Genomic DNA, 72,089 nt, shown 5'->3' on the forward strand with positions numbered 1-72,089 from the left:
ATAAAGTTTTTGTACCAAAATTTCATACCATATATCCATAATAACTTCACGAATACGCATGATATGGTACTGAACCTTAACTGATGGGTTGATATATTCAAGATGAACCTCCTCTAGAGTTCAAACATTTTACACTTGTATGACCAACTTACTAATTAATAAGCTTCCAAAAATAAAAACTATAAACCTAGACAACCTTATTTAATAGATAGAAGGGAAATATTTTTTGGTGATGCATGATTTCTCTTACACCCATGATACTAATACATCAACTTGAAAAAAAAACAATTTAGAGTACCCTTTGGGACTTATACAACACCCAAAAGTCTCTAATTTTGGTCACCAATGGAAGGTTCCTAACCCTTGCTTCTAGGATAGACCTAATTAGGTCAAATGAGTCATATATAAAATAAAAAGTGCTTGAATTATTTTAGTTTACTCAAGGAAAACCACTTCAAAATGTTAAGGGGATTCTTAAACTCTTGAGTCTATAATTTAGAAGTCATATTCCACCCCAAAAGCCATTTGCAACTCTTTTTGCTACCAATTTACATGTGCTCACATAAAGATGGAGACTTAGGGCTCAAAATATCTCTTAGGGTTTTGGTTGCCTTTTTAAAAATCCTTCTAAATTCTTTGGATCACTAAAAAAACTAACATCTTCCTAAGGATGTGAGATTTCTATGATGAAAGTGCTAGTTTGGCATAATTTGTATTAAAACCCTTATCAACCTAGGATTTTAGACCTACAGGATAAAATATTGGAATATCTATATTATATAATAAATGAGAACTCAGAACAAATTTAAATGGAAATATAAGACACATATCTACATTCTTCAATTTGATTCTATGGTTCATGGTATCAAAATCAAAAATTATGAATAATTTATCAACAAAATTACAGAAAACTCTGGGTTTTATTATTGCTCCAATATCCAAAATCTTACCAAAACATAACTATACCATTGGATTCAATTTAGAGGGTCTTTTTTCATCATAAATCAATGATATCAAACTAATTTTTTTGAAAAAATGACACTTTGGAGGTATTTCGTTCATCATGCAAAAAGTTGTCATGTTGTTCAAAATATTTTTTTAACTTTTCTTACAATTTTTGTAACACTTTACATATTGACCTTTTGTGATTATAAAAAATTCAAAAATGCATCCAAATGTTTATTAAATAGTTCTTGGACTCTTCCTTACATCTATTTGGATTCCTTGACCAATTTCCCCCGATGGCTTATAAACATGCAATCAAGGAAATGACCTTACAATATGGGTCTTATTAACTCTATCATTTATCATATTATATTCTTTCCATGTTTGAAACATGTCTTTATATATTCTCCTTTTTGGAGTTTATTCAAGGTCTTCATGTGGTTCTCCTGCAACATACTCCTGGGGTGAATAAATCTCAAGTCCAATTCACATTATTTCTTCTAATTTGGTTCCATACTTCTTATATATTCTTCATCCACTCAAATTTATTCTTCTTCTAATATTCCGTTCTAGTTGATTAGAAATTTCTTGTAGACTTTCTTCCTTGCCCTCTTTATGACCTTAGTGTCTAGGATGTGTTCAAGTTTTGGTACTTATTTCTTTGGAAATTCCTTCAAACTTTCATCATCCTATACCTAAAAAGAATCACAAACATCCATATCATGCCTAATTTGGTTTATGTATGCTACATTAAAAATAGGAGATATGCCAATATTATGGGGTAGTTGTTGGAAAATTACAATTGGAAAAATTGTTGTTTTGTCATTGATGTCAAATCTATTGATGAGACATATTTCTACCTAATCTAAATGTCATATCTATTTTATTGATGAAGATAATTTGAGAAGTTTCTCATAACAATAGAACCTAGAGGAAACATTGAATTATGAAAAGGAAGTTACAATGGATATTTGATTAGAAATATTTGATAAAGAAAAGTGATTGTTTATGTAAAAAAAGGTAAGAAAAGATGAGCAGAAGTGTAAAATATAGCTAGTGTCAAGTAATGCTAGTATTAACTAAGCTACAATTAGTACCAAGAAAATCTAGTGTTGTCCAAGAATCAACATCGACTAAGAAAGACAATTGATGCCAAGTTAGAAAAGCTTTATAGTGACCAAGTATTTCTATGATGATTGAGTTCCATGTTAGGATTAACTTTAAATAGAAATAACAGTTACATGCAAATATAACCAATACTAAAAAATAGTAGATCACATAAAAGAGAACACAAGACACCAAGATTTAACGTGGTTCACCCAATCCCTAGGCTATGTCCACCAACAACAAGTCCAATATTATTATTATCTAGTGACTACAACTTGATTACAATTTGTAATCCCTTATAGATCAATACTGCCACAAGAAGCTACAATATCACCATTACATCATAAAATCCCTAACCCTAAGCCATTTTAAACAAGCTTTTCCTACTTACAAAATGAGGGCTAGAATAAGTCACCCAATAGGAAAAATAGTAGCTGACACCTTTTACAATATAAGGGAATTTTTGGCTTCAAAAACCCCCATAGGGGCATTACCGCTCAACCCTATCTTGGGGGTGCTGCCTCCAAACCCCTATAGAAATAATATGGGGGGAAAAACCACACTGAATAAACCTCTAAGTCTAAATAGGCTCCATATCACAACAATCTCCCACTTGAAGACTGATTAGACTTGACAATAATAACCTCCCACTTGGAGACTAATCATAGCACTGCTAAACTTGTAGGTCCCACTAGAATATATCAAACCACCTTGGACTTTGCTATTCATTTATTATATTTACGAGAGAAGACCAACTGAAGCTGAACAGGAATTCAACTTATCCCTTATCACTACCTTTGTAAACATATGTAATGGATTGTCATTTGTATGTATCTACTCCAATTTTGACTATCCATCATCCAAAATCACCAAATGAAATGGTACTACAACTATATGTATTTTGTCTTTGAATGCAAAGTTAAATTCTTTCCAATATGAATGACACTCTAACTATTTGTAAAAAAATAAATATCCCTCTATGGGTGTCCCAATTCCTATAGGAATATCTGAAGCCATATCATCTCCTTGGCTACCTCTATAGTGGATAAAGCATTAACCTTCTATAACCTAGAAACCTAGTTCATGGTTAACCCACAATAGTAAATACATAACTTGTAGTTGCACATGCTACTTTAGTATGTTAGAAATACTAAATTAAAACAATCAAAAAGCATTTGCATACTAATTTAACATAACTTCATGAGAGACAAAGTGAAGTCCTCAAATGAGAATATGAGCCATGGATAGGCTCTCTCAATGAGGATGATCACTTGATCTAGAGGTGTGTCTAATAGATAAGATGGCTTGATTATGTATCTATGCTCAAATACTCAAATGGGCTTCAATGGAGGATTTTTGATAGATTTTGGTGAATGGATTTGATGTAAAAATGGCTTCTCAAAATGGCATTATGGCTTTACTTTCTAGATTGTGTTAAAATGGCTTGGAAGAGGATTCCTTAAATAGGCAAAGGGCTTGAAGGATCAAGGGCTAGGATGCAAGGATGAGAGAAAGCTTATGGAAGGTTTAGATTGAATGAGAGGAGGGCACATGGATTGTGCTTCCTTACAACCAATCAGGGAGTGACACATGTCACAGGGTCATTGGTTAGAGCAAGAGGGGTTGAGGGGTCAACAAAGGAGGCTCAAACCTCATAAAGACCCTCATAATGGCTTGTAAGAGAAATGAATGGGCTTCTAAGAGTCATTTATTGCTTTGTGGGCTTCATAAAGTTTTATGGTTGGGATATTTGTGAGAGAGTTGAGATATTTTGACTTAGGTTGGATTAAGAAAGTCTTAAGCTTGACTTAGGAATGTGCAAATGATTACGGATTGGATTAGGCTTGGGTTAAGATTAGATTAAGCTTGTTAGAGATGAACAAGTGGATGGCATTTAATGAGGGTGGGTGAAGGAAGAGATATTTGCTGGCTTTGGTTTGGGTTAGCAAGTCTTAACCCATGTTTAGGGAATGTGACAAGGTTAGGGGGGAGATTAGGATTAGGGTCAAATATAAGGATTGACATCTTCTAGAAGAGTCTAGGCTTTGGATGAGGATGAAGACTTTCTATAAGAGTCTAGAACTTCCTAGGATAAGGTTTTTAGGAAATAAATAAAGTTTTATTTATTTCAAGGGTTTGGGTTGAGGAGATATTTATTAAAATATTTTTAATAAACATGAGGACTAATATTTAATCTTAATTAAATATTTTGAGTTGGGATTATGGGTAGGAAATGATGGGATTAGCTTTTAATCAAAATTAAAGAAGGATTAGAAGATTTTGGAAGAGGTTAGTGGTCTTAAGGAAATTGGCCAAGTTTTGGGCAAAAAATAAATAAATAATTTATTTTGGGATTTTTGGTCAATTTATTAATTAAATAATTAATAAATAAGGAAATAATGTTTAAATAAGATTTAAACATTTTTGGGAGGGATTCCTTAATTAAATATTTTTAATTAAGATAAAGGGATTTAATGGCATAAAAATAAATAAATAAATTAAATAATTAATTAATTAATAAATGATGATGTCATCAGAGATTTTTCAAAAAATAAAAATACTTTATTTTCTAAAGGATTTTAGGTGTCTACATTTTGCCTCTCTTTGATGTGATGCCACAAGTGGCATGGCATCAAAGATAAGAAAATAAGATGCCCAAGGCTAGAGCAGAAGAGGAGAGAATGGACTGGGAGATGCCCCCTCAAGAAGGTGACAGGGAGAGAAAGTGAGGCTCAATGAATTCTTGAAAAGTACAAGAAACTTGGTGGGTGGGAGGACAAAGAGTGGCTTAAGAGAAGAGGTTTAGTTAGCTTAAACTCTCACTATGGGAGAATGATAAAGGGGAAAATTAGAGGCACAAGAGTAAATAATCTTAAGACTTTCAGGATTGGGGGGAGGATGAAGGAGTAGAGCACTATAAAAGGAATCCAAGATAGGGAGATGGATGATGGGATGATAAAGCTGATGGAAAAATATTTCAAAGAGCTAGATTGGCGAGAGATGGGTTTCAGAGATCCCTAGGACTAGGATTGTGGATCTCGAAAGATGAGGCTTGGTGGATTGATTGGATTGGTTGATCCCTAAGACTAGGATTGTGGATCTCTAAAGCTAAGAGTGATGATTGATTCAAAGAGATACTGATGCATAAGCTGGGGTAGGAGAGACAGATGTTGGATATGGATGGGGAATAATGGAGATGAAGGGATTCCATTGAAGCTTTTTTGAGTGGGGGGATACTTCAAAGAGAAGTACCACCATGTAGTTGAGCACTAGATTTGCTATAGGACTATTGGTTAATTTCCAAGGTTACCAAGAACATCAAGGCCTTTTCACCAACTATCCAGAGGACTAACAAACTTGACTCAAAACAACCACACAAGGATTGCCCTAGTAGCACACATGAAACATGGAGGAAACAACGTGGAATTAACACTAGGTAACCGACAAGAAAAAAAGAAACAAATGAAAGACTTGATCACAACTGTACGCTGAGAGTGCCCTATTCGCAACATACCATGATATGGAAGATCATGGCAACCTTGAGGAGGGAACAAAAAGATTACTTGGAAAAGATACTTCAAGATACAAAAGGGAAGATTCCAAATCAAAAGAAAGCAAAAATCCAAAAGAGAACCATTTTCCAATGAGATGGGTAGGACGAGGTGCTAATGGAGCAAGATCAGACATGAGGAAAGCTATATCCTATAGGGATCTATTGGAGAGCACCTAAACTGGTGGATTTGGATTAGTGATGCACTTGGCAAGCTGAACTAAGAAGGATAACACTTTGGTGACAAGAGATCTAGCTAAAGGATGCATTGGAATAGCTAACCAAGATTTGTGTGATGTGTGCAAGATCCTGATCAAGGATGAACTGACATGAAAGCTAGATAGATACAATGGTACTAAGCTAAAGAGGATGTACAAGTTGAAAGACCAAGATATGGTACAAATGTACAAGTTGTTTTGGACAAGATTGGATATACAAGCTATGATACAAGGTATGATACAAGCATTGGATATAAGATTATTTACAAGCTGTATAGGAGCTTCGAATGATAAGATAGTGGGATGGCTCAAGTTGGTACAAGATACAAAAGCTAAGGATGAGGTGATAGTGGAAGATATGGATTTGGCAGGATGCATCCAATGATGATGATAGATGTGCGACCAAGGATGGGGACAATACTAAGGTTAGTGGTAGTTGAGTTGATAGATGGCACTGGAGTGAATGGCTAATGAGAAGATGACATTGGATTTGCATGAGGATAGCCTAGAGCGAGATACTAATGACAAGGGAGGATGGACAAGAAAAGATCTCCAAGGAATATAGTGCCCCCAATTATAAGATGACATGTGGAAGGAGGTCTTATGATGGATGTGATAGAATTGAAGCTAGGATGGAAAAGCTGAAGGCACTAGGGAGATGGATGATAGCTAGGATGATGGGGTGAGGTTGCAGATGATAAGTGGATAGTGATAGATAAAATCTGGAGGATGAAAGATAGGTGGATAAATTAAAAGATGGAGCTGGATGGCAAGATGTGACCAAAAGCATGAGGATGATAGGCTAACCTGGGGATGGTTGGATTATGCATGACGCTTGTTTGCCAAGTTTTCATCATGGTACTTGTCCAAGGTGCTTGAATTGCCAAGTTTTCACCAGTGGATGCTTTATTTTTCTTTATTTTTTTTACTTTGGACTTAGCTGGAATGATTTTGGCTTTCTTCAGCTATTTTTGGCTTTTCTGGGATTTTCACTGGCTATTGGAATGTTCAATTTTGTTGCTAGCTGTTGGCACACCGGATGTGTGATTTATGCAATACGTCGGATTAGATGGGATTGATGGTAGGAGATGGAGGGATGAAAAGGTTGGAAAGGAGCATGAGATGGGGATGCTTGCAAGATCAACATTGGCACATGTTGGGATGGGTGTGAAAAGAGCATATGGGGGATAGATGGTAGATGTGGGATTGATGGAGGATTTGGGGAAGCATGCTTGGGAATATAGGCACCCAAGATGGAGTTAGGAGATGGTAGACATGAGTCACTGGATGGGGGATTAGCAATGGTGGATGCCATTATGCATTAGGTTTCAATTTTTTTCTTTGGGATCCACATGGTTTTGGATTTTTTTTTCGTAGACTTTTGCATTGTTATGCATTCTTTGATTGGATTTTTCCTTTTTGGAGTATGTCTTTTAGAATAGACATATGATTGCCTGGGATGTGGATTTTTAGCTTTATGCATTTTGAAGTTGGCATTCACATTGCTATGGTAAGCTTTGGGAAGATGGCTAGGAGAAGCTTTGTGAGATGGAGAGGATATGGAAGAGCATGTAGGGGGATGATGATGGATGATGTGCCCTGATATGTGCCTTTTTTGATCTTGCATAGGAATGGAGGGAATAGGATTTTATGATGGCTGATAGGAGGATGGAGGATGGTAGATTTTGGGACATGGGGACCCAAAATGGATTTAGTGGATGAAGGGGGGATATGGTAGGTTGTTTTTGGTTGCAAAGATGGTGGAGGGGGGATGAGATAAAATTTCTTAAAGGAGTGATGGGAGGCTGGCATGGTGGGCCTGGAGATAGGCTTGGTTTTGGGATGGCATGTACCAACACTTTTAGATGGTGAACCTTTGGATACATATCCAAGACCATGAAATCCTGGATTCTTTTTTGCAATAATAGGCTTTCTGATTCCTTGCTCTTGTGGTCCTAAACCTTGACCTTGATAATGCCATCAATTGAGCATTTGAACGAGCTAAGGAAACTTTTTGCTTGTAGAAAATTGTAGAAGTGCTTTATTAGATGTACTGCAATAGGGAGATACTAATCTTAATTCTTCTGCTGAGAGGGGGCCACCATGGATGAATGTAAATGAACCAAGAGGGTAGATTATAGATTGTGGAATAGCTTGGATAGGTGCTAAGATGGAAGCATGGAGCAGAGGAGATGGTAGGATAGGATCTTGATTTAGCTAATGGGATGAAAAGATATCTTGCAGTAGAGGAGGTATGGCTTGAGGTTTTGGAGATGGAGGGGATGGTGATTTCACTATGGATGGAAGACATGGTATGATGATATCTTCATTTATGCTTTGGGGTATGTTAACATGCTTTTGGGCAGGATCTTGATAGGATTGGATTGGAGTGGATGGTGCAATAGGAGGTGAAGGTATGGATTCTTTAAAGGCAGCAGATGGATATATGGGAGATTCGGTAGTGGAGATGGGTGAGTAGAAGATGGATGCATAAGGGTCATTATAGGAGATTTTGAAAATGCTTGGAGGGGATGTGGATAGGATTTGGAGGGATTTGATAGGTGGTGGGATTTTGATGCTTGTGAGAAGTGGAAGGATTTTAAGCAATTTGATGGATGGTATGGAGATGATAGCTATGAGAGATGGAGGTGATATTATAGATGGGGAAGCTTCATCACTGACTACTTCACATGGTCAGATTAGATGACATGGCTTATCGACTGTTGGAGGTAGCTTTTTTTGTATTTCCTCTAGGAGATTCTTGGGAGACTCGTATGTAAGAGGTGGAGGTGGTGGATTGACATGAATAGCTGGTGTGATGGGGGTGGAAAATTGGAAGCTTGGTTGATTGGGTGATGGAGGAGAAGCTAGGATATGAGATGGCATGACTAGATAGTTTAGAGGAATGCTTGGATTTTGGAGGATGGTTGGCAGAAGACATCTAAGGCTCTCAAGATACCTGTCATAGTCAGGAAGATTTTCATCATCATTGGAATAGGATGTAGCGAGAGAAAGGACAATGCAACCAAACTCTTCATGATAGGGTTGTGATTTCATGTTTTCATGATGAGTTGGATGGGGATGGGATCTTGCATATGGATGAACATGAAAGCTCATGGTTGGATTTGGATTAAGCATAGATTTTGGATTAGCTGATGAAAAAATTGCTAGGGAGAGTCAAAGCTGCATGACAAACCTAAGGAGGATTGGAGATTTTTGGCTTTCTTGTGGATGGACGACTTCAAGGGTATGCTGTCAAAAAGTGAGAGTTTTTCTTTCTTATGTGCAGGATTGGTGGCTTTTGGTGTCAACTTGAGGATAGACAAATGATCCTATGGGCATGACACGAGATTGACCACTTGTGGATCACAACCTTTAGCTTAAGGTGATGAGGGATGACAAGTGACAAGGCTAGATTACCCTAGACAAAGCTCTGTTAAAGGGATAACCTTGGGGAGATTGAGGGATTTGGATAGATTGATTGGATAGCAAACTCTGGCAGAGTAACAACAATTCCTTAAAGGCTTGGGTGATTTTGGATTGGGTTGCTAGGTGGCTGGGGGGATGATTTGGATGGACTTTGGATTTGGGATTGTTCTAAAGCAAAGAACTAGATAGATTCAGTTGCGGTGGGGGAGCTTGGATGGTTTTTTGATGAGGCAGTGACTACGCTAACTATGCCTTGAGCTGGAATATTTTTACTTTTTTGAGATTTTGACCAAAGTTGGCAAACATTCATTCAAAAGCTATGAAAAAACAAGCAGACAAAATTTTGGAGCAAGCACGTCAAACACACCAACATCCTAGGAAGCTTTCTACAAGGATGAAATTTGGTTTAGCTAAGGAGTCCTTGATATACACAAGGTACGTGAGGCCCAAATTCATAGATGAAACCAAAAAGATGTCACACAGTTGACAGGAGCAATAACCCACTTCTCCTCCTTCACTTCTCAAGGGTATAAAGTTCCTTGAGGCTTAGCCCGAGTGACAAAATTTTGATCCCAAGAGAGGTGTCTTTGGATTCACCTCCCAATCTTTATACTCCACTAGAATCCTGGAGTTGAGGTTGTCCCAAGGGGCAATGAAATCCCTGAGCAGGCCTCCTAAAACTAAAACAAGATTTTGGATTCTAATCTTATGCACCCAAGATGGCCTCAAAAGATGAGAAGGGGAGAGAAGACTTGGATGATCTTGGGCTAAAAGACAGAGTTCTTTTCCAACTAACACTTTAAGTTTTTCTGATCTAGACTTTTTGAAAACACAAGTGATTTAAGATGCAAAGGTTCAATTCCAATTTGAAATATGCCAACAAAAGAGAAGTGATTGAAGAATGAATACACCAAGAAGATTTAGGGTCAACAAAAAGTAAACTCGCACACCCAGAGGCCCTCCAAATCGAGTATCAATTGATTTTCGTTAAGGCATTCAAGATTGAGTGTGAGTTTGTTTTAAGCCCAAAACAAAGATGTGTGTAAAGCTCGATTTCAAGCGCGTGCCCGGAGGCCCTCCACATCAAGATTTGTTCAATTTTTATGCCCAAATGAATTGTTAGTGAGACTAATGTGCTTTCAAGAAATTTTCTATCTTAGAAAAACCAATAAAAACTCAAGTGAGTGAAATTTTATTTTTGTGGAGCACTTAACACCTTCTTAGGTAGACCCATCCCCATATATGGCGCTGATATTGCAACCAATGGTTAGAATGATGGGTGATTAAAGAGGGTGAGTCCAACAACAAATTCACTCAAAGTGTCTTTATTTGTTTTTATAGCTTAGAAAGTTTCTAAAATGTGGATTCTTTTTATACCCGAAAAGATGATTATTTGATCTATGGCATTCAAGATTGGATTTTTTGTTTCTTTGAACTACTTTGTTTTAACTTTAGATTATTCAAGATTGTTTTGGACTCAAAAGTGAAAATGACTCTTTGGACTTTGGTTTTCATTCAAGATTGTGTATTCTAGTTTGCATGTTTTAAGTCCAAAAATGATATTTCTAGATTGTTTTGATGCATGAAAAACCTAAGAAACATTCAAGATTTTGCAACAAGACATTTTTTTGGAACAAATAACAAATCTTTTAGGACAATTTTGGCAACCATTTAGGACTCTTAGTTTTCATGAGATTTTTAAAATAACTTTAAAATATTTGCAAATGAGGTTCATTTTATCCTTGATCGATGCTTTGAGTTTGATTTAGATTTTAGTGTGCACTTAGTGTTGATTTTGAACCTTTTGAAATGGAAACTTAAAGTTCTTTTTAAATTTCCAAAAATGAAGTGTTCCTAACTTTGCATGAATGCATCTAAAACCTTGATGTTGCAAGGATGCAAATGATTGGATTGGTTTAGTTTCACTTGTTAAGAGATTTGTTTTTTTTTTTTTTTTTGCAAATTTTTAGTTTTTAATGAATTTAAGTATGATTTGGGGGTTCATTTTAAGCACTTAAAAAAAAGTGTGTATGATTTTGATTCCTTAAAAAAAAAAGGCCAAGATCCCTCAAGAAGAAGAAGAAGAAGTAGATGGAATAGAAGAAGAATATAGACAAGAAGAGGAAGAATAATTCCAAGTGCTTCGTCCACCTATAAGCTTGAAAAATCTGCAAACACTATGAGATAGACTATGAGTTCCTTTGTCTTCTTCATGCTCATGTGGACCTGCAAAACCAATTTATACAATCCTACCAATTACAAAAATAAGCAAAATTAGCCAAAATTAGCAAATGACATGCAAAACTTGACTAAAAAAGCTAATAAAGATGACCCATGTGGGGTCACACCGGGCGTGCCAAAATGTATATGCTACTTTAGTATGTTAGAAACACTAAATTAAAACAATCAAAAAGCATTTGCATACTAATTTAACATAACTTCATGAGAGACAAAGTGAAATCCTCAAATGAGAATGATCACTTGATGGCTTGATTATGTATGTATGCTCAAATGCTCAAATGAGCTTCAATGGAGGATTTTTAATAGATTTTGTGAATGGATTTGATGTAAAAATGGCTTCTTAAAATGGCATTATGGCTTTACTTTCTAGATTGTGTTAAAATGGCTTGGGAGAGGATTCCTTAAATAGGCAAAGGGCTTGAGGGATCAAGGACTATGATGCAAGGATGGGAGAAAGCTTATGGGAGGTTTAGATTGAATGAGAGGAGAGCACATAGATTGTGCTGCCTTACAGCCAATCAAGGAGTGACACATGTCACAGGCTCATTGACTAGAGCAAGAGGGGTTGAAGGGTCAACAAAGGAGGCTCAAACCTCATAAAGACCCTCATAATGGCTTGTAAGAGCAATGAATGGGCTTGTAAGAGTCATTTATGGCTTTGTGGGCTTCATAAAATTTTATAGTTGGGATATTTGTGAGAGAGTTGAGATATTCTGACTTGGGTTGGATTAAGAAAGTCTTAAGCTTGACTTAGGAATGTGAAAATGATTAAGGATTGGATTAGGCTTGGGTTAAGATTAGATTAGGCTTGTTAGAGATGGGCAAGTGGATGGCATTTAATGAGGGTGGGTGAAAGAGGAGATATTTGTTGGCTTTGTCTTGGGTTAGGAAGTCTTAACCCATGTTTAGGGAATGTGACAAGGTTAGGGGGGAGATTAGGATTAGGGTCAAAGATAAGGATTGACATCTTCTAGAAGAGTCTAGGCTTTGGATGACGATGAAGACTTTCTAGAAGAGTCTAGAACTTCCTAGGATAAGGTTTTTAGGAAATAAATAAAGTTTTATTTATTTCAAGGGTTTGGGTTGAGGAGATATTTATTAAAATATTTTTAATAAACATGAGGACTAATATTTAATCTTAATTAAATATTTTGAGTTGGGATTAGGGGTAGGAAATGATTTGATTAACCTTTAAGCAAAATTAAAGAAGGATTAGAAGATTTTGGAAGAGGTTAGTGGTCTTAAGGAAATTGGCCAAGTTTTGGGCAAAAAATAAATAAATAATTTATTTTGGGATTTTTGGTCAATTTATTAATTAAATAATTAATAAATAAGGAAATAATGTTTAAATAAGATTTAAACATTTTTGGGAGGGATTCCTTAATTAAATATTTTTAATTAAGATAAAGCGATTTAATGGCATAAAAATAAATAAATAAATAATTAATGATGATGTCATCAGGGATTTTTTAGAAAATAAAAATACTTAATTTTCTAAAAGATTTTAGGTGTCTACAGTAGTATTCCACCTACTATCAATATCCCCTTCTAAATCTGAGTCAGCATAGCCCTATAAATTAGTAGTAGAGCCCCCAAAGTGTAAAAACTTGCTAGATGTTCCTCTCAAATATCTAAGAATCCATTTAATTGCATTCCAATGCTAAATTCTAGATGACTCATATATGTGCTAACAACTCCCACCGCATGTGCAATATCTAGCCTAGTACATACCATAGCATACATCAATCTTCCTACAACTAAACTATAAGGTACCTTAGACATCTTATCCTCCTCTTCTTATGTCTTGGGACACATCTACTTAGTCAACTTCAAATGAATATGTAAAGGTGTGCTGACAGCTTTAACATTCTCCATAGAGAAACATTGCAACACCTTTTCAATATAATTAGCTTGATTTAATGTCAATTTATTATTCTTCCTATCTCTACAAATCTTCATACCAAGGATTTGTTTTGTCGCCCCCAAATTCTTCATAGCAAATGCATGTGTTGACTGACATTTCAACCCCTTAATGTGATCCATGTTAAACCTAGCTACAAGCATATCATCAACATATAAACATAAAATAATGTACTTATCATCATCTAACCTCTTAAAATAAACACAATGATCTGAATGAGACCTATTATATTCATGCTCATGCATAAACCTATTATATCTATGTCAGATACCATTGCTGAGGTTCTTGCTTCAAGCCATATAAACCTTTCTTCAATCTCCACACTAGGTTCTCCTTACCTCTGACCTCAAATCACTATGGCTAAGCCATATATATCTCTTTATTCAAAATACCATGAAGGAAAGTTTTTTAAAGAATCAAGCTACTCCAAATGCAAATCTTCACTAGCCACAATACCTAAAACAATGCAAATAGAAGCCATTTTAACAACAAGAGAAATTATCTCATCAAAATCAATGCCCTTTTTCTATGCAAATCCTTTCACAACTAACTTGACTTTAAATCTATTCTTACCCCCATCCTCTTCTTTTAATCTATAAACCTATTTATTCTGTAAAGCCTTTTTTTGTGTAGGCAACTTGTATAAATCCCATGTCTTATTTTTCAGCAAAGTGTCCATTTCTTCTTTTATTGTAGACTCCCACTGAATCTTTGTATCCACCTACACAAATTCATTATAATATTTAAGTTCACTAATATTAGTAAGTAAAATAGAATACAAGGAAGGAGAAAATATTTCTATAGGTCTACTTATCCTTGTTAACCATCTAACATTCACTAGGGTGAGTGGTATTTGTTTTTGTGGTTGTTGTAGATCATGAGGAATTGCTAGAACATTAGTTTTTGGAGTATCATCTAATACTACATAATCATCTTCTTTCTTCTCATGTTGTTGCAAAAGAATTTTTTACAACACTTTCTCATTGAATATGACATCCTTACTTCTTAAAATTTTATGATTTTCAAAATCCCAAAGCCTATAACCAAATTCATTGATGCCACATCTGACAAATACACATTTCTTTGACTTAGCTTCCAACTTGGTTCTATTTTTAGAATCTATATGAGAAAATTCTTCACAACTGAAGGTTTTGATAATAGAATAACTCACCTTCTTACTAGTCCATGCTTCCTTTCGAATACCACAACCCAGAGGAGTAGAGAGACCTCTATTAATCAAATATAGAGCAATATTAATAGCCTCCACCCAAATATTTAAGAGTAACCCTGCATGCAACCTCATGCTTCTTGCATGCTCCATTATTGTCCTATTTATTCATTCTACCAATCCATTTTCCTATGGAGTCCTTAGAACTATTTTCTATGTATGAATACTATTAGTGGAATAATAATCTTCAAATTAATGACTGCAATACTAACCACCATTATTAGATCTAAGAAATTTTAATTTCCTACCAGTCTCATTTTCAACCAAGCATTTCCATTTCTTAAAAGTTTGAAATACACCAAATTTCTATCTAAGGAAATAAACCCATAATTTTCTAGTTTCAATTAATAAATGTAACATAATAATGAGAGCCACCAAGGGAAGATACCTGAGCTAGTCCCCATACATCTATATGCACAAGATCTAGTTTCTCACTTTTATTTTCCTTCCCAATCTTCACAAAACTTAGTCTCTTTTGTTTTTCGTACACACAACATTCACATAAATTCATATTGACACATTTTAGACCTAGTAAAACTTAATTTGAATGAAGTACTTTCATACCTTTCTCACTCATATTCCTAGGTCTTTTGTGCCACACTGTTGTATCATAATCTACAATAGCTATTTTTTCTCCTTGCTCAACTGTAAAAAATATTCCTAAACATTAATTTTTCTTTCAAACAATCAAATTAGAAGGAACAATATAACTTGTACAAAGATATAAGTTGCCTACTTTCACACCTTTTACTACTATAAGGGAAGCTTTTGAAACCTTCCATTTTTTATCATTAAAAGTAACTACATAACCCTCTTCATCGAGTTGCCCTGTTGAAATTAAATTCCTACTTAGCATTGGAACATATCTTACCTCATGTAGTAATCAATGATTCCCATTCTACAACTTAATCTTAACTTTTCCCTTTCCAATAATCTAATAGGGTTCATTATCCCCAAAATAAACAAGCCCAAAATCCCCTTGGATATAACCAATGAAATAACGTCTATGAGGTGTAGCATGAAATGAAGCACCAGAATCTAAAACCCATGAATCATCAATACTTTTTAAAGATAGAAGCAAAGAATTTTCTTCAAATTTGTTACTTACCACATTTGCCTCCTTGTTCCCTTCTATTTTATCTACTTCATTGTTCTTTTGAGTCCAATAATCTTTCTTCTTATGCCCTAATTTGCCACAGCATAAACAATCTCTTGGTCCTCTGGATTGAGATCTCTTCCCCCTTGACTTTCCTATTGATTTCTCATGATTTCCTAAATCACCTCTTCTATTATTCATTCTACATCTACTTTGTGCATTTAAAGCACTTCCTGATGCAGATCCACCTAAGGTTTTCTTACGAGTTTTCTCACTCAAAATAACACCAATCACATCATCATATTTTAGGGTATTAGATAAAAAATAGAATTACTCACAACCATTACCAAGCAATTCCAACTTTCAGGAAAAGAACAAAAAATCAAGAGAACCCTAATTGTTTCATCAAAATTAATTCCCATAGAAGATAACTAACTCATAATAATATTAAACTCATTTAAATGATTCACAATAGATCTACCTTCTATCATTTTCATATTGGATAAATGCTTCATAAGAAACACGTTATTTGAAGCGGGGGTTTTTCATATAATTTTGCTAGGGTTTACAACAACTCTTCTATTATCTTCACTTTTGTAATAGTGAATGCCACTTATGGTGCTAGGCATAATTGAATGCTTCCAAGTGCTTTTCTATCTAAAATATCCTAGTTGTCATTTGTCATAGATCCCTAATTCTTGTTTTTTCCTTCCAACAACTTCCATAAATCCTTCTGATGAAGATAGTCCTCCATTTGCATTCTCCATTACTAAAAGTTCCACCCGCTGAAATTGTCAACCCTTAGTTTACCCTTGTCTACCATCGATTCCACTCAAACATGGGACCTTCCTATAGAGGATTGCTAAAAAAATGATGATAGTCTAGCTCTGATACCACTTGTTAAGAATAACCTCAGACAAAAATAATAGTTACATGCAAATATAACCAATACTAAAACATAGTAGATCACATAAAAAAGAACACAGGACACTAAGATTTAATGTGATTCACCCAATCCCTGGGCTATGTCCACCAACAACAAGTCCAATATTATTATCTAGTGATTACAACTTGATTACAATCCATAATCTCTTATAGCTCAATAATACCTCAAGAAGCTACAATATCACCATTACATCATGAAATCCCTTTTTATACAAGCTTTTTCCACTGATAAAGATAGGGATAGAATAAGTTATCCAATAGGAAAAATAATAGCCGATGCCTTTTACAATATAAGGGCATTTTTAGCTTCAAGGGTGCTATCCTAGAAAACCCTCGTGGGGGCATTAACCCTTGAACTTGTCTTAGGGGTGCTATCCCCAAACCCCACTAAAAATAATATGGGGAGAAAAACTAGGCTGAATAAACCTTTGAGTTTGATTGGGCTACATATCACAACATTCTAGATTTTAGATATTCCTGAGTGATAGTATAAGAATGAATTTGAGGAAATCATGAGATCAAAATCACTCAATTGATTTCTTGAAATATGTAAACCATGTTGAAGATAATATTGATGAGTTGTATCATTGAATTTAATCAACGGATTAGGTAAAGACCTAACAACCAAATTCTAGAGAAGTTTCTAAAAGAAGATCAAGAAGATGGACAGATACAATGAATTGAGTTGAATCTTATCATAAACCATAAGATCTACAGTGGATGTAGAAAATGGTAAAGCATAAATTTCATATTTAAATTGGTACACAACCAAAACACGGTGTGTGTGTGTGTGTGTGTGTACGTGTGTGTGTGTGTGTGTGTGTGTGTGAATGTGAAACTTGTATGTGAAGAGAGGCATACATAGCACAGTTGATTAGAAATGCATAAGTGTGAGTGAATGTGAAGCTAAAGGATAAATCTTGTAGATATGATGATTTTATTGATAAGTACATTGGAGAAAACTAATTGCTTGAAGGGTGTCCAAGAAAATCAAGATCAAAGATATCAATGGAAGGCTTATTAGTAAACTAGCATAAGGACCAAACAAAGATCTAAACCTACAAAAGTGAGTTGTAGTTACACAAATTAAAACCTACTATTTTCTTTCTAGTCATTATAAATGGTTTTTATTGAAATCCTTTTAATAGAGGTTGACCTAATAGTCATTTGAAGACTTAATATTCTATGTAAATTCTTTAACTAGGTGACATTCTAAATGGAATGATCAATATTCTCTTACAAGGGTACTCCTAATAGGGTGATTAAATCCTGTAACCAAGTCAAATTTAATAGTGTGTTTTGTCACCTTTAATAGGGTTGGCTCCTAACAGAGCTCACTTTGAAAGAGTGAAAAATAGTGACATATTGCTGGTGGTTTTTCCCAAATTGTGTTTCTATGTAAAATCCTCGTGTCAAAACTATGATGAGTGTTTTATGTGTGTTTACATTTGATAATATTTTCATTATGGAATGAAAGTCATGTTTATAATAGTTTTACGGTATAGATCGAGCAACAATAGGATAAGAAGAACAATAAAGTGTTTATTATTTTATTTTTCAAGTGATACATATTGACCTTGAGTAATTGATTCACGCCACCTCTTAGTTACTCTAAACATTTATAACAATTGGTATCAGAGCATAATGCTTACAAATAAAAATTTGAAGGTACTTAAAGATAAAGATCATGACTAATTAGAGAGATGTACCCAATTTGATCAAGGAAAACTTTCCTACATGGAAGATCTTGATAAGGTTGCACATATCCAATATGAGTGATGTTGTCAATTTTCTAGACAATAAATATGTAAGTGTAACAAGTACTTCTTTGAATCCTAAAAAACTAAAACTAAAGCTAGAACACAACCAAGCAATATTGGAGATTGTCTCAGTGCTAAGCTATGCCGAGTTGGATGACCTAAAAGATTGTGATGGTCAAAGAAAATGTGGGACAGATTGGAGACCATATATGGCGGCAATGACAATGTTCTAAGATAAAATTTAGAAATCTTGAGAGGTAAATTTGATGACATGAGAATGATGGAAGGTGAGAACATAGTACAATACTACACAAGAGTTAAAGAGGTTATTAATTCTATTCAAGGTGCAATGGAGAAATCAAAGATGAAATAGTGATAAGTAAGGTATCAAGGACTCTAGTACATATCTATGCCATTAGAGTCTTTGAAATCCAAGAAATGATATGCACACTAGGTAACAATTTGACCTTAGAAGCGATAATTAGTAGACTTACTACTTTTGAGATGTCTAACTTTGATAACTATAACCTACTACTATTGGATCTGCTTTCAAGTCACAATAAGAAAAATATGTGAAGAGTGAAAGTGATGGTTCTAATGATGAGATTGATGAACTTGAAACCCTCATTGAAAAAATATTTTCAAGAGGAAAAGGTATTTATATAAAGTAAATTACCTATCATTTGTTTTTCATGCAACAAAGTTGGTCATATTGCTGCTAGATGTCCTCACAAAGATGATAAGTGATGGTCTAATTTTCTATAGAGAATTTTTTTTGTGATATTCTACGAAAATCAGGAAAAAAATTATTTTTTTAGTTGCTTAGGGTTTTTGAAAACATATTTTTGTTGATGTAAATAACCCTAGGGAAATGGTCATGTGTTACGTTTCGTTGATTTATCCATAAATTGACTTGCAAGTATAAATAGGGATACATAAAAAACTTTGGTTATATGTTATTTTATTTTACATCCCTAAGTTATTTGATCATTTTTCATATTATAAGTCAATGTCTTTAAAAGTATTTTAAGTTGTAATGTCATGAAATCCTTTCAATCACTTCATCACTCAAGTTTGAGGTCTAGCTATTTGAGAAGCTATAAAGCAACACAATGGTCATCAAAATGGTCATCACAATGTCTCAGATGTTAGTGTTAGCTATCAAGTCATGGTTTTCAAGGAGTAATATACTAAAGATCACACATTTGTGACTTTTTTTTGGCTTAAAGTTTTTTAAGTTGCAAAGGTGTGAAGAGAATAAATTGGCAATCAAATTTTGGACCATCACTCCATTGCAAACAGTCAGATAAACTCTGAAATCTAAGTCACAGAGGTGTGAAAGGTAACAATAGTAAAAAGTTCAAGGTTCTCTCTCCATTGCAAGAAGTTAATAGTAATCCATGACTAAGGTGGAAAAGAAATGAAAGCATGTAATCACAGGTTAGCAAGGTTAATGTATGATTGATGAAGAGGATTTGAAAAGAAAGGATAACAATATTTAATAGTTGGTATTCTTGGAACTAGATGTTTTTCATCTATGTTTCCATCAATTCCAAAGGGGAAGATTATTGGAAGCATGAATTTTGATGCATGAGTATTGTAGAAACATGATTAGATCATTATTTTGATCATATGTTACATTCATGATTGTGTTTTTCATTAATGTCAACATAGTAGTTTTCTATGGTATTTGATAGAAGAATAGTGGTAACAATGAAGTTGGAATAGGTAGATCATTGATTATTTTTAGTAGAAATGTTAAAGGGAGATATTACTAAGTGTCTATAATATGTATCTATCCTTGGGAGAAAAAGATATTAAGTCTAGAAGAAGTTATGCAAGTTTTGGTGAAGATTGTTCTGAGATAGAGTTTACAAACAAATGTTTTGGTAAACTTGTTATATCTCTTAGTAGAGTCATTATTCTAAAAAGAAAGGTTAAAGGCATGTAGAATACATGTTGGAGATGATGTGGTTAAGCTCTCTCATCATAATATTACATGTACATAAAGTTATTGAAGTTACAAGGTGACAGATTGATGCTATTGCTAAGTATGATGTGTTCTTAATGAGGTCCTATAATAATTAATTGAGAAGGTGTATTAGCTGACTGAAGGAATCATTTTATGGACTCAATATAAAGGAAATAAATTTTCCTTTGTTATGAGTGAACAATATCATGAAGCATGAAGTGTAGAATAGAAGAGAAACAAGTTGATATGAGGATAAGCAAAGTAGAGTCAAGTTGGAGAAAAAAAAAATTCTGACGTTTTATTTTGAGATCCAAGGTTTGATATTTTGATCCAAGGTTTGTAATCTAGTCTACAAGGTCTACTATTGATTGGCCTAGTTGAAAGGATAGAGGAAAGAGGATAAAGCACAAGCATGAACAATTATTCTGCAAGGAATAGTTGAGAGATCAATTGGACAGTGAAGTTTAGTAATCTTTCCCCAGAAGCTATTTGGAAAGTGGGTCCTTCTACCTTCTATAACTCCTAATAGGATTGAAAGAACTCCTAATAGGGTTACAATCTCCTAATAGGGATTCAAAGTCTCCTAATAGTTAATCTTATGCATTGAATGTTTTTATAAACTCCTAACAGGGTCCATCCTCTAACGAGGAATATATATATATATATATCAGTATATCTTTGTGGGCATCATTCCCATCAAGGCTTTCCCTTTGATCAAGAGGTTCCCTAGTTAACAAATCTGGTATAATTGTATACATGCATCTTGTTATGGTTGTTGTTTACTTTGATTGAATGGTTAACATTAATTAAGGTTGATAAGTTTTTTAATTGGATAACTAATTCAACCCACCCCAGTAATCTTGGACTATTATTTCTAACACAGGCTTCAAATGTAGGTGTATAAGAATGACAAAGATAAAGCACTAGATCCAATATATGTGTTGGCTCCTAATTCAACAGTGTTTCAAAAACCAAGTATAAAAGGTAAGATTGCATCTATGGGAAGCTATCTCTAATAATGGACACAATTCACTAGGAACCCAGGTGAATTGTAAGGCTACACTCCTTCTTCACTTCAGGCTCTACAAAACCTAGGTGGGACAACCTCTTAGGATCCAATTATGTGACCAATATAATGAGCATAATTAGATTCCAGAATAGCAGATGAAAACCCCTAAATCTTCTATACTTAACCAGTACTTCATAAGCATGAAATAGCTAATGACTTGACTCATGAAACTGGTAAGCTAAGTGAGGGTTAAGCTTTGAATAACTTTCAACATGAAAGGGGAAATGTTTGATTAATGATGTTGATTCAACACAACCTCAAATATGTAGCAGTATAACAAGTGATCTTATAACTGATCAGTGCCTAATCCATTAGGTAATTCCATGAATTCAAAACATACATCTATGACATTAGGACTTATTTTGTATACCTAGACATCAGATCTATCTAATCACCATGTGATTTAGACATCAGTGTTCATTTAGATCTCATTCTCACAAAATGTCCTTCTCAAGTAACCAGTAACCTTGTTAAACATATCAAGCATTTACTTGGCCCTTTGGTCCAACAACAAAATACGTCAAACATACAACTTGAAGGGGATGCAAATGGATCTCAGATCTTTTTTCCAAGACCACATAAGACTTATAGATTACTGAGATAGGAGACAAGAACTAGAATGAAACTAGTGAAAGTAATTCTCATATGTATTCATTTCCTTGAAACTATACATTTAGATGCATAAAATTAAAACATAAAAACACCTAACATATCAAAACTTGTTGTATTATTTACACTATTACTATTCACATGAGAAAATTATGCTGAAGAATTGTGTCACAGTCAACGAAACATGTCAAAACACTAGTCACATGATTGGATCCTAAGAGGTTCACCCACCTAGGTTTTGTAGAGCTTGAAGTGAAGGAGTGTAGCCTTATAGTTGGCCCAGATTCCTAGCGAATTGTGTCCATTATTGGAGATAGCTTCCCATAGATGCAATCTTACCCTGTATACTTGGTTGTTTAAACACTGTTAAATCAAGAGCCAAAAAAATGGTGACTCTACTGGGGATGCATGCCCCTTGTGGGCATGGCAAGATTAAGATCTCTGGAGGAAGCAGATCATTCCCAAAACTTTAAAACTTCTCTCTAATAGCTTTGTTGAAAGCAAGAAATAACTACAACTACTATGTACAAGCGCTGGCCTCGGGCCACCGAACTTTAACAAAAACATTTACCTCTGTCATAAACCACATTCTCATCTAAACTTTCATGAGGTAAACTGGAAAAATTACTTCTATCAATTTTACTAATCAAATCAACATTCTGAATCAACTCACTTGGTAAAATTGAATCTACAACTTCACTTTCATAATGGATATAACAACTAGCTTCAATTTCTACAACTTGTTCATTATGAAAGTACTAATCAACATGCTCAAATATATTAGACTGTAATTGAAAATCCTCTTCATTTACTAATTTATGCATGCTATCAACTTCAAATGTAAAGGCATCATACTCAACATGGGGAAAAAGGTCACACATACTTTTAAAATATGCATCCTTATGTATAATCGGATGATACTCAAATGAAGACTCTGACTTGTACTCACACATGTCATCAACATTAGAATCTGAAACTAATCCAAATTCCTTCAATGATTCTTCACAATTAGTAAAAAGATTAGTCATCACATTAGAATATTCATCATACAATTCATTACAAGGTGCATGTTGATTTTCAATAACACCTTCATCAAGCACCCTTTCACCCATATTGTGAGATGCAACATCATCATCATAATCACTGTCATACTCAGAAGAAGAACAATCTAACCTCTCATAGCAGTAAGGCAAGGTATCCTCATTAAACTCATTCTCAACTAAATCTGAAACTTCTATGTGTTCTTCAAACAGTGGGTTGACAATTCAATGTAATGATCCCTTTTGAACATCTTGACAAAAAATGGGCTGATCATCATCACAATCTTCATCATACAAAGAATTAGTATACACTTTAAATTCACTAACCATTTCATCTTCACGAAAACTTTTAGCATGTGAAGAAAAATCAAAATCATCACCCGAAGACAAACTATTAACTCTATCAACAAAGCATGCAAAATATGAATCAATATTATTTGCATAGTCTCCATCAAGGTGATTTAGATGTCTTGCAAAAAAATTATCATTTATCTTACCAATAGGTGTAGATACATTAGCCTTAGAATCATCTGTCTGTTGATTATCACTACATGTATCCTTAAGATATTCGTCTACACAACTAATCAATTCTTCATTATAAATAATCATTTTATCCACATATTGTGTAGACAACTCTTCTTCATAACTTTCAACCTCAAACTAATTTGCACAATTCTGAACTAGAAATTCACTTCTAGATTTAAGAAAAGAACTCATACCTCTACTACCATAAGAGTTACGACTTCCATCATTGCTTTCTTCTTCCCAATTTGCATTTGATTCACATGAAGATGGATATGTACTATCACTATCCTCTTCTTGACTTGAGCAACCATTATCGCCATTGTCTTCACATGATGCTTCTTCACAATATGTCAGATCAACAATTTCACCTTTATCACTTGATACATCACTTCCAGCCTCTTCATCCTCATACTGAGATGGATACCTTTCCTCTTCCTAATTTGTTATGTTTTCAACATAATGGAAATCATCAATGGGAGAATGAATGAATAAACTTATATCTTGCATGCATAACTCATCAAGTGAATCAAATCTATCATCTACTATTGTAATACCATAAATATGTCCATTCAATTCAGCAAGAATGGAATCATTTCTTCTTTGCAACAAAGAAACCTCATCTACACATGTTTTTAATTCTGAAAATTCAACAAGATTTTTTGCAACAGTAGGGGTACTTATTTGCTGATCTAAAATTGAACATTCTATATGACATTGATTTGTCCTTTGCACCTCATCTTGCTAGCAAACATTTCTAGAGAAGTGACTCTGGGTTAAGCCATATTTTATATTGTTTTCAATCTCTATTGCCGTCATGAATGATTGATGCAAAGTCTTATCTCTCAACAGATAGCTCATATTCTTATCAAATGCACTGAGATAAACCACTAAACACACTTGATCATCTAGCTTTTAGCTTTCAGGAATATCATTTAAAACCTCTGCAAATATAATATTAAAGTCAAGAACTAACTCACCATTCCTTATTTGGATTTTCAAGAACCTATCAAAATAATCAGAGATGCTTACTCTTTCCCCAAATTGCTTCATGAAGGCTGAAAGTAATTCATCTCAAGATGAAATTGAGCATGCTGGAAAAAAAGAAAACCAATACCTAGCATCCCCTTCCAAAGTTTGAACAAACAACTTCATATGAACATCTTCATGAGCAATTTCAAAATCACCAACAAAGTCACTAAACAATTGAACATGATGACTAGCTGAACTTTCATGGTTCTCGCTAAACTTAAGTAAGTACTTTCTGAGATCATAGGGCATAGTATTTGGGAAACCATAAATTCCATTGAAATTTAATTGCATATATCTCTTGGTAGAAATAGATCTAAAACTTTCACTAATAGGCTGCATACTAGATGAAATGAAAGTCGACATTCTTCAAACTTAAGACTCATTCATCATAAAACACTATCAATACTTATAACTTGCATCAGATTTGAAAATATTTGACCACTTAAAACTTCAAACATACTTTAGAATACAAAACACTTTGGTTGAATCTACCACTCACAAAGTATGTTGAACTGTACTAAACCATTCTCCTATTTAATGCTAAAAACCATTTGGCAGAGAATCTTTTGCAAAGCTTACTATCATGTAGATAAAATCACATGAGAATGTAAATACCTTTCAATACAAATTCCTGCAACTACTTCAATGCTGCAAATAATAGTGGATTCAAATCTTATCCAAATTTATTAACACTTGCATTGCATCTCATATAATTCTTTCCACCCACTCTCAAGAACTTGAAATGAATTCTTCAAATCTTCTTTCCCACTGCTGTTCCCTTCAAACTACCTTCACATTTTTGAAGCACTAGTACAAAGATTTGACTTTGAGTCACCACTCACTTAGTGAGAAAAGATTCACCAATTTGCAAAACATAACATGTTGGTTCAGAAATTATAATAGGTATTTGAAACTTTATTCAACAACACTTTGGGAATTTCATAGTCTTGACAATGTGAAAGAACCTTAACAACAACTCTGACTTCTAACAGAAACATATCAAAATGCCAAATGACTTTGATACTACCAATTATTCAATTCAGTCAAACTTCTTCTATCAATGAATAAGAACACTGGGGGACATGAAACTTCAGCGAGGAGATAGGAAACACCTTTTGCTATAGATTTTCTATATCCAATCTATTTCATGCCAGAGACTTTGGTTCTTTCTGTATGCACATCCCCAACAGAGTCACCATTTTGTTCGCTCTTGATTTAACAGTGTTTAAACATCCAAGTATATAGGGTAAGATTGCATCTATGGGTAGCTATCTCCAATAATGGACACAATTAACCAGGAACCTGGGCCAACTATAAGCCTACACTCCTTCTTCACTTAAAGCTCTACAAAACCTAGGTGGGTGAACCTCTTAGGATCCAATTATGTGACTAGTGCAATGATCATAATTAGATTCCAAAATAGAAGATGAAAACCCCTAAATCTTCTATACTTAACCAGTACTTCATAAGCATGAAATAGCTAATGACCTAACTCATGAAACTGGTAAGCTAAGTGAGGATTAAGCTTTGAATAACTTTCAACATGAAAGGGGAAATGTTTGATTAATGATGTTGATTCAACACAACCTCAAAAATGTAGCAGTATAGCAAGTGATCCTATAACTGATTAGTGCCTAATCCATTAGGCAATTCCATGAATTCAAAACATACATCTATGACATCAGGGCATATTTCATATACCTAGACATCATATCTATCTAATCACCTTTTTATTTAGACATCAGAGTTCATTCAGATCTCATTCTCACAAAATATCCTTCTCAAGGAACCAGTAACCTTGTTAAACATATCAAGTATTTACTTGGCACTTTGGTCCAACAGAAAAATATGTCAAACATACAACCTGAAGGGGATGCAAATGGATAACAAATCTTTGTTCCAAGACCACATAAGACTTAAATATTGTTGAGACAAGAGAGAAGAACTAGAATGAAACTAGTGAAATTATTGCTCATATGTATTCATTTCCTTGAAACTATACATTCAGATGCATAAAACTAAAACATGAAAACACCTAATAGATCTAAACTATTTGTATTATCTACACTACTACTATTCACATGAGAGAATTATGCTCATTGCATTGGTCACATAATTGGATCCTAAGAGGTTCACCCACCTAGGTCTTGCAGAGCCTAAAGTGAAGGAGTGTAGCCTTATAGTTGGCCTGGGTTCCTGGTGAATTATGTCCATTATTGGAGATAGTTGGCCATAGATGCAATCTTACCCTATATACTTGGTTTTTTAAACACTATTAAATCAAGAGCCAACAATATGAATGTGCACCTAAGATAAGGATACATGATAAGAGAGGTATATACAACCATTTTTTAGAATTCTTTTTGATATCAATAAATCATGAAACTAAAGGAAACCCAATTCCTATATTGCATATTTCTTGTAGATATTATATTCAACTCAGATTTCAAATATAGATGGTGGGCTAGTTCCTCATGGAAGAATTCACTTTATTAAGGTTTAAATTATTAGCTGTAAATCCCCATAAAATTCCAATACATGTGCCAGCGATGATTTTTGTATTGGAGTATGTATAGCAAATGGAGAGTATAGGTGAACTCTTCTATGGCCAATAAAAGAAGAGTATATTTCCTTTGGTACCATTCTCATTAGAACGGTTCACATTTGAAAGAAAGGAATTCAATGTGGTATATAAATATTTTAAATTTTAAATGGAGATGTTTTTAGTTATTTGTATTATGACCCATTAAAAATCATTGTGTTGGCTCCTGATTTGACAGAATTTGAACTAGCTTTTACAATGTCAAAAAACCTAGGAATTAGTTTAAAACCATTTTGGGTATTCTAAAAGGTACAATAAAAGGACCAACTAACAAGACCTTGTGGTCTTCTCCTCTTTGAATTATGCAAGATTCAAGTAAGTTTACCTAGGAATTCATTCTTTTTCTCTTAATACTAAAAATCTCCATATGAACTCCAAAATTAATAGATGATTTAGCCTTTCCTCTTCTATCTCTAGAATAGTAAAGAGAATGACAAGAGATACTTTATCAAAACCCTAAAAATTCATGAGTCAAGCATAGGCTAACATTTTAAGCTTCAACAATAGGAAAATTAAAAGATTGATTCATATATGTTTTCTACATTATGCAAAGTATTCCAATTAGGTCAACTCATAAGGATGGCCAATGCCTTTTCCATTAGGCTATGACTCACAAGGATTACACTCCTAATTTTGGATCTTATCTTGAAACTTTGTGAAAAGATCATTAATATTCACTTCAAGATCTCATACTTATCATATCTTTAGATGAAAAACCAAAAAGTTATTCCCATTTTGCATTAAGAATTGTTAGTAACCAATATGAGCATGGTTTTAAAACTTGGAGTTTGTGTTTTTGAACCACTTTGAAGCTTAGTTCAAAGTAGTTCAAAATGGTTCAATGGTTTAGATAACCCATTCTGCAAGCTCAATACAATCGAAGTAAAACTTCAAATTCAGAGTCTTTGAACCACTTCAAACTAAAGTTCAAAGTAGTTCAAAGTGGTTCGATGGTTCAGAGGTCCAAGGCGATTCGTTGGTTCAACATGCAAATTCAAGTCTAGGCTCAAAGTTGTCAGGTTCAATGATATAGTACAGAAATTTAGAGGTTCAATGATCTATTTTGAGAAGCTCCAATATAGTTAGTACATGAAATGTTAGCAAGGGACATCAATAAAAATGAAGACTTTCAGTTATGATTGAACTCCACATGAAGGCTTTCAACAATTGCTCGTGCTCTTGGTGAAGAGAGGACAAGGAAGGAATTAATATCATTTTTGAGTGAAAAAAATGACATTGATGATGATGTTTTTCTTATAATGGTTGAAGAATCGATAATTTTTATACCATATATCAGTGGATTCCAGCATGCTCATGTTTGGCTGCCTCCTTTGGAAAGTCTTTGTACAGTAAAGGAAACATATGTGAGAAACAAACCTGTTGAACCACTGTGCCAAATTAGTTCTCAGATGAAGGAAGGTGATTTGATTGATTGGGTTATTCCACCTATGAAGAGGCTTGCTACTAGTGAATAATTCATGGATGATGAAGCAAAAGTGCATATTGTGGTTGCAAGAAAGGTGACAAAGTTTTGTAAAATTTTAGATCCTTAGCATTCTATTCAGCACATCCTTCCCTGTGTGAAGAACCCGATAGCCAATTCTTCTCAATGCACTGGCTTCTGTAATCAACGGAAAAAAAAAAAAACTATTAGACGGAATGTGCATCAGAGCCTATGTCTACAAGCATTAATAAAGACAAGCATTGGTGCTCCCATTATAACAAACCCAAAACACCATGCAAGATATAACCTGCAAACATAGATTCTCTGATGACAAAACAAACAGTCATATTTCAAAGGTCATATCTCACAATTCAACTGTTGGATCAAGCTTAATCTTTGATATTTTGTTTAGAGGCAAGTTGCACATGACATGATTGAAGCGATCTTCAAAATTATTCTTGGTTAAGGAGTTACAGCCGATTGAGTAGGGTGCTATCAAAACTATCAATGGCAGTTACAAAATCATGACAGAACATCATCACAAGCAAATGCCACCTGTCAGCATGAGTATATCATAGAGGCCATGTGATGACTGGCTGAGAAATAAAGATGTGAGCTTCATCAAGTTTAAATAAGAAAATGGAGTGAAACAGATCAAAGACGCATATATATGTGGAGCTTTAATTTATATTTTTCATGCAACACATATTTTTAAAACATAAGTGCATAAAATAATAAAGGCCTACTTTAAGGGATACCATATAGAAATTAGTTATAGAATTTAAATAAATGCCTTTATTTGAGAATCAAGAAGGATAAAAACACATCATACCTTGTTATCTAAAAGATGGTGCCGATAGAAGAGTGAAATATTAAAAAAGAGGAAGGGAGAATTCAAAAGTCTTTTCAAGATTTAGTTATGTAACTAAAAGGTCACGAAGGCAATAAAACAATAAATAAGCCAGCAACAGAGGTGCAGAGGGTTCCACTTCTTTCGGTGTTAGAGACTTTGATGCTGTAGAATAGAAGAGTTGAGTCAGGGGGTTACATAGATTTTTCTCTCTGAGACTGTAGACTTTTTGCTTCAGCAAAGGGGAAAAATTTTCTAGATTATTTCTAGCATTAGCCCATTTTCTTGTGAGGGTCATGAGGAGTAGAGACGAGTTTTTCTTTCTTTCTTTTTGAACTATGTATCAGGAGTAAGAGATTTGTGTTTTATTTTGAAATGCAAAGAAGACCTCAAGATTTTATTAATGGTGATTGTAATAGTGATGCATTTTATGCTTTCAGAGGAGGGCGGCTTGAGAGTTAATTGTTTTTCAAAACTTTGAGTTTGAGCAATCTACTTTCCACTAATTGTGATCTTTGTGTCACTTTGGTTTTCTCTGAAATATGTTGTTATATCTCCATATCTTCATTTTTGCACTTTCTTAAGAAGATGGATAATGTGTTTCTTGATTCCGTCTTTTGTAGCATGTCAAGGTGAATGGACTTTGTGTCATTTTCCATTTAATTTCTTGTAGTTGTTTAGTTTTTTTCACATCTATGCTGTATTTATGGGTAGATGTTTGGTATCCTTTTATGCTTTCTAGTTAAAAGCATTCACAAACAATTCATTGAATATTTCATATGGGGATTTGTACCCGATAAAATTCAAAGGAAGGTTAGCAATTCCATGATAACCTATGCAACTGTTCATGTTGATTTGTCCTTTCATTTGGGCATTCAGGGTCAGGATTGCATACATTTTCTTGAAGGAAATTCTATTCACTAAAAAGCATTTACATTGTACACTCGAAAGTGTCCCACTCTAAACCCTTCTATCCAAACAATTCCATGAGTTCAGAATGCTTGGATGCCAACTTAGAGCTCCCTATCCATGGAGTGCAAGAGAGTGTATTTCAAGTTCAAGGGCTCTCATATGAGCTTTAGAGATACTCTTCTTGCTAGTAAACCATGCAATGGGAGGTTCCAAAGACAAGATGCAAGAATGCAAATGTCCCAAGGAGTTCCTCAAGAATGCAATGCAAATGAAAATTAAGCTAGAATGAGATGCAAAGTGGAGCTATGCTAAAACATGTATGAGAGTTTTACAATCCAACTATTAGACTATATTATTTAAGCTACATGTAAAAATGAAAGCTAAGCTAAACTAGAATGCCATAGATGAGAGAATGTAGACAAGAAAGAGAAGTTCTCCACAAAGCTCCAAAGAAACCTGTTAGAAAACCTCCAGCATAAAAATATTCAAAATGATGATGGATCGAGGGGGAAATCTCTCTCCCTTTTAAAGTCATATGGACAGTAGAGATCAAGATGGAGATGGTGGTTGATCAACGGTGGAATTCGAAAAGAGGAGTGATCCATGTGCACACACAAGTCAACCAATAGAATATAAGTTGACTTGTCACATAAGAAAAAAGTCTCACAAGCCTTTTCTTTTAATTGTAAAATAGAAAAAGGACTTTATGTGTGCACTTTAAGTGGGTTAGAAGAATGGGGTGTTTTATTTAATTAAAAGGGGGCATGTTCTTTTAATCAAATAATGAACTTAGGATAGCATAGTCAAACTATAGGTTATGATCAAATAAATTGATTATTAGTAATTTGGTCTAGGTAAATGATTAAATTAATTTAGCCAAAATGTTGAAAAGGGGGCTAATAGTCTAGATGACTATTTTTAGGTGATCACATACATAACCCATTAAATTATCAACAAAAGAAAAAGGAAACATAATTCAAAATGAATCACAACTGAAATTTAATGAAATTTTCAATTGAATTTCAGAGAACAAAATGGTGATAAGGGAATAGAAAAGACTTGGAATGAGTAATTAACTCTTTGAAATTGTATTAAGTTTCTTGAAATTGTATACAATCAGAATGCTTATCCCTATCAAGAAAAAACACCCATAGACTACCCATTGTTAACATTTCTATTCAAATTTTGAAAAAAGTTATAGTATGCATGGATTGACTCAGAATTTACAAAACTAATGTAGTGAAAAGAAATTGGGACCCTCCTCTAGAATTGGAAAATCACTTATATAGTGTGAGTTACAACAACCTTCAAGCCTAGAGGAAAAAAGACAACTATCCTTAAAACAAAAAGGTTACAAAGAGATAAAAATATCACTATCAAAAACTACGTGAGAAGAATAAAAACTTGTGGTCTTTCTCTTGATGTTCTTTTCATTTATTTCTTTATAGTGGGGCCAATTCTATTTTGGTAGTTTCCTATTCCTCCACTATACTTGATGATTGATCTTCTTTATTTTGTAGCTCACCAGGGTGTGGGACAACTTTATCTTCTTCTGTTATTTTAGGGTCTAACTCTTGGGTGTCTATTGTAAGTTGTTGATTATATGCCATATCATCAGTTTGAGTAGTTGCATCAACCAACTACATTTCTTTTATGGATGTTTCTTTATCTGTGAGCCCTTCCTATGAAGCCACATGTAACAACTATATAGCTAAAGAGTAGTCTACCATCCACTTGTTGAAAATTGTGCCATCTAGCCAATTGAAATTTAGTATATCTCTTTCTCCTCTTAGCACATCTTTACCCAACCTCTTTATTTCCTCAAGGCCTACATGGAAAGAATCAAAGAAAAGTTTCTCCTAAACTAACTTTTCACTAGTTCTATAAAACCAAATAAATTTATCTTTAGTGACTACATCATGCATCCTAATGCTCATTATCTCCTTTAACTCATTTTCCCATTCTTGTTTATCCTTTATACAACATATTCATTTTGATGCATCGGGAAAGAGATCAAAATTTTTACTAAGATATTTAGAGAAACATATCTTCAATATTCTTCATAACATATCCCTTTTTTGAGAAAAATTTAGTAGATCGCTTGCTTGGTCAAAATTTTTCTCTATTTGATCATCAATTGCATCAAAGATAGAGAAACACAAAGCAGTGATGGCATCATGTTTACTAATCCACTTATTCTGAATTTGTCTTAGTGTGGCTTCATTATTATTCAATTATTTCCATATGTCGACCAACCTAGACAACTCAAAATGAGACAAGCACTAATTAAATCTATCTACTAAAATTAGGATAGTATCTCTGATCCTATCCTCATGCTGCACACCCAATTCCACATGCAATGCTCATTCTTTTTCTTTTTCTTTATTCATTTTATAAGATGTATAGAATTTTGGTCACTATGGAATGCTTTGGATCTCCATAATAGGACTAGGGGAAGTATTAGGATAGGGAAATCAACAATTTGCAACTCACTGGATTGTCTTACTACCTTTCTCTTCCCTTGTTGCTTTTGGAAATCTGAAACCATCTTTTCCATTTGATAAATTTTCCTAGACCTTTCATCATATGCCTCAATAACCTTTTATAATTTTTCATTAACATCATTTTTTCTTGTCCTTGGCAACCAATTCCACTCCAAAATTGGCCATTTCTATATTTCTTTGAGCTACCTACTCACTGTCCACATCTCGCACCCTGTGTATCATCAGGCTCCCAGTGCATTTAGCATCTAAGACTTCTTGGGCCCTTGAATTGTCTCTCTTTTTTATGGACAACATAACCAAGAATTTGTGGTCATTTCTATATTTCATCCCATTATGGGCTTCTTCTACCTCTTCCTCAGTTCTAAACTTGATCTCCTTTTCTTTTCTCAATGCATTAAAGATCATTACATTAACAATGTCCCACTTTGGTAGTATTAGAACTTCCAAATATTTTAGTAACTTCCTTCCTCTTGAAGGGTTTATTTGACTAAATTCCTACTTTAGATTAGCCTTTAAATCCTCCTCTATGTTAGAATATTATCTAGTAAGTTGCTCTACCTTCACATTTTTACATTTGGCCTTAAAAATCTCAATGTTATTTCTCCACAAAAATTGAAAAAATGCCCTAGACTTCACAAAATAGTCATCATCCAAAAAAATTAGGCCTTCTCTATAACATGATCAATATCCTTCCCCTTGAAGTCTTATATAGTAAGGGATAGGAGTAGCATTTGGGTCTCTTCAAGTGCTCCCTCCTCTACCTCTGATGTAGTTATTAAAATATCACCTTGACCTCCCATTTTCTTTAGTTGTTCCCTCAAGGAATCTTTATTGTCAATACAAATGGGATTGTATGAAGAGGAGTACTCCTTAGCTTTGGATAAATATCCTTGTTCTAATTTCTTCTTTTTAGCAATTGGTGTTGAGGGTGGGCTCTCTAAAAATTTCCTTTTATACAAAGGAATAGGTTGGATATCTACATTCCTAACCATAACATATCCTCCTCTTCTTTGCAAAGTGTACTATCTCAGGCTTATTATTACCCTATTTTCCAATATTTTCTCAATCTTTATGGCTTGGTCTAGGTATGCTTGTATCAATATCCCTTTCTTCTCATCAAGGGTTTGCATGAATTCAACAAAAATTGTCACAAGTTTATTTATCTTATCTCCCTAGTACTTAATGTCAGCATGGGGATCATATTTCTTATCTAAAGTATTTATAAACTCTAAGGCCCTACTATATAGTTTCCATTTTTCCTTTTTCACTTCTTGTTCTTGCAAAGAAAATTCATTTCTTACAATATCTTCAGGAAAACAAACATGTTCATAAAATTTAGCTTTATTTCAATCTTTGAACATGTCATAAAATTCTTTAGGGTTAATAAAATGAGTATGAGACAAAGCACACAATTGTCTCCATCCTCCTTTGGTGAGCAAAAAATTGTGGACAGCTATGAAATTAGGAAAAATTGTCCCGCTTAACCTAGCCACCAACTCTCTTTCTTCAATCCATCCTACTTGCCATAAAAATTCAGAAATTCCCACCTTTAGAGGCACCTAATATGGGAGGATATGGGGTTTTTATCGGAAACCATATACTCTAAAGACAATAGATACAGAGTAATGGATAATATCCCCCCCTGTTATGACTTACTCTCAAACCCTTTGCATGATCCTTGGGCCTAATCAACTCTACTAAGGGATAAGGTATGCTAGGGTTGTCTCTAGTCAACAAGATCCTCATCTTTGAGGTAAAATATCCATCAAAATGCGCAAAATTGGCATCTATGACTTCCCATATCATATCAAAACTCCATAGCTGAACTAGTATCTTCTCCTAATCCTTTTCTAGCTCGAATTTCATGTCTTTTAAAAAAAAAGAAATTGCCTTGTTCAAGCACTTATACATTAATAAAGAATACCAACAAAAGGGTTCATCCACCTTACCCTTATTGATATAATTATCCCATTGTGTAGCACCTTAACCAAATAAGATGTGTAATCAAAGATAGAGCTCATCCTGTACTACAAAATTTGAGAAACAATAAAAATAAGAGACCCAAGGATGTGATCATGTTCATTCGTACCAAAATTTTTTCACAATTATATATAAAGGGTTTGCACAATGGGATTGAAATAATTATTTAACAAGGATTTGGGGGGTATAAGGTGTGACTAGTGGAAGATGCCCTATCCTTACAAAATACTTTTGCAATGGTACTCCCTAAAGGTATACCCTCTAAGCATCATACCATGCTTGTAAGTCATCAAAATTAATTTTCTTATGCAATGCATGGTTAGGGTTTAGCATGAAAAATTCCCAAATAACTACTAGAATCACCCTGAAGAGGTTATCTCCTATGTAGTTCTTGAAAACCCTTAGTATAGGATCATATCTCTTTGCCAACATGGTCAGCAAGAAATTATTGAAGAAAACACCAAGGACAATCAACTTTCCAATGTCGAATACCAATACATTACCCAATGAGGTATCATGTTTTCTCTCTAAGAACTATTTTCTAAGCAATTAATGTCCACCCATTGTTGTCTTAACATCTCTTAAATAGTTTTACTTGTAACAAAACCCCTCACCAATCCACAATCTAGGGTTCTTAGGAGCCAACTCTTTTCCTTTAGCTACTTTTTTGGTGGAGAGGGGTAATTGTTCTAGCAAATTATCACACACATTCCTATGTTCATAATCTACCTTTCCAGAGAAATCCCTTCATGGAGGCATTTGTATTGATTCAATAAAATTAACACTGGAATTCTTTAGACAATAGAAGTTTTAGGCACTTACCCAAAAATTTCTTTCTTTCATAAAGAAATCTATTTGCAACAATTTACTATGTGGAAAACTCAAACTCTAAGCATTGGTTCGTTATGCTTCAAATCTCTTTTTATTTGTAACTGGTTATGGAATGAATCTCATATTTTACACAAAATTCCTTAGCATGAATTCTCTTTGATATACCATTAATTGTGCATGTTATAAAATTATTTTGAAAAATAGCCATTGATATGGGCATAATCCGGTGGTCTTGATTTAAACTTAACAACTACATCACCTTTTACCTAGTGGGATGCATCTCAAAACCTCATATTCTCACCATGCCTAAAACTTGAGCACTTTCATTATGTGAGAATACAACCACCATTCATCCTTTCGTATCTAATGATCATGAGATATCCTTGTTTTTGTTACATTCCTTTTAAGAACTTGCCCCATCGAGACATGCATCATAGCCTCACATTCTCACTTTGCATAAAAACCCTCTATCTTCATCTTGCAAAAATATGACTTTTGTTGATCTTTAAGCAATAGATGGTTAAGATTTCTTCCCACATCTACCTACACAATATGGTGTTACAAGAATGAATTCTAATGATATTCTAATGGGGGAGTATTGTAGATATGCTACTATGATTATATGTTACATTTATGACTGAGTTTATTATTGATGTAAACATAGTAGTTTTTTGTGGTATTTGACAGAAGCACAACGAAAAGATCAATCTGGTACAAACAACTAGTTGAGTATTCTAACTATACAAGGTTATGGAGATACTTATGAGTATCTAGTATATGTATTTAACATTGGAAAAAACATGGATAAGTCTAGAAGAAGTTATATAAGTTTTGGTGATGTATGTTTTGAGATAGAGTTTACAGACACATGTTTTGGTAAACTTGTTATATCTCTTAGCAAAGTTGATATTATGAGAGTAAGGGTTGAGGACATGAAGAAGACATCTTGAAGATGATGTAGCTAAGTTTGGTCATCATAATATTGTCTTTATAGAAAGTTATTCATGTTGCAAGGTGAAAGATTTATATTATTGCTAAGTGTAACATGTTCTTAATATGGTCCTATAATAATTAATTGAGAAGGTCTAACAGTCTACTTAGGGAATTTTTTTGAGGACTTGGTATAAAGGAAGGAAATTTTCCATTATCAAGAATTACATGAATTATATTGTTGCAAAGAGTTTGTAAGAAGAGAGAGAAAAGAATGCAAAGTTGAGCAGAGCAATGCAGAAGTGAAGGAAACTTCATTGCCAAGGTTTTGCTGAGTGATTCGAGGTTTGATATTTAGATCCAAGGTTCATGACCTAGTCTACAAGGTGTGACAATGATTTTTTTAGTTAACAAAACAAAGGAAAGAAGAACATAACAATATATTAAATGTTTGAGTAGTGAGCTCTTCTTGTAGTTGGAATTGTATGTTTGGGCAATGAGCTCATCTTGCATACATTGTACCATAACTTCTAACAAGGTTGGAATCTCCTAATAGGGATTCAAAGTCTCCTAATAAGAACTCTATGTAATAAATATTGTAATAAACTCCTAAAAGAGTCCATCCTCAAAAAAGGAATATTTATTATGGTATATCATCTTGCGGGCATCATTCCCACGAGGGTTTTCCCTCTGATCAAGGGTTTCCCTAGTCAACATATTTGGTGTAATTGTCTATGTGCATTTTATTATGGTTGTTGTTTAAAGGAGATAAATGTTTTAATTATCAGATGACTGATTCACCCCCCACCCACCCCTTAGTTATCTTGGTGGACTATTGTTTTTAACAATTGGTATAAGAGCATTAGGTCTTTGAAGATAAAGTTTAACAACTTTGGGAGATCCATGGAAAATATGTTCAAGAAAGATAGTCTAAAGTTTGATGGAACAAGTTATGATAGATGGAAAGAAAAGATGAAGACATATTTGTTGTGTATGGGTTGAGGATATTGAATCTTGACAAAAATCAGAAAAAAAAAAAAAAATGATGGAAAGGAGTTTGAAACTTGTACCAAGGGAGAAAGAGATCTTTTTATGTGTGACATGAGAGCTAGAGAAGCACTATTGACTGCACTTTTTGAAATTGAGTAAACCAGGTAAAATCACTTGCTACTTCACATTTGATTTGGAAAGCTTTGGAAAATAGTTTTGAAGGGGATGTACATTCTAAGAAGTTGAGACTACAAAGTTGGATTTGTGCATTTCAAGATGCTAAAATGATGGAAGATGAATCTATAAGAAAATGTATAGGTAGGATATTAGAAATTACTGTAGGTATCAAAGCTCAAGGAGGAACCAAAGAAGATGATGAGGTTATATGGAAGATATTGAAGAATCTAACACCACTATTTAAGTCAATAGTTTAGATGATACAGTTGTTAATATCTTGTAACAAATATTTTACAAAGTAGTCATTGCTTGGAAGACTTGAAGTAGTTGAGAGTGTGATTAGACAATCCAAAGAATTGACCAGAATAGAGATAGCTTTTAGTGCCTTGTATATTTGACCCATTCTATCAAGGAGCACAATTACTAGAGGAGTTTTTTCTAGAAATAGTTGATCTGAGGAGGACAAAAAGATTGGAGTAGCCCTTCTAGTAAAAAGAGAGAAAGTAGGTAAGAAATTCATTAATTGTTGGACTTGTGATGAATATGATTATTATGCATCTAAGTGTCCTAAAAGAGAGGAAAAGTATAAGGGAAATTAAAAACCTAGAAGATATAGAGAGTGTTTGTAAGAAAATGAAGATAATGATTCTAATGAATAAGTAGTAAGTGCTAGTGATGATGAAATAGGGTTTGTGGCAATTAAAGAAGAAAGTCTAGAAAAAGAAGCTTTGGTGTAAAAGTTTGAGAAGAAATCTAATTGGATAATTAATAGTGGTTATTCACATCATATGAATGGTGATATGAACAAGTTTGTTAACTTCAAAAGTTAGGATGGAAGCATTGTTAGAGTTGGAAACAATGAAACATGCCAAGTTAAAAGTATTGGATCTATACCTCTTGATGGTAAAATTAACACTGAGGATGTATACTTTTCTAATGGTTTAAATCACAATATTTTGAGTGTTGGAAAATTAGTAGACAAAGGTTATCTGTTTCAGTTCATAGAAAAGAAATGTATGATCAAAGAAAAATATGAAAAGGTAATTAGAACAGGAACCAGATCTAGAGGTAATGTATTTCACTTGAATTCTACTAAAATGACATGTTTGGTTGAAAACGTAGATGATAGTTGGTTACGGCATAAGAGATCTTGTCATACAAGCTTTGACAGTATTGTGAAGACTAGTAAAATTTTTGTAGTTAAAGATTTGCCAAAGATTGTAAAGCCTACTAATACAATTTGAAAGGAGTGTGTTTTGGCTAAGCATAACAAAACTTCTTTTCCCAGCAAAAAAGTTTACCACTATAGAAAAGTTGGAGATTGTACACATAGATCTTATTGGTCCTACAAAGACTAAAGGATTCTATGGTGAAAGGTATTTTATGATTCTAGTTTATGATTTTTCTAGAATGATGTGGGTTGCATTTCTTAAAGAGAAATCTAAGGTATTTGATAAGTTTAAGGCATTCAAGAATAGGGTTGAGAATGAATCTAGTATGAAGATTAAATGTTTAAGATTAGATAGAGGAGGAGAATTTATTTCAAATAAGTTTAACATATTTTGTGAAGAAAATGGAATTAAAATACAATTATCAACTCTAAAAACCCTTGAAAAAAATGGTGTTGCACAGAGAAAGCAAGTCAGTTATAGAAGCTACAAGAGCTATGTTAGTAGAGAATAATGTGTCTAAAATGTTTTGGAGAGAAGTTGTGAATACAATAGTCTACACTATGAATAGAGTGCAAGTCAAGAAAGACACAAAGAAAACCCCTTATGAATTGTGGTTTGGTCACTCACCTACTATTAAGTATTTCAAAAATTTTAGGAGTAAGTATTATCAAAAGAAATGATGATATTGGTAAATTTGATGCTAGAAGTGATGAAAGTATGTTTCTTGGTTATTCATTGAAAAGAAAGGCTTATAGATATTATAATCAAAGAACTAAGACTATTAAGGAAAGTGCAAATGTGAGAATTGGTGAGAAATTCAAAATACAAGAGAGAATAGTTGATTACAATTTAGATGGTGATGTTGTTACTAAGCCAATGAATGATGAGGTATTTCTTGAGACTAAAAATGATTTGCAAAATGAAGGAGAGACAAGGTAGGAACAAAGCTTGGAACCTTTAGTAGAGCCAAGAGTTGTGATAGTAACTCCCTACTTTAGGAAAGAATATGAAAAAGAATCACCCATCCAAGTAGATCATCAGAATCATAGACAAAGTTGTAATGACAAGAAGTAGAGTAAATGAAGAACTATGCTTGATATCTCAAGTTGAGCATAAGAATGCAGATGAAGCATGTAAAGATGATTATTGGAAATAAGCCATGAAAGAGGAATTAGATCATATAGTAAAGAATAAGACATGGGAATTGGTGCCTAGACCAGTAGACAAGAATGTGATAGGAACTAAATGGGTGTTCAGAAAAAAAATGAATGAACAAGACGAAGTTGTAAGAAATAAAGTAATATTAGTATGTAAATGTTATTCAAAAAAAGAAGGGATAGATTATAAGGAGACTTATGTTATAGTGGCTAGAATAGCAGTAACATTATTCTTAGCCTTTGTAGTATAGAAGAAATTAAAAGTATATTAGATGGATGTCAAGTCAGCATTTTTGAATGGAGAACTTGAAGAAATATACATTAAGTAGCCTAAAGGATGTCCTTTGATAGATGACAAGGACATTGTATGGATTGATGCAAGTGTCCAAAACCTGGTATGCAAGGTTGGACAAACATTTGACAAAACTTGGATATAGAAAAGGTATGGTTTGATGATTTTGGTAACATTTGTTGATGATATCATATTTGGAGGAAATGATGAAGAAAGTGTGAAGTTTTTTGAGAGATGAAGAAAGGATTTGAAATGAGTATGATAGGAGAGATGAAATGTTTCCTAGGATTACAGATTGTATAGAATAAAGAAGGAATCTTATTTCTCAAACTAAGTACTTAAAGATTTATTGAAAAGTTTTGGTTTGGAAACATGCAAACCCATTGGAACACCTATGGTAACTAGACACAATTTATCTACAAAGGATGAGACTCCTACTATTGAGAATTTTTTTTATAGATCTATGATTGGAGGATTACAATATCTGACTCACACAAGGCCAAATATAGAAAACGCAGCTAGAATTGTTGCAAGATTCCAAGCTAATCCAAGAGAATCGCATTATGCAATAGTCAAAAGAATATTTAGATATCTAAAAGGAACATTTGAGTTCAAATTGTGGTATGAAAAATCTAATTATTTCACTCCAAATGCTTATACTAATGTAGGTTGGCTAGGTAGTGTGGATGAGAGAAAAAACACTAGTGGTGGAGCCTTCTTTCTTGGAGGAAGATTGGTTTCTTGGTTAAGCAAGAAGCGGGATTGTACATCACAAAGTACAATAGAAGCATATTATGTTGCAGCAAAAAATAATTGCAATCAAGTTATTTGGATTAAGTAGATGCTAAAGGATATAAGGATAGAAATCAATGAACCTATTGTCATACATTGTGACAACACAAGTATGGTAAATATTTCTAGGAGTCTATTGTTTCATTCTAAGACCAAGAACATTTCTATTATCATATGTTGAGAGAGAAAGTTTCAAAAAAGGAAATTAGAATGGAACATGTGAGCACTAAAGAGCATATTGTAGATATATTCACTAAGCCTCTTGCCAAAGAGACTTTTGAGTATCTGTGAGGTATGCTTGGGATTATGCCCCTTCCTACATCAGAGTACAAGATGTAAGAGTGTATTAGTTTAGTGTAACAAGGCACCATTGTTGTCTATACCAAATGTTGACCTTTCTTGTATGGAGGAGTACCTGGGATGGATAGAGTCATCTTGGACTTTGCTAGATGTTATTTTGAATAATGTCTTTCAACACTTGAGCTAAGTAAGAATTAGTTGTTGCAAAATTTAATGCAAAAAATTTGGTTGTTGAAACCTTTAACATTTATGTCAATGGGGGAGAAGTTTGGCATGAAAAATAGCATGAAAAAATAGTATGTTCAACATAAGCATAGCATGGAATGAAGAGGATTTGAAAAAGTAAGTTGAACAATCTTTTGTTGGTATTCTTGGAACTAGATATTTTTCATCTATGTTGCCATAAATACCAAAGGGGGATATTGTTACAAGCATGAATGCTAATAATATTCCTTTGAAGGAGTATTGCAGATGTGCTACTATGATGATATGTTACATTCATGACTGAGTTTTTCATTGATGTCAACATAGCAATTTTTTATGGTATCTGATAGAAGAACAACAAAAAGATCAAGTTGGTATGGATGGCTACTTGAGTATTCTAACTATCCAAAGTTATGGGAGATACTCCTAAGTATCTAGTATATGTAGTTAATGTCAAATGAAGAAAGGATAAGTCTAGAAGAAGTTATGTAATTTTTGGTGATGTTTATTTTGAGATAGAGTTTACAAAGGCATATTTTGGTAAACTTGTTATATGTCCTAGTAGAGTTGATATTCTAAGAATTGAGGTTGAGGACATGAAAAATACTTGTTGATGATGATGTGGCTAAGTTTTCTCATCATAATATTGCATGTGCATAAAGTTATTGAAGTTGCAAGGAAAAAAATTCATGTTATTGCTAAGTGTAACATGTTCTTAATGTGGTCCTATAATAATTAATTGAGGTCTAACAACGAACTTAGGGAATTGTATTGAGGACTCGGTATAAATGAAGGACATTTTCCTTTATCAAGTATGACATGAATTATATTAATGCAAAGAGTTTGTAAGCAGAGAGAGAGTAGAATGAGCAGAGTAGTGCAGAAGTGAAGGAAACTTCATTGTTGAGGTTTTGGTGAATGACTTGAGGTTTGATATTTGGATCTGAGGATGGTGACCTTGTTTAGAAAGTCTAAAAATGATTGGTTTAGTTGACAAAATAAAGTAAAGAAGAACATAATAGTAAATTATGTGTTTGAGTAGTAAGATCTTGTTGTAGCTAAAATTTGCATGTTTGGGAAGTGGACTCATATTGCATACATTGTACCACAATTCCTAATAGGGTTGAAATCTCCTAATAGGGATTCAAAGTCTCCTAACAAGGACTCTATGTACTAAATTTTGTAATAAAATCCTAACAGGATCCATCCTCTAATAAGGAATATTTATATTAGTACATCATCTTGTGGGCATCATTCCCACTGGGCTTTGCCCTTTGATCAAGGGTTTCCCTAGCCAACATATCTAGCATAATTCTATATGTGCATTTTATTATGTTTGCTATTTATTTTGGTTGAATGGTTAAGTTTTTTTTAAAGAAGATAAATGTTTTAATTATCAAATAATTGATTCACATGGAAAATTCTTTCATTCTCTCTTTAGGTAGACTTTGAGCATTTAGCATTTGTGAGAATGCAACAGCCATTGATCATTTGAAGATCTAATGGTTGAGAGAAATAATTAATATTTTTTATACTTAATATTCATAGTGAATCAAAACATGCCACTTAGAAACCTATGTGGAAAACATCCTTTTGCAGCTCATAATAAAGGCTAGTCTCACAATTTCCATGTGTCGACACCTCGCATTATCACTTTGGTTAAATATTCTTCATCTTAATTCTAAAAGAATATGACTATTATCAATATTGATCTAAATCTATATTAGGAAAAATGTTATTTCTTCAAACTATTTTGAATGTAGCGTGGACCCACAAAGACACGTGGTGATCAGTCATATTTTTTCACTTCCTAAATATTGAACACTTTCACTTTGTGAGAATGTGACAACCCTTGATCATCACTTGAATAAATGATTAGGGAAGAAATCCCAGTCTAACTTTGGAACCAATCAGGATGTGATAGCTAGCATATTTCAGTAAAGCACATTGCAATAAGAAGTTATGGCCACTACCAAAACATGTGTCAATAGGTCACATCCTTGCACTTTTTAAACATTGAGCACACACTAATTGTAAAGATGTGATAGTACTATTATAAGACCACTGACTTCTTAGTTCCTTGGGTCCCACAAGACAAGTGTTTTTTCTATTGCTATCTCGCTTTGGTTAAAGGATTCGCATCTTCAATCTATTAGAATGTGACATCCATCAATCTTGAAGGAGATTAATGACTATAATAATAAATCTCTAGAAGGGTTATGAATTAGAAAAGAAGAATTAGGCTAACCATGACATGACCCAAGGTTAAAACTAAGTTATGAGCTAGGGAAAAACAAAAACTCCATGAATTTTTTTAGAAATATTCATACAAAACCCTATAATAAGAAATTTAAAAAGGTATTAGGTCCTTTTTCAAATCTCCCACCTTAATTTGAAAGGTATGGTCAATTTAACAATTTTTTGAAGGAAGCTAGGGCACAAAAGACACTAGGGCATAACAATTAGGGATTTTCTAGGGCACAATTGATCAAGAGAATTTCAACCCTAGTTGCTCATACTAGATAAACTAGATTTTCACAATGAAATTAAAGGATTTTGACTAAATGAAAAACTAGGCCAACAAATTGAGAAAAGGCTTATAGACAATAGTTTTTATACATCCAAATATTCACACAAAGAAAAACATTCCTAAGTTGAAAAATAAAGCTTCCTAGGATGAGGTCTAACAAGTGATGGAATAATGTATTGGTCAAAAAAATACTTCAATAAAGCAATTATCATCACAAATTATTGCATTTCACTCCCAACCTCAAGGAACAACACAGCGAGCCACACAAAATAAAAATGAAAATAAGAGGTCTAACATGAGAAATAAAAGTCATCCCAAAGATGAAGGTGATAATAGTGATGAGGATGATGATGAAAATGAAGGTGAGGATATGGATGAGGATGAGGATGAGGATGGTGATAATGATGATGATGAAAATGAGGATGAGGATGATGTCAATCCACGCCTATTCCGAAACCTATGATATTCTCTAAAAAATTGAGTGAGGACTTTAGGAAAATGATTACCAAATGGACTAAAATTATAGAAAAAAATGAATTTTCCAAGTATTGATGGTCTAGGTCCCAAAGAAGAGAGCATTTTATTTCTATTTAATACACCACCACCCCAAAATGTGGTTATAAAATAGTCATTAGAGGCGAATCATTAGATTCCTTAAAGAAAGTTACTACTTACAACTCTGCATATCCATTTTTTAGACCTTGAATTAGTTTTTTTGATGTGTAAAGAATCACTGGCACTAGAGGGGAATCTAGAATTGTTGTTCCCACTACTTTTCTAACAAGTACCAATGCCATAGGGTGTAGAGGAATGGGTAGTAATAGTGGTTGTCCTAAACAAGCATAACAAAAAAAAATCTCACAAGAGGCCATTAGTACTATAGAATAAACATAATATTAGTGATCAAGGTATTTTGAAGAAGATAAATATTATGACTATAGTGATGAGTTCAACTCCAGAAGTATCAATTATCACTCCAAATCTATTAATTTCAGCTTGACAATAAACCCCACAAAGAGCCCCAAAAATCCACTTGCTAATCCTATGAATGTTTTGGTTACAATCACCAACATAAGTGGAGAGGCATATATTGATGCAAGTGTTATATTATTTTTCAAACATTCAATTGTGTTAGCAACCCCAAATTTCTAAAACAATGACTTTTTAGGAAAACAAGAAAAGGTGAATAAAGAATATACTAAGTTAATGAAAAGGGAAGTAGTTATTGTGGCTAATAAGGAACAAGCTACATCCAAAATAATTATTCTAATGTATGAACCAACCAAAGATATGATGGAGTACATGGTTGTCCTACCCCTAGTTGATAATCAAAATCTACGTCATAGTAAGATAGATCCCTCTCAATTTCATGTTAGCAACTTTCAATTGGAATTTTCCAAAATTAAGGACGTGGATAAAATTGATGTGTCAAAAAAGACCAACCAAATTCTATACTCAACAATACTCAAAATGGAGAATGAGAAAGAAACAAGGAAAGCCTTGAAAAAAAAATACAATGACTTATGGAAGAGGATCAAAGAAGTTTCTTCTCTATTACCAACTATAGAGCATGATTAAATGGAAGCATAACTGAATGAAATGAAGAAAATATCTGATAAACTAAATACAAAAAATGGACATTGAAAAAGCCTCAAATAATCAATTTAAGAAGCAGTTGTAGGTAGAGAAGGAAGAGGCTAAACATTGGGAAGAAAGAGAAGAGAAAGAGAGAACAAGTGTTAAAACAAAGAAAAATGAACTACAGAAAGCTAGAAAAAAAAAAACTACTAAGGAAAAAATTAATAAAAATGTTGTACAAATAGTGAGTTATAAAAAATGAAAATTATGGGAGAAAATAATGTAGAGGAATGAGGAGCCATGAAAATGGTTTCCACTAAATAAAAGGGTGACTAAAGTGTGAGCAACTAAAAAAATACATAGGTAAAAATAGAGAGGTTTGTTCAACAAAGAAAATTGCAAAACAAAAATTTCAAGCAATCTAAAAATCCAATGACAAGTATTTGAAATTGAAGGGAATTAACAACCACATTAATGGCTTAGTGAAGGAATTAATTATTGTTTATAAATATATGAAAGGATGAGAAGCAATGTAATTACTAGACAAGGCTGAAAAAAGGCGAGGAAGTAGAATTGAAAGACACATATTTTAGTAGATCTTGGTTTACTTGACAGTGTTGATTTAAAGAATCAATACATTGAAAATGTTTCTTTCCAAAAGAAGATGGAGGAAAAAATGATGATTGATATGGTCCACTTTCCTCAAGACACAAGTGAGGTGACATTTTTTAATAACATCAAACCATTGATAACCTTAAATGTGACATTGTTGTTAGTTTGTCCTTTGAAATATGAATTAATGATAAATTTTTAGGTCACTTACAATACATTACAACAAATGAAAACTCCATCAAATACAAAGTGGAGAGCCCTAGAAGAAATAACAAAGTGATTTAATTTTTCATAATATAATAACTTGTTTATATTAATGAGGGAATGAAAATTACACATTTTGGATAGTATTCTCTCAAGCTTATCATTGTATTGGGTTTTTAGGCCCCTTCAAAACCTATTTTATTGCAAGTAAAAGGTAATCTAAAAATTGTTTACAGATTTCCAAAATCCTTGAGTCAAATTTTAAGTTACTATAGCCTTTGGATGAATAATGGCATGCAATTTGTAAAAGTAAAATCACATAAAAGATAATTTATATTTCTTTTGTATATATACAAAGCACGTTAAATTTCAATTCTAATAAATGAAAAGTTAAAAAAAGTAATATAAAGTTATTACATCATAGATATTGAAATTAAAAATATGTGTACACACACACACACACACACACACACACACACACACACACACACACACACACACACACACATATATATATAAGATGTTACATTTTCACATGTTATTGCACAAAAAATATTGCATGTCCAACAATAAATGGAGCTTTTAATCTTGATGCAGATCTTGTCTAGGTTTTAGGCCTAGGTAATAAATTTCGTAGTGTCACATGAAAATTCTTATATTCATGAAGCATAAACTACACAATCCTAGAAAACTTGAGTGCCCAATAATAAATGGAGCAAGGTTTGTCTAGCATAGAATTCAACACTCTCATGTTTATAACACAATAATTATCATATCCTCTTACTGTATGATTGACTTCTATGTAAAGCTCAGTCCTCTAGGCTAAAAACTTCTGCAAGTCACCTTCTACTATCAAAACAGGAGGAATATGGTTTGGTTAGTTTGCATAAAAATTTTCCAACCAAACTAACTTCTCATTAGAAAAATATATGATTTTGTAGAATAATGGAAAAATCATCAAATTTTGGAAAAAAAATCAAAATAAAATGTTGACTATCTATTAGAAAGTAAATTTCACCAAGATAGCTATGGGGACGAAGGGTAGGTTGAATCCATTATGCATTTAAAATAAATATATATTTATTAATTAGTAAATATGTAAATAATAGATTCAATAACCATAGAAAGATAACCATGCAAAATAATACCAAATATGTGAAGTAGGGGAACTCTTGATTAGAGGGAAAATTTTGATGGGAATGATGTCCACAAGATAATGTACTAACATAACAATTCCTTGTGAAAGGATGGACTCTATTAGGAACCAATAAAATACAATTAGTACATATGAGTCCCTATTAGCTATGCCAACCTTGTTAGGAGTTGAAAGGAGCACAATCAAACCCCCTGTTCAAACAACCTTAGACTTTCTTCACCCAAAAATCTTTAGGATAACATATCCAAATTTTAAACTGACTAAATAACAACTTCTTTAACAATATAGTTCCTTTGAATCTCACAACCCATCCTCTAAATCAATCTCTTCTGTACTCATATCTAGATTTAGATTCAAGCTTGCATACTCAATAACATGATATGATTGATTACAAAACATCCACATTGGATTATTTTGACACTTTACCAAAATAAAACACCTTTCCTTTATACCAAGTCCTAAATAATGTATTAATCCAAGCTTGAGGATTTACCGATTTATAATGAATAATATAGGACTTCATTAAGATTTTACAATCAAACATTACACTACAATTAAATTCTTTCCTCTAAGATGTTTAGTAATAGTTGACTCACAAGAAAAAATATGTTGAATAGAGTTTAGAAGTCTTCTTAAACTGTATATCTATTTTATGCATCTTCAACATAGCATCCTTAACATATCCTTGACCATCCTTTAAGCCTATTTAACCAAATTCCATCTTTACTAAAAGATATAGCCAATTTACTAGTTAAATAGGCTTAAAAGTAGAGATGGAATTTACATCTAGAAAACATAGCCTAACTCTAACATATCTTCACATCTTGTTCTATGCTCAAAGAAATAACATATTTGAACATCTCCTTAAGAACATAGAATCCAAGTTTTGATCCTTAGACTACATTAAATGCATCTTCCTCTAAAACTCTAGTAATCTATATAGAAAAAGTGCACATGTTGACATCAATGAACACATAATCACTCAATCATATCTCTAGCAATGCTAACATACTCTCCCATAGAAATAGCATCAACATTCATCCTAATGATCCCCCACTTTGGCATTGATGGCAATACAGATGAAAAACATATAAGTACTTAGGTAGAAATAAGGATCAACCACAACCATTAATTATGACCTATCCCATCTTCATAATGCCTACTTAAAGAGGCAAATTCTAATAGGGAATTGTCATGCTACAAAGAGAAGTATTACATGTACAATAAAAGGAATGTTAAGAGCATAGAGAGTAGAGAATTTCATGGTGGAAATGATGGCTAAGTTATAGAACTACAATGTAGAATCAATTTGAGAAGAACATAGATAAGAAGTGAAAGGATAGGGAAGATATATTTGATTAGGAGGATCAAGAGATAACTAGTAAAGATGAGATCTGACATCAAGTATCAAGGTGCTAACCAAAGGATCAAGCTCAATCATTTTGATAGGTGATATAGAGTAAATATCTTAACAGAGTGTAGGCATAACATATTTTTGTAAATCTCCTGATAGAGTGTTTATTTAGTTGCGAGTTTAAATCCTTTGGTCAAGGTGAGACCTAACAACCTTGTAAGCCTTTAACATGGAAAACCTTTCATAGGGTAGATCATAAATTATGATCAAAACCTTGTATCCATAATTGGCCACACTTTACAACTGCAGTAGTAAAAACTTGTGGGTGTCATTCCCACCCTAGTTTTACCTTCTCATTGGAGGGTTTCTGGCTAAGCAAAATCTTATGCACTATGTGTTGATTTATATTATGCCTTGGATGTGATGCATGTTTACTTATTTTAATTTACATGTTAATTTATGAGATGGATGAATGGTGAACTATTTATATGGTAAAAGTTTTAAGTGGTGATTCATCCCCTTCAAGACCTTATTATTGCATTCATAGGGAGAGTGATAGCACATAGATTCTACCACTTGAGCTGACTTAATAGTATGCCATGCATTTTTGTTGACTTAGGTTACAAGATCATAAAGAAAGATCATTCCTATGACCTAGCTGAGCTACAACTTAAAAAATTATCAAAAAACCTAGAAGTTATCATAAATGCAAAGAGTTCTTCATGTAAGTTTGGTTCACTCATTATCTGTATATTTTTTAATGTGTAAAAAAAATTTCTCACACTTGGAAAGGTAGTATAGAAGTCTAGTTAGTCTATTACCCAACAAATGGGTGAATTTATTAAGCAATTAGGAGAAAAGTTTGATTTAGTAATTACTAGCTATTTTGAAGATTTCAAGAAATAAATGAAGTGGAGATCAAGAATTCTTGTATCTCTACTGGAGAAACATTATAATGATTTTTTTGTCCTTGTAGATGCCAACTATACCTGTGTTCAAGAAGTTATTCCAAGGGTTAGATGGTTGAAACCATTGCAACTACATTATGTGCAGAAGAGATTGACAAGGATGCTACATCCTTTAGGAATTATGATGAAGCTAAATCAAGGATAACTATAAACTTGCACACTACCAACATCATTAGAACGAAGAAAAAAATGGTGAAGAAGAAGAAGAAGATGATGATGAAGATCAAGGACCTTTACAACTTACACAAGGTCAAGGAGAAGATCAAGCTTCAGAGGATGAAGAGGAAGTCAAGAAAGAACCAAAGAAAACTAAAAAGAAGGGGAAGGCACATCAAAAGAAAGTAGAGAAACCAAAGAAAGTGACAAAGAAGGAACAAAAAAAATCTAGTTGCACCTTTGAAAAGGTCAAGAAAAAGGGCTTCTACTACACAAGCTAAGGAAGCTCAATCAAAAAAAGGTAAAAAGAAGGATGATATAGCAGAGCTGATTGTGTCTACTAAGAAATTGAAGAGGACTTTGAAACTAAAAGAGGGATTAGATGACGAGGAGACTAAATCTGATGAATTTTGTCAATTCAAAGTGGTAAGCCACAATCCTTCATCTGATATTGAAAACCTACGTGACATTATAAAGAATAATGCAGAAGAAGATGTTTATGATATGATGGCTACTTTTAAGATATCTCCTTTAGAGACTGCTAACTCATTATCTAAAAGTCTATATAAAAGAGTTGAGTAGAAATGGAAGTTCAGTATTGAGACTAAAAAACAAATTAGGGAGGCTATGTTAGCTCAAGTTATGCCTAAATTTGATAAGAAAAATATTGCAAAGGATGTCGAGAAGTATAAAGGAATATTTTCCCCTATATATAGATCCTTTCATATTTTGAGAAGTAGAGTTAAAGAGGTGGTAACATAGAGAAAAGTACTTTGGAAAAAAATCTATGGGTTGACAACACAAATACTGAAAATAGTGGAAGAGAAGAAAGGAATAGAGGTAGAAAAGAATAAAATAGTACAAGATGAGACAACTTAGGATGACATAGAAGAAACCATATATGTTAATGAGCCAAGCACCAATCCGAAACAAGGAGAGAAAGAGAGTCAAAAATACTCAGTGACTATTGAAGACATACGTGATAATTCTACATAGAATGTAAATTCATTGAGTGAACAAGATTTAAAGAAACTACAACAAGAATTCACCAATACTATTCTATGCACAAATCCTATATTGGTAAGGATTGATGAATCTAAAAAGGATGAGATTGCATACATTGGGATACAAAAGCAAGACACATCTATTGTGCCCCCACATGTTGCAGAAGTTAAGGAGAATGAATGACATGAACAAACAATAGATGAAAGTGTAACCCTAGAATAGTAAGGTGAACTTAACCAAGAACCATCTTCAATGCCTACTATTGTCATTGAGATGAAGGTGAAGGAGACAAATACCCTCTCTATATTATTGTCGAGTCTAAAAATCTCAAGTTTTCTTGCACTTGTCATAATTGACAAAGAGGGTAATGAAGAGAAATAGGATAAGAAAAAGAATCCTACACTCACCTCACTAAAACCCATTGAATATTAGAAGGGGGTTGAAAAAAGGAAGAGGACACGATGAGTACTAAGAAAAAGGAATATGTAGCCATATAAACAATGGTCACTTTACCAGTCACTACACCTCCTCCTAGTAGCCAAACTCTTCAAAGGTTGAGTACTCAAGCTACACCATTCTAGATATCAAGGCCAACAAAAATTTCACCTAGGCATGATGAGACTACACCAATTAAGGATCTAATTTTAGATGAAGTGTTTGTTCTACTCTATTTTGATTCAACAATAATCACACTTGAAGAAATTTTTGTTCTTCAAGAGGCTGTACAGAGGAAATCAAGGCAAGAAATCTTGAGAAGGAAGCATAAACAAAAATAGGTTCTACATAATATTAGAGATATTTTTGTAGATGCTTTTGATATTCAAATTCATTTTCCAATAAACTGATCTTAGAGAAACTTCTACATATAGTTGATAAGATAAAGTGTGAAGATATAGAGACAAATGTAAAGTTATTGGAATGGCTTGAAAGGAAATCTCACACTAAGGTTATGTACCAGATATCTAGTGCCATTGCACTAAGACAAGTTGATTTATCAACTAAGATGGACAGTGTGAAGAAAGTTTGGATAACATTTTCTCTCTGTATAGAAAATTATGTGATGTTGATATCTTTACTAAAGAAACTCAACAATCAATTGACTAACTATAAGGATATTTACAATTAGTAGGTACTATATTGAGGCAATCTCCTAGCACTAGTCAAGTTTATTTTTAGAGATTATTGTTGACATAGTTTAGGCTTTCCAAGTTGCAATCAAACGATGCAAATATAAGATCAACTTTGATCAACATTCTATCCATGTTGACCCTACACATAGAAGTTTTGTAGAAGGAACTAGCCTTTGTAGAAACATTAGATGCAACCAATGATAATTGGGATTCATCTTTGGGAATCATATTGGAACTAAATAATCCATTTTTGGACAAATACACTATAATGTGCCACCCAAATGACATAAGTTTCAAAAAAGAGGGATTTTGAAGATTTTACAGATTTTGCAAATTTTGGAGAATTTCATCAAGGTAGATATCTAATCAGAAATAGATATAGAAATGAAATGAAGTATTTACTTAGGGTGAGTGATAAGGTATGAGAGACAACATTTTTTAGTAAATTTTGAAATTTTTTATAGAAGCTGAATAGAGAATATATATTGTTTGACTTATGTATAAAATTAGATTGCATATGCCATGACAAAGCCATTTTTCCACTCATGTCAAAGGGGGAGATTGTTAATGTCATTATGTTTTTGACAAAGTAGTGACAAAAAACTTAGTCAATATCTATCAAATAATAGTGCAAGCTAAGTGCATATTGTATGTCTAGCATAAGCCTCCAAACAATATTGTTGAGTAATATGGTAGTTAGTGTTGAGCACTAGTAAGTGTCAATCAATCAGTGTGTGTTAAGTCGCTCAAGTGCCAAGCCAACAAAAGGAGCTGAGCAAATAGTGTGTGGTGAGTGATTCAAGTGCCAAGCAAGAGTAAGTGTCAATCCATTCAAAAGATGAGTATCCATATAAAGAGCATAGTGAAGTCCGCACATCAAAGTATATTGATGTTGAGTTACCAATATTTCACATAGATATTTATTATGGCTTAAACTTCTATACAAGATATTTTTGGCTGACATAAACATGAATTTTTGATATTAAGAAATAAGGATCCATTCATATTATATATCCATATGCCAATACATGTAGCTAATCATAAAAAGGAAAGAATTAGGTAGTAATAAGGATCAATCACAATTGTTGATTATGACCTAGCCCATCTCCATAATGCCTACTTAAAGAGGTAAACCCTAAGAGAGAACTATCATGATTTGGAGAGAAGTATTACATGCACAAGGAGAGAAATGCTAAGAGAATATATAACATCTCATGATGGAAATGATGGGTAAGTTATGGAACTACAATGCAAAATTAGTTTGAGAAGAAAAAAGATAAGCAGTGAAAGGATAGAGAAGATAGATTTGATCAAAAGGATCAGGTGATAACCAGTAAAGAGGAGATGTGACATCAAGCAACAAGGTACTAATCAAAGGATTAGGTGTTGAATCATTTTGATGGGTGATATAGAGTAAATCTCTTAATAGAGTAGTCCTAATAGACTTTCGTAAATCTCCTAATGCAGTGCTTACTTAGTTGTGAGTTTAAATCCTTTAATCAAGGTGGGACCTAATAGTCTTGTAAGCCTTGAATAGGGTAGATATTTCATAGGGTAAATCATATATAATGATAAAAAAATTGTAACCATAATTGGCCACACTTTACAACTGCAGTAGTGAAATTTTTTGGGTGTCATCCCCACCCCAATTTTTGCTTCACATTGGAGGGTTTTTGGGCAACCAAAATATTATGTTTATGTGTTGATTTACATTATGCTTTGGCTGTGATGCATGGTTAGTTATTTTAGTTTACATGTTAAGTTATGAGATGGATGAATGGTGAATTATTTTTATGGTAAAATTTTTAAGTGTTGATTCACCCTCCTCACCCCTCAAAACTTACTTTCCCATTATTATTTCCAAATATTCATAATCACTCAATCATATCTCTAGTGACACTAACAATATACTCCTCCATAGGAATACCATCAACATTCATGCTTACAATCTCCCCCTATGGCATTGATGGCAATATAGATGAAAAACATACAAGTACCATGAATACCAAAATATATCTTCCTTGTCTCCATTTACTTACCCATTCATTCTTCGCATGAATGTAAACATACAACTAAATCTTAGATAGGTTGTAAAGATATTTTCATGTTCTAATCACAACCATATGGTGCATCAAGTAATAAATATACATGAAGAAGGTGTTAATCTCCCCCTTACATAAATATTAATACTCTCTCCTCCATTGACATCAAATTATATTTTACATGCATTACTCACATCACTCCCAAAAGTATTACTCTATCTTCCCCATCAAGAATGTCTCAAAATAATATTTTTCATATATTACTCTCCACCATTGACATTAATAAAAAAAGGTATTATTATGTCAACAGAATCATTTCCAAAAGAATTTGCAAAAGATCAAGTGTCCAAAAATACTATTTAATTCTAGTACCAAGAGTCCTTAATGAATTAGCTCAACCACAAATAATCCCCCATATGAGAAGCTTCTAATCTAGACAAAATAAATGATGCTCTATTAAATACTAGATCATCAAATAATTCAAAGTAGGTTGGGGCATGACCTCAATAATACCTCTCAAGTACCCAAATGTATACTTAGCCAAAGGTTTTGTAAATTTGTCTAATATCTACTCCTTTTTGCTTTAACATATTCAAATTTGATCTTTTTCTCTACTACCTTTCTCTCAAAAAGTGATACTTAATCAAAATGTGCTTTGTCTTTAAATGTAAAACTCAATTTTTTTACATATGTGATGTACTTGTGTTATCACGGCTCAATAAACTCAATTCCAACATCTTTCAATATTTGTTTCATCTAAATAATTTGGTTACAATTCATTTTATTGCTACATATTTTGCATTTGATGTACTTTGTGAAATCCAATCTTGTTTCTTTCTCATTCAACAAACCAATGTTTCTCCCATGAAGAATGCTCCACCATTGGCACTCTTTCTATCATCTATACTTCCTTCCCAATCAACATTAGTATGCGTACACAATGTGAAATAATGTGATCTATAATACCATAAACCATAATTAGGAGTTCCTTATTCCATGTCTCTTGTTGGTTTTTCGAAATGCTATAGGTTTCAAATTACCTCGATGAGAACAAGACACATCTAGGGGCAGCTAACCCCCATCTTCAACATGCCATTTTAGACACTGGGCCAACTATAAGGCTAGACCCTTCTTCTACTTTAGGCTCTGCAAAACCTAGGTGGGTGGACCTTAGATTTAATTATATGGTACCAAGGCTAAAACATATTCTTGAATGTATTAACAATAGATTTAGCCCTTATTTATCCTAATGACTTATGCAATAACATAAATCTACACTAGCTAAATGCAAGACAATACGATTCATAAGCTGAGTGAGGGCATTATATTTCAACTCTACAATATAAAAAGGAAATACAATTGATTACTGATGTTGAATATCAACACAACCCCAAATATGTAGCAGTATAAACAAGTGATCTCGTAATTGATTAGTGCCTCATCTATTGGGCAATTTCATGAATCAAATACATACATCTGTGATATCAAGGACATATTTCATACATAAAAATATTAGATCTATCTAATCACTTTATGAATTAGAAATCGGTATTCATGAAGACCTCATTCTTATGAAGTATCCTTCTCAAAATAACTAGCAATCCTGTCAAACATATCAAGCATTTAATTGGCCCTTTTTTTCCAACAGCAAAACATATCTGAGATACAATCTTAAAGGGATGCAAATGAGTCTCAGTTCTTTGTTCCTAGACCACATAAGACTACATATTACTAAGATAGGAGATGAGAATCAGAATGAAATTAAAGAAATTCTTGATCATTTGTATTCATTTCTTTGAAGCAATACATTCAAATGTATGAAATAACAACATGAAAGCAGGTAATAGATATGAACTTTCTCTATTATTTTCACTACTACTATCATACAAGAGAAAATATACTAAAGGAAATTGGTGTCATAGTGATGAGAACACATGAAGACTAGAACCTTAGTTTCACAAATCTAAGAAAACTCTAGATTGGAACACACATGGTATCACAACAATGAGTCATTTTTTATCCAAAACTAGAACCTCTAAAAGGAATGAGAAAGATAATGATTTAGAGGAGAGTGAATTCCTAGATCTATTGTGCATTTGACATGTGTCCACTTGGAAGACCTCCTTAAGAAGTTAAAAGCATCTCTCTAATATCTCTCTACAACTAGTAAATCAAATCCCCTTTCATTTTGCCTCCTCAAAGAAAAAAATATCTTTAGCACTTGATGGAAATCATACCTAATTGCAAAAGAAAAAAATATCTGAGAAGTTCCATCATAAAAGTATGCAAATTATGAAATACTAGAGGCAAAATACATCATTATGTATCAAATTTTGAACATAATGAGCCAACCAAGAAAACCAAATGTATCCCAACTAAAATTTGTACTTGCATTGATAAAATCATTGCCTATAACTAAGCATTTTATTAAAAACACAAAACCCCCTATAGCATGCACCAGTGACCACTTGTGTAAATACCAACTTCAGAAATGGATAGCTCATCTCTTCCTTGTTCTAACAATATATTGGAGTGTATATTTTGGGAAAAAAATTCACCCTTGGTAGCCATTTGAATATTTAGGTTCCAACTATATGTTTCATAGTTCAAATGCCAAAAATTCAAAAAATTTAAAAAATCTATAGAATAAACTATAGCACATTCACTTTTTTAAACAATTTTTTTTTCAAATCTCACATTCAAGCTAAGAAAATATTATTTTTAAAAGGTAATATCCCCTTAGCCAATCATGTGGTGCCACTTGCCAGATTTTGATAAGCCCTCTAGTCATTGTGGGTCCCACAGCCTCTTTTTGAATTTTTTTTGGTTTTTTGGGAAGGTGCCATGTTGCTTGCCAGAAAACCTCCCATTTTTTGGTGGTGACATGGAGACCACTAGATTTTAGCACATTTTTAGGTGAACTCCTCTATCCACCGATGCCACCTTAGTGCCACATCATTGTGCCACATCAACAACAACTTAATAGGTCACTATGTCGCTATGGTTAATGGTCATGCATCTTCACTTTGTGACATAGCGACTACCATGAGATCCTCTGCATGTCACCATCCTATGCATTTGGTTATTGAACTCACCACATCATCCCGTGGACTACGCACTTGCTTAAAATTTTCCTATGGTCACCTTCAGTTGTTTGGTGTCCATGGGTCACACAAGTGGGATCTTGGCTTATAAAACTTGATGTCTTTAAGACATTTTAATAGTTATGGTCTCTTTTATTTGAATATGTGAAAAACCCCACCACAGGGAATGTGGGATAAAAAAATTTGTTATTTTTTCTCTGTCTTCATTCCTACCATGATGACTCCCATGTTGGATCAATTTTCTATCCTTCCATGGCATCTACGTGCTTTCTACCATGTGGTCTCCTTCTTACCTCCCCCACAGCTTCTCCATCATGGGCATCTCTTGTAACTCATGTGAATGTGGACACCTCTATGGAGGCTCCCATGCATTTTTTCTAAGGATTTGAATGTTGTGGATGTTAGATTAACTAAAGTCTTTGTTTTAAAACAACAGTCTCTCCAATTGATGCGGTGGCTTTAACTATGAAGAGACTTTTGCTCCTATTACAAGATTGGAAGGTGAGAGGACCCTACTTGCATATGCTACATACAAAGGATTTAAGGTTTATTAGATGGATGTCAGGTCAGCATTTCTCAATGGTATACTAGATGAAGAAGTCTACATTGAATAGCCTAAAGGTTTTGTTGATCTAGACAAGAAGGACATGGTCTACAGATTACATAAAGAATTTTCTGGTCTGAAACAAGTCCCTAGAGCATGGTATGAAAGATTGCATAACTATCTTATTCAGATTGGTTTTTAGAGAACTAATGATAATAGTAGCCTATATATCAAGGAAGGACCATATAACAAGATTGTTTTGGCAGGGATATTTGTGGATGACACTTTATTTATAGGAAATGATGACCTATGTAAAGAATTTTCACAAAAAATGAACAAGGAATTTGAGATGTCTATGTTTGGTGAGATCAAATTCTTTGTTGGTCTTCAAATTCAGCAAAGTAAGAATGGCATCTACATCACTCAGTCAAAATACATCAAGAAGATACTGAAAAAGTTTGGTATGGAAGACTATAAACTAGTTGGAACTCCTATGTGCACTGGTCTAAAGCTTACCAAGGATGATGAATCGAAGGAGGTAGATTAGACATTGTATAGATCTATGATTGGAAAATTGTAGTATGTAGTTCATACAAGGCTAGATATTGCCTTTGCAGTTGGTATTGTAGCAAAATTTTTAGCAAAATCAAGAGAAAGTCACATGATGGCAATCAAAAGGATCATGAGATATTTGAAAGGCACTGAAGATTATTGATTATGGTACAAATTTGGAGGTAATCTAGATTTGAAAGTGTTTACTGATGCAGATTGGGCAGGAAACATTGATGATAGAAAGAGTACAAGTGGAGGAGCTTTCTTTCTTGAAAAGAGGTTGGTTTCTTGGAAGAGTAAAAAGAAAAATTGTACATCCCAATCCACAATAGAAGCAGAGTATGTTGCAGTAGTAATAAACTGTTCTAATATTGTTTGGTTTAAACAATTATTGGAAGGCATGAAGGTGGAAATCAAAGAACCTATTGTTATGTTTTGTGACAATATAAGTGCAATCAACATATCTAAAAATCTAGTGATGTACTCAAAAACTAAGCACATTGCAATAAAATATCACTTTGTCAGAGAATTAGTGTAGGATAAGGAGATCAGATTGGAATATGTCCATACAAAGGAAAAAATTGCTGACATATTCAGCAAGCCTTTACCTAAGGATGCATTCTTGTATCTAAGAGGTAAATTAGGGGTCATTCCCCTATCTGAAGCTCACTAAAATGAAGTTTTAGTGATGCATCGACATGTATCAAGTTGAAGATCTTTTAGTTGATGTAGAATTATCAAAGAAACATTGCATATGAAACAATACATAAGGTACATTGTTCTTCATTTGGTTTGTGTTGTCTTTGACATATGTTGTCAAAGAGGGAGAGTATACTATCATATCTTTCTGAAATTTGAATTTTTTTGTGAAGAGTTTGATGTTTGAAAAGAAGCCATGTAATTACTTCATAGAGTGAGATTACTATTTTTGAGAAGTTTGTGGAATGAAATCTAAGAGGGAGAAACATTTTATTAGAAAAAGACTTGTTTTCAAATTTCATTCTGCTATGTCATGTTGTGTTTCCATCAATGCCAAAGAGGGAGATTATTGGATACAATTGTGTATTGTCTTTGATGTTACAAAAATGTCATATTAGTTATCAGATAGAGTTTGCCAAGCTAATTTTGTTAGCAAAGCAAAAGAGAGAGTCTATGGAGCTCAAATGTTCAGCAAAGTGATTTACAAAGTCTACTGAGCATTTTTGGTAGTTACACTATGAAGATAGCTTCTACCAAGCTCATTGAAGCACTGAAGGATTCTATTGTAGAAGTCAGTTTCTACCAAGCTCACAAGGTTAGCGAAGGAAAATCAGTTCTTACTGATTTCACTTGAGCTCCAAAGGATTTTGTAGATTTCACAGTGTTTACTGAGCTTCACTTGGTTAACACTAGACATCATTGCTGGAAGCAATATTTACTGAGTAGGGTCAGCCAACGAAGGATTTCATTGTTGTGAGAAATAATGTTTAATTGTTTCATGTAATGACTATATTGACTAATGTATTGTTTATTGGAAAATGTAACTTGTAAATGAGTCAACTTGATAATTTGTAAGGTATAAATAAAAGGTCAAGTTGTGAATTCTAATATATGAATGGATGTATGAATGAGTGAGCATGTAGGTAAGTTGATTTTGTAAAGAGGAAGTGTGAGAAAATTTTGCAAAAGGATTAGATATCCTCGAGGAGCAGGAAAGGCGTATTCAATTAGTAAGGATCTAGTGAAGTAGAATAGAGATCTGTAACAACAAAGATCAATTAGATCTCATTCAGGTCACTCATTGTTACTTTCTCACAATTGTAGCAGTGAATTTTAATTCTCTTAATAGAGTTGGTTTAGTAGCCATTTTTGTGAATCCTCTAACAAGGTGGACAGTTCTACTAAATTGTTCTAAAGTCTTGTAGCAAGGCCACTTCTAGTAGGGTGATTAAATCCTCCAACAAGGTCACACCTAATAGTGTGTTTTGTAACTTTTAATAGGGTTGGCTCCTAATAGGGCTCACTTCAGAAGAGTGAAAATTGGTAGCTAGTTACTTGGTGGTTTTTCTCATATTGGGTTTCCACATTAAGTCTAGCGTTTCTTGTGTTCATGTTATTTTTTTTTTCATGCATGTTAATAATTGTGAATGCTTAAAGATCAATAATATGTTAATACATAGTTCATCTATCGAGTTACAATTTTTTATTTTTTGTGTCTACCGAGTGACAATAGTAACTAGTTATTTAAGATATCTAAGGGATCTATGGATTTTTTTTTTTGGTAACTAATTCAACCCCCCTCTTAGTTACTCAATCTATATATCTAACACCACCATAACTGCAAGCACTCCCATAACCTGTATGATATCCTACATGAGAAGGATCCTTGATGGATGATCCCTTTTTTTGAGGTTTCCATAGTGCAGCCTTGATATTTACCTTTTTATCTCCTTTAGCTAGCTCATTCTTATTAACACTCTCAATACATGCCAATGTTGCTTCACAAGTTGTAAAATTAATAAACCCAAAATCTATGCATCTAGCAGATGGCATATTACATGCCAATTGTACATAATCAATTTCACCATATTTTTTAAAATTCTCCTTCACATGGTCCTCATCCCATGTAGCTGGCAAGCCATAAACAAAAAAAGACTTAACTTGGGCCATAATTTCTTCATTTGGCTCAATACCAGATTTGGCAAATGCAAGCTTTGCTAAAATGTCAACATCAAAGAAAGCATCTCATTTCTTTAAGCAATTAAATGCATTTGTTGCATCAAGATGAGTATTAAATTCCAAAAATGAAAATCCTCTATTCATGCCATCGTGCTTTGTATCATCCATCAAAGTTAGCTCCTCAACATCTTCTATTTCATAGTCTTTCAATTTCCTTCTCAGATCATCCTTTTTCCAAGCCCTACTAATGTTGCATACATAAAGAGTCTCATTATCTTGGCTTCGTGTCACTCCACATCTCTTCCCTTTTACCTATGGATTCTTAAGCTCCGTCATAGCTTTTTTTTGGCTTTCTCAATAGTTGCAAAATGAATGAATGCAAAATCCTTGTCCTTCATTAACCAACACTTCTTCTCTATATTCTTCTCTTCCCTCGGCATCATCTCCAACCCAATGTTGATTGGATCATGCAAGATAATTTTTTGCAAGATTATTAACTTGGTCATTTAAAGTTGCAAACAATAGAAAGTTTTGATGCCGTTAGTCGGGCCCCCAAAGTGGGTTTGACTATTTTTTTCCCCTTTTCATACAATTTAACTTTCAAATTGATCCATAGAACATTAGGTAATGATTGGATTGAAAGCCAAGCCTTAAATTACCATTTAAAAGTAACTTTATCACTCATTTGCAAATTGTGATTCTCTACTAATAGGGCCTATAAGCTAGCTTTAACACTAATTCAAACACATAACCGAGCTCTGAAATTTGATACAATGATTCTGTTTTCCACATACTCTTACCCTATAGAATCTTGTCTCATGATGAATTCTCAATCAAAATATATTGACAGTCGAAGTTTCCCTCTCAGAACTGCCTGCAAGAAAACATGTTAGAAAACCACAAAATGGGTTCCAATATGGCTTTGAAAACTGGGCAAACTGATACTTGGGGGCACAAAAATTGGGGCATTGGTTCACTGTGATAAAGAGAGTATAAATCTACAAGGCTCATGACGAATAATAGGACACATTTGGTGAATGGTCAAAGTGAGCTACTCAAACTTGCAGATTGGAAACAATGTAAGAAAAATATTTTTTGCAACCAGAATGGACCTAGGAAAGTGTGTTGATGGATTCATCAAAACTTGCAAATTGGAACACTTGAAGTATTTTCAAAGTAAAACAAAGTGGTACAATCCATTCAATATCACCTATCATAGATTTTGAGATATGACATCACGAATGGGGGTACCAACAAATCTGCATTTGCTGACACTAGTAAAAAGTTACAAATTTCACTTGGAATTGCATTTGAAAATTGATCAAATAGATTTGTCATAAGCTCAAACTTGAAACATTGAAAGTCTCTAACCTCTAAAATGAAATTCAAAAGGAATTTTCTCATTTTGATCAACTGGATCAAAGTTATAACAAGTCAAACAGGCCCTTCTAGAAATTAGAACAAATTCACGTAAGCATGACATCAATAAAAGACCAAATTTGAGAGATTCAAAACCTAGTCAAACTGATTTAAAATGAATAAAAATTAAAAAAATAGGTTCTTTGGTATGGACACTAGACATTCCCAAAGTGGCTAGTCATGAAGCATTACTGTGTGTGAGATATTCAATTGCAAACATGGCCTTCTATCGCCATTTGACACGTGAAAATGTAGATTTGGGCAATTGCTCAAAATAGGACTTCACGAAATGGCTTCGAATGACAATTTATTACCATGGAACACATAGAAACACAAAATGAAATGTGTTAGAAACATTAAACACCTCTTAGGCCTCAAATGGATAGCTAGGTACATATGCATAAAAAAGCATTTATAGGGCTTGACTTTGTCAATGGTCCTCAAAATTCAGGCTTCAAGTTTGAGTCCCAATTGTGGCTCTTTTTGGGGATGCATGTTCCGATTTAGATCTCTAGAAGAATTAGACCATTTACTTGACAACAAAAACTTCTCTCAAATAGTTTTATTGAAAATAAGGAAACTACTTCTACTATGTACAAATGATGGCCTTGGGCCACTGAACTTCAACAAAATCTTTTACCTTTTTCATAGATCTAATTTTCATCTAAATTTGCATGAGGTAAACTAGAAATACTATTCAGATTAGTCTCACCAATCATATTAGCATTCTGAATCAACTCACTTGGCCAAATTGAATCTACATCCTCACTTTCATAACGCATATAAAAACTAGCTTCATTCTCAACCACTTGCTCATTATGAAATTACTGATCACTATGCTTATAAATATCAAACTCAAACTAAAAAATCTCTTCATTAGATTAATCATGCATGCTATCAGTTTTGAATATGAAAGATTCATACTCAACTTTGGGAAAAAGGTCGCAGATACCTTGAAATTGTGTATCCTTATGTATAACCATATGGTACTCAAATGAGCAATCAGATTTGTACTCACACATGTCATCAATATCAGCATCTGAAACTAATCCAAAATCTTAAAATCATCCTTTCAAATCAGAAAATGGATTAGTCATCATGTTAGAGTATTCATCATAAAACTCATTACAAGATGTATGTTGATTTTCAATAACAACTTCATCAAACACCTTGTTATCCATATCATGAGATGCAACATCATTTTCATTTTCACTGTCATACCTGGAAGAAGAATAATATGATATCTCATAGTAGTAGGTTAATGTATTATCATTAAACTCATCCTTCATCAAACCTAAACATTCCATGTTCTCTTCAAAAAGTGGGTTGAAAACCCCATGCAAGGTTCCTTTGTAGACATTATGACAAGTGATGTGCTGATCAACATCAAATTCCTCACCATAAAATAGGTTCATAAAAACCTTGAAACCACTTCTAACATCACTATCATGAAAAGTTTCAGCATATGAAGAAGAAAAATTAGAATCATCACAAGAAGACAAATCATCCACTCCATCAACGAAGCATGTAGAATCTAAATCAATGTTACTTGCATTGTCTTCATTAAGATGATTCAAATGTTTTGTAAATCAATCATCTTCAGATGCTAATGCATTAATCTTAGGATCACTCATATTATGATTATCACTACATATATCTTTAAAACATTCATCCACACAATTAGGTAATCTATCCTTATAAATAATCTCTTTTCCTTCATATTGTATGGACAAATCTTCTTCACAACTTTCAACCTCAAGCTGATTTTTATAACTCTGAAATGGAACTTCACTTTTAGATTTAGAAAAATAACTCACACCTCTACTAGGATAAGAGTACTTACTTCCTTCATTGCTTTCTTCTTCCCAATTTGCATCTTATTCATATGAAGATGAACATATTCTATTAATGTCCTCTTCTTGACTAAAGTAACCATTCTTATCATTGTCTTCACATGATGCTTCTTCATAATATGTTAGATCAGCAACTTCTTTTTTATCACTTGAAAGATAACTTTCAACTTCTTCATCCTCATAGTGAGATGAATACATTTCCTCTTCATGATTAGTTGTGTTTTCAATATAATGCAAATCACCAATAGGAGAAGGAATGATTGAATTTATATCTTGCATGCATAACTCATCAAGTGAACTAACTTTATCCTCTGTTGCTAGAATACTATAAACATATGCACTATTTCCAACAATAAAAGAATCAGCATCTTGTTGCAACAAAGAGTCTTCATCTGCACATGTCTTTAATTTTGAATTTTAAACAAAATGACTTACAAAAATAGTAGTACCTACTTTTTGATCTAAAATTGAACACTCTTTATGACATTGATTCTTCCTTTGAACCTCATCATGCCAGAAAACTTTCCTAGAGAAATGACTCTTAGTTAACCCATACTTTATATTATTTTCAATCTCTATTGCTATCATGATTGCTTGATGGAAAGTCTTAGACTTTTTATCTCTTAATAGATAGCTCATCTCTTTACCAAATGCATAAATATAAACCACTAAACACACTTGATCATCTAGCTTACACTTTTCAGGAATTTCATTCAAAACTTTTGCAAATATGATATTAAATTTAGGAACTAACCCACCATTCTTGATTTGGATTTTTAAGAACTTATCAAAATAATCAAAGATGCTTACTCTTTCCCTGAACTACTTCATGGAGGCTAAAAGTGATTCATCCCAAGATGAAATAGAACATACCAGCAGAAAGGAAAACCAATCCCTAGCATCACCTTCTAAATTCTGAACAAACAACTTCCTATGAATGTCTTCATGAGCAATTTCAAAATCACTAGTCAAATCACTGAACAATTGAACATTATGACTGGCTGAATTTTCGTGGTTCCCACCTAACTTAGGCAAATAATTTTTTATATTATACGGCATAGGGTTTGGGAACCATGAATGCCATCAAAATTTAATGGCATATATCTCTTGGCAAAGTAGATCTAGAATTCTTATAGACAGGTTGCATACTAGGTGAGAAGAAATTTTCCATTTCTTACAAACTTAAACTCATTCAACATGGTTAATTTCATAATTTATAACTTGTAGCGGGTCTGAAATTATTTTTTCCAATTCAAACTCCAAACATACTTCAAAATATAAGAAAATTTTTGTTGAATCTATTCTTCACAAAGTATGTTGAGATAAGTCAAACTATTCTCCTACTTAGCGCTGGAAATACCACTTGATGGAGAAAAATTTGTGGTACTTACTTTCATGGAAATGAAATCACATGAAAGTGAAAAGATACCTTAGGTGTTGGTGTTGAAAAGATTGATATACTGATTGGCATAGGTGTCGATTTCAATTCTTCACACCACTGATCAAATCCTTGTAGAGCTGCCATCTCCTTGAGGAGAACGAAATGACATCATTGTTGTGATTCATTCTTGCATTCAAATTTCTTATGACAGTAGATCAAACACAACCTTTCAAAACTTATTAGTCAAGAATTCATATATTCTCTCTTCTTCCTTACAACTTATCATAACTTTTAGATCTATACAATTCAGTTGAAAGGTCCTAAAAACATTTATATGTAACCAATCTACACTAGCATAGAGATCTCTTAGAGAGTCACCACTCATGATTTTGAGAAAGATTTAAAACATGATTCATAGCATGACAAATCTGAATTGAACTTTCAACTGATAGAACTTGCAAATCATTAAACATTTAGAAGAGAGAAACCACCTTTAAATAATTTTGACTTTGAATTTACAATAGTACTTTTAAAACCACAACTACCTGAATTGATTGAAAATAAAAATTAGTAACAACACAATCTGCATTCAATCCTTCAAAGCTACTATTTTCCATGCATAAAAGCTTAACTGGGGAACACAAAACCTTCCATAAAAAACTAGATATGAAAAATATATCAGAGATTTCTAGTCCCATAATTTAGGCATTTACAACCTTTCTTCCCTAGCAGAGTCACCATTTTGTTGGTGTTTTGAAATGCTACAGGATTCAAATTACCCCAGTGAGAACAAGACACATCTAGGAGTAGCTAACTCCCATCTTCAACATGTCATTTCAGACACCGGTCCAAGTATAAGGCCAAACCCTTCTTCTACTTTAGGCTCTACAAAACCTAAGCAAGTGGACCTTAGATTCAATTATATAGTACCAGTGCTAAAACATATTCCTGAATATATTAACATCAGTTTTAGCCCTTATTTCTCCTAATGAATCATGTAGTAACAAAAATCTACACTAGCTCAATGTAACACAATGTAATTTATAAGCTAAGTGAGTGCATCAAATTTCAGCTCTTCAACATAAAAGGGAAATACAATTGATTAATGATGTTGAATATCAACACAACCCCAAATATGCAGTAGTATAAACAAGTGATCTTGTAACTGATTAATGTCTTATCTATTGGGAAATTTCATGAATCAAATATATACATCTATGATATCAAGGACATATTTCATACACCAAAATATCAGATCTATCTAATCACTTTATGAATCAAAGATTAGTGTTCATAAAGACCTCATTCTTATAAAGTATCCTTCTCAAAGTAACCAACAATCTTGTCAAACACATCAAGCATTTACTTTTCCCTTTGTTTCAACAACAAAACATATCTAACATACAACCTTAAAGGGATGCAAATGAGTCTCAGTTCTTTGTTCCTAGACCACATAAGATTGTAGATTATTGGGATAGGAGACGAGAATCAGAATGACACTAAAGAAATTCTTGCTCATTTGTATTCATTCCTTTAAAATATACATTCAAATGTTTGAAATCAAAACATAAAAACACCTGATAGATTTTAACTTTCTCTATTATCTTCACTACTGCTATCATACAAGAGAAAATATACTAAATGAAATTGATGTCATAGTGATGAGAATACATCAAGATTGGAACCCTAGTTTCACAAATCTAAGAAAACTCCAAATTGGAATACACATGGTATCACAACAATGAGTCATTTTTTCTCCAAAACTAGTACCTCTACAAAGAATGAGAAAGATAATGATATAGAGGAGAGTGAATTCCTAGATTTATTATGCATTTGACATGTGTCTACTTGGAAAACCTCCTCAAGAAGTTAAAAGCATCTCTCTAATCTCTCTCTGCAACTAGTAAATCAAATCCCCTTTCATTTTGGCTCCTCAAAGAAAAAAATATCTTCAACACTTGATAGAAAACATAACTAATTAGAAAAGGCAAAAATCTTTGAGAAGTTCCATCATAAAGTATGCAAATTGTGAAATACTAGAGGCAAAATACATCATTATGTATCAAATTTTGAACATAATTACCCAACCAAGCAAAGCAAATGTATCCCAACTGAATTTCGTACTTGCACTAATGAAATCATTGCCTGTAACTAAGCATTTTATAAAAAACACAAAACCCCCTATAGCATGCACTAGTGACCTCCTCTATTAAAACCAACTTTAGAAATGGATAGCTTGTCTCTTCTTGGTTTCAATGATATATTGGAGTGTATATTTTGGGCAAAAAATACCCCATTGGCAGCCATTTGAATATTTAGGTTTCAACTATATGTTTCATAGTTCAAATGCCAACAATTTAAAAAATTTAAAATATCTATAGCATAAACTATAACACATTCATTTTAAAATTTTTTTTAAAAAAAATCTCATGTTCAAGCTGAGAAAATATTATTTTTAAAAAGGTAATACACCTTGGCCAATCATGTGGCACCACTTGTTAGATTTTGATAGGCCCTCTGGTCACCGCGGGTCCTACAACCTCTCTTTGCCAAATTTTTGGTTTTCTAGGATGGTGCCATGCCGCTTGCCACAAAACCTCCCATTTTTTGGTGGCGATATGGCAACCTCCAAATTTTGGCACATTTTTTGGAGAACTCCTCTATCCATTGATGCCACCTTAGTACCATGTCATTGTGCCACATCATCACCAACTTAGTAGGTCGCTATGTCACCATGGTTAATGGTCATGCATCTTCACTTGGAAAAATAAGGACTATCATGAGATCCTCCATGTGTCACCATCCTATGCATTTGTTCATTGACCTCGCCATGTCATCCTTTGGATTGCAGATTTGTTTGAAATTTTCCTACAGTCACCTCCAATTGACAAGTGGGATTTTGGATTATAAAAGTCAATGCCTTTAAGACTTCTTAACACTTATGGTCTCTTGTATTTAAATACATGAAAAACCCCACCACAGGGAATGTGGGATAAATTTTTTCATTATTTTTCCTTTGTCTTCATTCTTACCATAGTGACTCCCATGTCGAATCAGTTTTGTATCCTTTCATGGCATCTAGCTACCTTCTACCACATGGTCTTCTTCTTACCTCCTCTAGTGGCTTCTCCATCATGGACATGTCTTGCAACTCACATGAATATGGATCCCTCTATGGTCGCTCCCTTGTAGCTTTTTTGAGGCTTTGAATGTCATGGTTGTTAGATTAACTAAAGTCTCTATTTTAAAACAACAATCTCTCCAATTGATGTGGTGGCTTTAACATGGTTACCCGGTGCTTTATTTTGTAACAGTTCCTTTTCCACATGAGCATCCCCTATTTCCTTCTTAAGGCATGGATGTTGGTACCTCCCCTATTTCAAGTGTTTGATGCTCTGGTTCCTTAGCTATATTTCCATTTTTACTATAGGCTTCAATGAATAGCAGATGACTTCTCTTATACACATGGGTGCTCCATTGTTTGTTGTGATGGTCTTCATTTCAAACTTCAACTTGTGAGCTTGTCTTCTCCACTTCATAAAAGTAACCAAAATAAATAACTGCTACTGCAACTCCTACTCCAATAGCCCCACCATGACTCCATGACAACTGACTCCACCAACTACCCCCATAACTGTGAGCACTCCCATAACTTGTATGATATCCTACATGACCAGGCTCCTTGGTGGATCATCCCTTTTGCTGAGGTTTCCGCAGTGCAGCCTTGATATTTAACTTTTTATCTCCTTTAGCTAGCTCATTCTTGTTGACAACCTCAATACATGCCAGTGCTACTTCAAGAGTTGTATAATTAATAAATCCAAAATCTTTACGTCTAGAAAATGGCATATTACGTGCCAATTGTACACTCTTAATTTCACCATATTTTTTAAACTTCTCCTTCACATGGTCCTCATCCCAAGTAGCTGGCAAGCCATCAACAAAAACAAACTTAACTTGGGCTATAATTTCTTCATCTAGCTCAATACCAGATTTGGCAAATGCAACCTTTATTAAACATCAACATCAAAGAAAACATCTCATTTCTGCAAGTGCTTAAATGCATTTGTTGCATCAAGATGAACGTTAAATTCAAAAATTGAAAATCCTCTATTCATGCCTTCATGCTCTAGATGATCCATCAAAGTTATCTCCTCAACATCTTCTATTCCATAATCCTTCAATTTTCTTCTTAGATCATCCTTTGTCCAAGCCCTACTAATGTTGCATACATAAAGAGTCTCATTATTCTATGTATGAATGAATGCAAAACCATTTTTCTCCTATGTATGGGGATTCTTGGCCAATCTAACCTCAATAATTTCACCCACTTCACCAAATAATTTCTTCAAGTCATCTTCATTAGCATCCTTGTCAAGACCACAAACAAAAACTTCAAACTATTTCTATTTCATATGCTCCTTCATAGATGTTGGCATTTCATCATGTTGTGGGTGCTCTTCTTCTCCTTCATCAACTAACACTTCTTCTCTATATTCCACTTTTCCCTCAGCATCACCTCCAACCCAATGTTGACTGGCTCATGCAAGCAAATTTTCTGCAAGATTATTAACTTGGTCATTCAAAGTTGTAAACAATAGCAAGTTCTAATGCCATTAGTTAGGCCCCCAAAGTGGGTACGACTAATTTTTTTTATTTTCACACAAATTAACTTTCAAATTGATCCATATAACATTAGGTAATGATTGGATTCAAATCCAAGCCTTAAATTACCATTTAAAACTGACTTTATCACTCATCTGCAAACTATGATTCTCATCTAATAGGGCTTTTAGGCTAGCTTTAGAAACTAATTCGAACACCTAACTAGGCTCTAAAATCTAATACACTAATTCTCTTTTCCACATACTCTTAAACTTTTGAATATAATCCAATGAAAAATTATTAGTCAAAATATATTCATTGTCGAAGTTTCCCTCTTAGAACTGCCTAGAAGAAAACATGTTAGAAAACCACAAAATAGGCTCGAATTTGGCTTTGAAAACTAGGCAAACTGATACTTGGGGGCATGAAAACTGGGGTGTTGCCTCACTGTCATAAAGAGAGTACAAATCTATGATTTGGGATCACAAAAAACAATAGGACACATTTGGTGAATGGTCAAAGTAAGCTACTCAAACTTGCAGATTGGAAACTATGTCAGAAAAATATTTTTTGCAAATGGAATGGACCTAGGAAAGTGTGTAGATAGATTTGTCAAAACTTGCAAATTGGAATACTCAAAGTAAATTTTAGAGTACAACATAGTGTTACAATCCATTTGATTTCACCTGTCACATATTTTGAGATATGCCATCATGAACAGGGGTACCAAAAAATCTGCATTTGCTAACACTAGTAAAAAGTTACAGATTGCACTTGGAATCATGTTTGAAAACTAATCAAATGACTTGTAATAAGATCAAACTTGAAACATATAAATTATCTAACCTCTATAGTGCAACACAAAAGGAATTTTTTTCTTTTGGTCAATGGGGTCAAAGTTATAACAAATCAAACAGGGCCTTCCAGAATTTAGAACAAATTCACATTAGCATGACATCAATAAAAGACCAACTTTGAGGGATTGAGAACCTTGTCAAATAGATTTCAAATGACTCAAAATTTTGAAAAATAGGTTCCTTGATATGGGCACTAGACACTCCCAAAATGGCTAGTCATGAAGCATTGCTGGGTGCAAGATATTCAATTGCAAACATGGCCTTCTGTCACTATTTGACACTTTGGTGAAAATGCAGATTTGGGAAATTGCTCAAAATAAGACTTCACAAAATGGGTCAAAATAGAAATTTATCACCATGGAACACATAGATGCACTAAATGAAAGGTGTTATAAACATTAAACACCTCTGAGGTCTTAAGTGGATAGTCGGGTACATATGCATCGAAAAGTGTTTATAGGGCTTGATTTTCTCAATGGTACTCAAAATTTGGGCTTCAATTTTCAGTCCCAACATATCTGAAAACTATTTTTACTATTGAAAACTATGTCCCTTTAGGA

This window comes from Cupressus sempervirens, chromosome 10 (genome assembly GCF_028749045.1).
Source record: "Cupressus sempervirens isolate cs-2001-9-10 chromosome 10, ASM2874904v1, whole genome shotgun sequence".
Classification (NCBI taxonomy): Eukaryota; Viridiplantae; Streptophyta; class Pinopsida; order Cupressales; family Cupressaceae; genus Cupressus; species Cupressus sempervirens.